This window comes from Hydra viridissima, unplaced genomic scaffold (genome assembly GCF_058129835.1).
Source record: "Hydra viridissima isolate aposymbiotic clone 2 unplaced genomic scaffold, HvirCarnegie_v1 scaffold_6, whole genome shotgun sequence".
Taxonomy (NCBI): Eukaryota; Metazoa; Cnidaria; class Hydrozoa; order Anthoathecata; family Hydridae; genus Hydra; species Hydra viridissima.
The window spans coordinates 1,889,530-1,951,117 of NW_028324305.1; the positions used below are offsets into that span (position 1 = coordinate 1,889,530).

Here is a 61,588-nt window from a genome sequence, read left to right on the forward strand (position 1 = left end):
TCACAGAACAGAACGGTAAAAGATGTACATCTAGTTTTATATATACCGTTTATTACATTCGTTTTCACACAATATTTAAAGTAATTTTTTACAAACCAGTGTGGGTAACTAGAACATAACTGAAAGTTTAGTTTGATCTCAATTGCTTAAATTCGATTTGCTTTTGATGAAAATATTTTATTTAACATAAGTTTTAAATGAGTTTTTTTGGTTAAATTAAGTGAGAAAAAAATTCAGGACAAGTACTAATTTTAAATGAGAGTTTTGAAAATATCGTTGTAAAGGTCTACTCTGAGATGAATTACAGAAAAAACTAAGTTTATCTCAACACAATAAAGTAGTAAGAGCAATGAGTTAAGTGCAACATCTCTAATATAAAATGTTGTGAGCGATCAACTAGTATTTTAAAGAATCAAGTTTCATTTGAATACTTTTTTATATAAAAAGTTTCAAGAATATGCTATCCTGTACTTGCTTAGAACCAGGATTGCAAGGAAAGCTGTTGTATAAAAATAAGGCCTAATCACTGATTTCAAAATAGTAACTGGACAGCGAATTTAGTAATTTTCTAAAGCCAGTTTGCCCTAGCAACATGGCGGGTGAATTAGTCATAAGGAAAAGGAATTGAAAGAATTGCAAATTAGTTACAAATTTCATATTAAGTATTAAAAAGAAGACGTTTTCTTCACTATATTCAATTTAATTGCTTTAGTCAATAAGCCAATCCACGTGTAATTTTTTCTACAAGAGTGCTCAATAACCCAAAAACAAAGCAATGATAAATTAATAGAAATGATCTGAAATTAGTGTAGTATAGTTAACTATTTTCTTAAGTTTACTAACCGAATTCTTTCTTCAATCTTAGGAAACCTTTAGTTATAAATATACAAGTAGCTGGTTAAAAACAGAGCTTAGGGTACAAGTTTTAAAAGCTGTTTAGATAAACAAAGAATTTAAGATTACGCACCTGAGAAATGAAAAATTTACTTTTAAACTGTGGACACTTTTTAACCCAGTTGGAATTGTACATCCGTAGATAATGCAGCTTGGCAAAGTACTCATGAGTACAGCTATTTTGCAAAGTACTCTTGAGTACAGCTATATGTAGACACTGTATGAACAATTAGCTGAGTACAATGAGCTCATTGTACTCAGCTAATTGTTCATACAGTGTGTACACACTCTTGCTGTCTAGTTACAAAAATCAAGAATATAAAATCGTTAATAAAAAGCCGTTTCTTCCCGTGGAGTCTTCAATTGTATGTAAACACAATTGCTGTTCACTGTACGGTCGTGTTATTAACCTTCTAGCACACAGCATTGAGTAATTATTTCACTTTAACAAGTTTCATTTAAGTTAACAAAATTAACCGAAGCGCGCGCAGAGGGAAGGAGAGAACTTGACCATGATCTATTAGCGCGGGTTTACAGCTGAGTTCGTTACTGTTTCTTGTATTCAACTTAAAAAATGCATAAGCAAGTTGTCTAATTATGTTGCGCACACTGTTATACAAAAATTAAGTGAAAAAGATTCATCTAAATTGTAAAATTAAGTGAAAAAGTTTCATCAAAATTGTAAAATTAAGTGAAAAAGTTTCATCAAAATTGTAAAATTAAGTGAAAAAGTTTCATCAAAATTGTAAAATTAAGTGAAAAAGTTTCATCAAAATTGTAAAATTAAGTGAAAAAGATTCATCAAAATTGTAAAATTAAGTGAAAAAGATTCATCTAAATTGTAAAGTATTCTTATTTTTTCTTACTTACTTTAAAATTCAAATTACTTTTTATTTTGCGGACCCTCATATCCTCCACCTAAATTAAAGTGACCCTAGGTTCAGAAAAGGTGGGAAACCATTACCATAGAAATAAAAAACTATTTTGATTTCCAATAATAGAATGAACAACCAGTTTTATCAGCTTACTTTTCATTTTCATTTTTCCGTGAATCGTTTATCAGTTTTTTAAAACTATACATAATTATATTGTATTTTTAGCTCGCCGCCATCTTGATACAATAAATTCATAAAATTTTTGTATCGAGATGGCGGCGAGGTTTTTTTTTTACCCACAAAACAGAATACGCTATTCAATTATTATTTTGAGATCAGCGACCATAATCTATAAGTAGCAAGTCTCAAAACTCAATACCTTGAACTATAATAATAGTGCTTTTAGGGTTCTTCTTTTTTTTTTTAAAAAAAAAAAAGAGTAACTTATAAGGTTCAAACTGTTTATTCTGATGCAATCTCATCTGAATTTCCAGAAATTAACTATATTGATATAGGCAAAAATAAATAAAAAAAGCTGTACTTAATACGTAAAATGCTATTCGACTTCTTTCCGTGCTCAACTAATTTTGTGAATAGAGAATGCTAGAAGATTTTGTAAATAAAAGAGATTTCTCATATTAAGGCAAAGTGCCCATAATTCTTGCCCTTCCTTAATCCACTCTCTCCGTATCTCTCTTTCCGAGTTTCACCAGCTCTCAAGCCAAATTAAACTAATCAAAACCCTGCAAAAACTGTTGTTAGTGAGATGGTAGTGTATTTCTTTAATTTGATATTGTTCGAATAATAGACATACTAAAATAGATATACTAAAATATGTAATAAATAGTAGTTAAAAAATCCCAAAATGCCAAATAAAAGCCTACATATATAGAAAAGTACAGAATCTAAAACTCTTTGCGTCTGTAGGCTACTATATATCAATGCTGTATTGATCAGGAAAAGTTTTTTTCTTGTTCCTCTTAAACTGGAGATATTTAGAAAGTTATGAAAAGTGAAGCTTAAATGAGAAACTTCTGAAATTTTTTTCTAAAAATTTTTTGTTATTGAGTAGAATGATGGGAGATTTATTATTAAGAGATGAAGATTTTCCAAAATGATTTTTTCTTTTTAGCATCAAAAATATTTCTTGAGCAAATGAGACATTTTTTAGCAAATGAGACATTTCTTGAGAAAATGGTTGCTAGAACAGAACTTAAATCTTGCATTATTTTAACTCACTAACTAAACCGATTTCATTTTTTGTTGTTTTGATTTAAAATTTAACTATCAAATGAATGAACAAGGAAATCCAGCAATCTTCGAATGCCAATAGGCAATATTGTGTACTACATACCTTCAGTTGGTTATCGGATGCTTGTGGCATTAATAAATATTAATGATATAGTGTTTTTTTTGTTTGTTGTTGTTGTTCTGACGTAAATTTTTTTTCTTCGTCTAAATCTATTCATAATCAAAACATTCCATTAAGATGCGTCAATTTTCAAGTTTTCAGCTGAAATCCTTAGCATAGTTTTTTATACCTAGCCTCAGTTCCATACACAAAACCGAATGCCTCTAAAACAAGTCTCATTGCAATTTCCACACTTTGTGAGTAAGGAGTTTAGGATAAATAGGTCTTCACCCTTCCATAAGGCGCCTCCAATTGGTTGTTAACATCCTCAAGGAGCGGAGGCATACAAACCCTAGGCAAGCCTTCAATGTAAACCTTTCTGAGTACAAATAAAATATGTTTTATAGGAAAAGTTTTATTTCCTCTGAGGGAAAATGGGACACGGTTCAAACAATTTTTAGACTTTTTTGATGAAAAGTACGTAGATGGAATTATGTATGTATGTATGTATGTATGTATGTATGTATGTATGTATGTATGTATGTATGTATGTATGTATGTATGTATGTATGTATGTATGTATGTATGTATGTATGTATGTATGTATGTATGTATGTATGTATGTATGTATGTATGTATGTATGTATGTATGTATGTATGTATGTATGTATGTATGTATGTATGTATGTATGTATGTATGTATGTATGTATGTATGTATGTATGTATGTATGTATGTATGTATGTATGTATGTATGTATGTATGTATGTATGTATGTATGTATGTATGTATGTATGTATGTATGAAAAACGAAAGCTTAGTGGTGCTGCACGCAGAAAACTTGATAAGGAGTTTACAAGGCAAACTTTAGTAAAAGATTCTAAAAGTCAGTAGCTATTTCTCTGCTCAGCCTCAATCGTCTAATTCGTCTTCTCAAAAGTGGTTATGTTGATAACTGTGTTGAACACTTCAACCTGAAAGCGTTTCTCTGGCGAATCAAGCCTAGAATCTCTCGAAAGTTCGTCGAGAGATTCTAGGCTTGATTCGCCAGAGAAATTTCGCTTTTGACTTTTAGCAATATTTTGAATGCTTTTCCTCAGTCGTAATTGTAGTTCTACTCTCTCAGATATTAGGCCCATTAGGCATTATTTCTAAGGAAATGCAAGTCAAAGTCAGGTGATCTGTCTACCACCACTATTTTGCTTGGCTAACTGCGAAGTAATTGGAAAACAACATTATCCAGTGCCAAGGTGCTGGCCAAGAGTTGGAGGTATCAAGTGCGACTTTACCGATAACAAACGGGTTTCCCGCGTGAAAGAATTCTTCGACGAACTTTCGAGAGATGCTAGGCTTGAGTCGCCAGAGAAACGCTTTCAGGTTGAAGTGTTCAACACAATTATCAACATAACCACTAGCCAGCTAAAGTGCGCTTCCAGTCCCTGCGAGATACTGACGCACTTTTCTAATGCATAAAACTGAAGATCATAATGGAGAAGAATGTCGACGAACTGCTGGAACTGTTTAACATTCTTGTGAAGGAGTATGCTGATGATATTTCTGACGAACTCTGAGACCAAATGATGCTACTGAAATTAACGCTCGGTGTGAAACTGACGACGTTAGGACAGTCAGGAAGTTAGCAGAGCGGTGGCAAGCGCGGAAAGAAGTTTTTCTGAGCTTAAAGTTAATTAAGACATACTTGCATAGCACAATGTGTCAGGTTCGGCTAAATCCTCTGGGAATGCTGTCAATTAAGAGTCAGCGCCTTCGCGACCTGAACGTAGACCAGACAATTGACAATTTTGCGGACGCAAAATCCCGCCGAAAACTCATGAAATTTACCAGTACTTTACCTTTTGGTAAGAGTAAGTAAGAGGTTCAATGTTAGTAAATTTTTATGAGAAACCAAACAAAAATGCTTACGATTTTTTTGTTTTTTTGAATATGTCAGTCTTCATTGTATTCGGTATTTTGTATTTTTATAATACAGTGTAGCGTCTAACGCGGGGAGGGAACGGGAGAGGTAGGGGAAAATTGAAGGGATGGGAGAGGATAGGGAGGAGAGAAGGACGAAGGGAGAGAGAGGGGCGCCTCTATAATACCATGCTTCCAGCCCCTAGGATGAAGTTACGCCACTGAATGTACGAGGTCTGTTCAAAAAATACCCGGATTTTTTAATTTTCCCGAGTTTAAAGAGTCCGATTGTCAGCATTTTTTTTTTGTGTGTTGGTATACATGCCCCTAAAGTATGATAAAAAGCTCAGCTATATTCATTGTTTACTTTGTCTGTAGTAGTCGCTAAGGTTCGACGTGTTTTTATGAGCTCGGCGATTTTTGCTTGTTTAAAAAATGGAAGAACTGAAGAGTCAAAGAATTTGTATTAAGTTTTGCGTAAAAAATGAAATAAAGTGTAACAAAGTGTGTGAAATGTTACAAAAAGCCTATGGTGAGTCTGCTATGAAAAAAACAAGTGTTTACGAGTGGTTTAAGCGTTTCCAAGATGGCCGCGAAGACGTTGAAGATGAAAAACGCTCCGGTCGACCCAGCACGTCAATAATCGATGAAAACGTGAAAAAAGTGGAAAAAATGGTTATGAATGATCGCCGAATCACAATAAGAGAAGTTGCTGATGAAGTTGGCTCATGTCATAACATTTTTTCAAATGTTTTGGGCATGAAACGAGTGGCAGCAAAATTCATTCCAAAACTGCTGAATTTCGACCAAAAAAACAATCGCTTGAACATCGCTCAGGAGCTACTAAATGACGTCAATGACGATCCAAGTTTGCTTGAAAGGGTCATAACTGGTGATGAAACATGGGTGTACGTTTATGACGTCGAAACCAAAGTACAATCGTCACAATGAAGCACCCTGAATCACCAAGACCGAAAAAAGCACGTCAAGTTTGATCAAATGTTAAGGTTTTGCTTACTGTTTTCTTCGATTATAATGGCGTAGTTCATCATGAGTTCTTACCACAAGGTCGTACGGTTAATAAGGAGTATTACCTTGAAGTTATGCGATGTTTACGTGAAGCAATCCGAAAAAAACGCCCCGATTTATGGCAAAACAATTCATGGCTTTTGCACCACGATAATGCACCTGCTCACTCGTCGTTGCTTGTTCGTAATTTTTTGGCCAAAAACAATACCGTGGTCATGCCCCAACCTCCATATTCACCAAATATGGCTCCGTGTGACTTTTTCTTATTCCCAAAAATGAAGAAAAACTTAAAAGGCCGTCGTTTCATAAGCATAGATGACGTTAAAAGCGCATCGCTGAGTGAACTAAAGGCTATCCCAAAGATCGAGTTTGAGAAGTGCTTCAAGGATTGGCAGAAGCGCTGGCACAAGTGCATAGTATCTAATGGGGACTACTTTGAAGGAGACAACATTAATGTAGACGAATAAATAAATACTTTTTCGAAAAAACGAAAATTCCGGGTATTTTTTGAACACACCTCGTATGTATGTTTGTCAAGTGTTAATCTTCTTTTTTTAAAAAACTAAATTAATGTTTTGTCACTTCTCGCTAACCTAACTAAACGAATCGTACATTTGACTTCTATTTTATATCTCTAACGTAGACTAAAGACAATTTCCCGGAAACAGAAGAAAAATCTATTTGTAACTTCTTCCAAAAAACAATTTTTTCAATAAAATTTTTTTTATAGAATTAAGTTCACAATATGAGTGGTTGGCCCTGTGGCCTAATGGATAAGGCGCCAGCCTCCGGAGCTGGAGATTGTGGGTTCAAGTCCCATCAGGGTCGATTTAAATTGAATTTCTAGATAATTAGGTTTTTGACTTTTTTTTTACTAAGGGAATTATTCTAAACGATTTTAATCGAGTTATCTTTAAGCATATTTTCACTCCAGTAAATTATAAATTGTTGAGCTAATTATTTGTGTATTCTTTTCTCGTCATAAATCATTCGCTTTCTTAAAAATTCAGCGCATGCGTGATAAAAACAGGCTCTTGCAAATCTATGAATTTAAAAAAATTTGACTTTTATAAGAAAAAATCTCTATTAACTTGGATGCGAATGTTAGCTTTTCTCTATCACTTATCTCAAGGTCTGTTGATTGGGTTGGTTGGCCAAACAGGCTTAACGCAATATATAAAAAAAATGACACTAAAATTTTGAAAATATAAATAATTCTGTAAATTAAAAATACGAATTGCTCTAATTGAAAAAGATGAGTAACGTAGCATTAATAACTTTTTTTCGTTTATTTACAAAATTCAGTTTTTTCTACCATTTTGTTATCATTACACAACGCAACAATAATTTATTTCCTTTAATTGTTTAACCTTACTTATTATTTAGGGAAATTAACAAGTATATAACCACCTGTCATAATATTTTTCTAGATATCTGTCAGCGAACTATTTTTGTTACATTTGTGGATATTGCACATGCTCGAGTGAATTTTGTGATTTCAAAGGACACAAAATTATAACCAAGCTGTTAAGAAGTATGTTGTGATATTTATTTGGGGACTAAAGTAAATCTTGGAATCCTCAAGCTATCTGTGACTGTTACAAATCAATATTGGAAGAAAAGTTAAGAGAGTGCCACAACAAGAGTAGGGCAAGCAATTATTTTAACTATCTATCAAATACACCTGTTGATTTATCAAAGTAAAATTCTTGCAATAAAATAAAACGAAAACTATTACGCCGCTGAATTTCGATAAGAAATGGAGAGTTTTGAATCACAGGTAAGATTTTTATATGATGAATTGAATACGCCCCTTGAAATATTACAAAGGAATCATGACTGTGGTATTCAAAATGTTTATCACAAAGTCGTTTGTGATAAACATTTTGAATTGTGAGCATATCTTGGCTATGACCTGTGTCTGTTGTGTATGAACGCCGCTTTAGCAAACTGAAGCAAAAAATTAAATTCCTCCAGTGAATTACTAATTTAGGCATAAATCTATTAAGGAACAAATGAGAGGTCATTAAATTTTTTTAAAATTATCCGAAACAATGCATCTACAGAGTTGTGCCCAGAAGTTCGAGATACTATAAACAAATGAAATTTTCCAAAACAAATTTTTCTATTAATAAATGAATAATTCCCTTATTTTTAAAGATAAACTTCTAAAAGTATAAACTTCTACATTATATATGCGAAATTACGTAAGCCGCCTATGTTTTTTGCGAAAAAATAATCATTTTCAATTAAAAACTGATTCAAAATGAAAGAAAGTAGTACAAAGCGAAAAGTTAATGAAAGAAAAGAGATGAAAAAAACCTTTCGGAAAACTGATTGAAAAAAAAAAGCCAATGTATCAAACTTGTAAGTGATGAATTGAGCCGAGCTAACATTTACAAGGCTCTCAAAGACTTAGAAAGCAGTGGATCTGATTTGAGAAAGAAATGGACTTGAAAAAAATTTTTAGGACCAAGAAATTAAGCAACTCTGTTGACTGCAAGATGCAATAAAATCCTAATAGAAATATTTAGAGATTTGTCAGAGATCCTAATGTATTCAAAAAGGTAATGTAACGACTGCTTCATGAAGATTTTGGAATAAAAATCTTTGTGAAGAGGCGAGGACAAATGGTCAGTACCAAAACCAGAGCAGTGAGGAGGCAAAGGGTTACAGTGCTTCTTGACTTTATAAGTGGTCATGACAATCTTATTGTCTATTCTGATGAAAAGGCGTTCATAGTTTAGCCAGAACCAAACAGATACAATGACAGGTTCATCGATAAATTAAAAAATCATTCCAGTTGAGGTTAGAGCCAGTTCCCTGCAAACATCGTGGTTTGGGGCAGAATTCTCTTGTAAAGCTGTGATTGATAAACAGATGGTTTTAAGTTATAGAGAAGAAATAACACATTTTCTTGAGCTTTACTTATATTTTCCCAAAATACAGGCAAAGATCAAGAATAAATATCCTGCTTTGATTTGCAATATAATCAATTGAGTCTATTGATTTGATATCAATGATATCATGATTTTCATGATTAGATTCAAAATCTTTCCTATTTTTTTTAATTTTAAAAACTTATTCGAATACTGAGAAAACTCATTAGGATTAAATTTTAATTAGGTTTCATGTATTGTCGGCCAATTTTTGCATTTGTTTCGAATACTTTAATTTCGTACAAGAGAGATTTTCAATATTAAATATTTTCTGCAATGAGATTCCACACAGCTGATTACTGTAAGATCACATGAAGTTATGAAATACAAATTGTTTCTGTTGATCAAATTCTAAAATATCTTAATATTTTTTGTAGGATTCCAGCAAAAACATTAAGATATTATAGAGTTTGATTAACAGAAACATTTTGCAGGATTCCAGTAAATTGCTATGATCATTAAGTGCTTGACTGCTATTTTTTTAGCGTAAAATTTGATGTTTTATCCTTTCTTTATAATTTATCAATAACGTTAAGATCGTTTTCGAAAATGATCTTTTACCTCGTCAATTCCAAACGATTTCATACCATCAATGATGAATTATGATCATTGATGATATGAAACACTAAGTGTTCTCTTTCAGGCAGCACATAACTAGTTAGTTCTTCCGAATTCTTATAATGGATAACCAATATATTCTCTGTTGCTGCAGCTTGTTCTTAGCTAAGAATAAAAAAAAAGTGATCCTCTTGTTGAGGGTTTTTAAAAACTTTTTTTTTTTAAAGAGGTTTTTTTTTATTAGCAAAAGCGAAGGGAATTGGCGTAATCTCAAGTAAAAAAATTTGGCTTGAAAAGGTTTTCTGACAAAAAGCATTAAATATTCTTCTACATATTCAACTTGACCATGAACTTTTGTTGAAGCTTCACTTAGAGTTAAGGATATAAGTAGTTTTCTTTGGTGTGTTTTTTTTTTCTCTAATTCACCTTGATGAACATTTCTAAAACATGATTTCTTCATGCATGAAGCGAATGAAATGCTGATACTGACCTATTAAGTTTGACATGTATCTTATTCAAGAGATATTTTGCAGAAATATCTCTTGAATGAGATACATGTCCTCACTACTGACCTATTAAGTTTGACATGCATCTCATTCAAGATTAATCTTCTAAATCTGATCTAACTTATTTATTGTCAAGAAATTTTTAAAAATGGCTTTTTTAAACTGCCCGCTTTGAAACTTTAGCACAGAGTTTAACTGTTTTCCAAGGCTGTTCTGTACTTTCTCTGATTCTGCACAGCGTTTTGGAAAAAGAAAAACACATACAAACAAAAACGATTACGTCACTTTTGCATTATAGTAAGGGAGAGGAAAATCCCCTAGAGATTTTATTCAATTTATTAAAGTTTCATTCGTAACTCACATTTCCTCCTTTGAAACTTTATACCAGGGGGCAGGAAAGAGGTAAAATTACCTGATTTCAAACCAAAATTAAATATTACCTAACTTTTAAAGTTGAAGGTTTTCCCGATGGTATAATTGTGTGGCCATTTTGTTGCAAGATGTAGTCTCAAGATCAATTCTTTTCATGAAATATCAATCAGCTTTTCGTGATTTTTATTGTTTCTTTGAAACAAATCAAGCAAGCCTTTTTTCTTTATAGTCATTGTGATTTGGCGCCATTATAAACAAAACAGAAAATGGTATTGTTTTAAACTGATTATATAAATTGGTTCTAGATTTACAATAAAACTTTATTACAAGTTTTGTCTTTAATAACAAACTAGATCAAATTATATCGTTAAAGAAGTTGACGAAGAGAAATATTATCGAAAAGCTCAATCAATGCCACATAGAAATGGCACAATATGAATTAAATATACGAAAACAATAACAATTCGAAAATAGGGAAAGAATAGATCAGCATTTTTTTGTGAAAGCCATAATCTCAAAAATTTACTACAAAAATAAAAAGCATTTCTAAAACCAAAACCTGTTTAAAAAAAAACATATTTCTCCTTTATTTCCACCAAAATGAGTTGTTGCAACAGCAATTTATCGCGACAAATACATGTTATTATTATCGTATTTTAACGTTGATCACTTCATACCACTGATCTCTATAATAACTGGATAGCGCAACTCCGAGCAAAACTTCAATTTTTTTGACGCCAAAATCGCCATATTGGAAAGCCCCAAAAATTTAAATCCCGTATGCTTTAAGTTCTGTTTTTCGGCTTATCGCTTTAAATACACATATCAGATTGCAGCGTTCTGGGGCTTTCCAATATGGCGATTTTGGCGTCAATTTTGATATTAGAGATGCCCAATCCAGTTATTATAGAGATCAGTGCTTCACACATTCTAATACCGACCCAGCGGGCACAAGTACGTACAATGTATGTACATTATACGCCAAAACGTCGTTCGTCCGTTCTCGGACTAGAAATGAACGTTAAAAATTATTTAAATAATTGTTCCAAAATAGCAACTAAACTTTAAATATATATATAGTGAATGTTGATAAAAAAAAAACAAAATTTAACGTTATCACCTATTATATATTATCACCTTTTATTAAGCAATATTTCTAAAATGGTTTGAAAGCAGACATCTTATTTAATAATCGTGGTATTTTTTTAAAATTCAGCATAACTCACATTTGAAATTCAGTTTTTTAAAATGGCATTCAATGTAAAAAAATGGAAAGGTATCAATAGGAAAGTAAATGCACTTTAAGATTCATCAATTGAGGATGAGACAGTTGTAGAACAATATGTGATTGATTTTTCTCTCTTTACAGAAAAGTCAACATCGCTTGGTTCTACAACTGTTTCACCTTCATTTGATGAATTATGCTCTGTGAATAGTGACAATGAATTATCGGAGAGTATAAGTATGTCAGACAATATTTTTTCATTTGATAATTCATACTTAACTGATGATTGTTATCCGACCAGTAGTGAATCTGACAGTAACAATACAAATTGCTACAGTAGTAATGATTCTAATGAGGGTGAAATGTCATCGTTAAATAAAAAGCTTGCTTAATGTGCAATTAGAAATTGTTGGATTCGTTCATCTGTTGATGAATTTTTATCTATCCTTCGTGAAAACGGTTCTTCTCTTCCTAAAGATCCAAGAACTCTTTTAAAAACACCAAAAAAAAAAAATACCAATAGAAAGAAAATGTGGTGGGGATTATGCATCATATGGAATATTTAAAGGAATTAAAAGTGTTCTAAGTAAAAAAAAAATTTATTGGTGATATTATCAAGTTGTCAATAAATATTGTATATAATAATATAATAAATATTGATGGAGTTTCTTTTTTTAAGTCATCAAGTATGCAGATGTGGCCAATTCTTGCATGCTTTGATAATTCTGATAAATTTATTATTGCTATCTTTTACAGTGACCATAAACCAGGCAATATTAATGAATGTTTGTTAGATTTTGTTAATGAATGGAATGAGTTAAGGCACACTGACATTATGTTCAATGGAGATCAGATGAGCGGGATAAAATGCGACCAATGTTCTGTTTGTATTTAGCTTTAATGTTAAAAAAGAAAAATCATTCTTTACGTATAAAAGTTACTATAACTGTATGTTAAAGACGCTCTGTGACCCGTTGAATATACATAATATTACAATTGACCCATTAAAGAAAAAAAATATGCGTCATTCTTTCGAGAACACATTTATTGATCAGTGAAGAAAGATTGTAACCAAGTCATTTTTCTCAGGAAGAATCTGGCCTAGAACTTTACTCCGTCGCTAAAAATTTATCTCTAATTTTATCCCCTAAATTTCTTAAATAAGGTTGGGATAATTTTATTTATTGGCATTAAATATCTTCCCAATGAAATTCCCTTATTATTGTTCAATTAATTGCGGATGGTATTTTACTTGTGGGTAGTATTTTACATTTTTAATTTTAGATAAATGCAACAAATATGGTAAAAATTTAATTAACTTTAAACTCACGGCCGATGAACGATTTTACTCTTGTCAACTTTAAGTTAATCGAACGCATGTTTTCAAGTTAACAAAATGAAATAAATAACATTCGAAACGATATAAATAACGTACGAAAAAGATAACGCTTAAGATATCTCCAAATTATGAAAATATATGGTCAATGTTAGGAATGAAAACCCATTTTCAAAATACAAATGTATCCTTATCAACTTTATAAAAGACTTTCCAGTTGCCGTGAAAGATTCTGCGTTTCAAAGAAATCATATGAAAATATAAATAAAGTGTTAATTTTTTTATTTATATTTACTAATTAAAGATCACCTCATAAATGTTACGTCATTGACGTTACTTAATTTGATAGAAATATTTTGAATGTTAAAATTAATCTATCAAACCAAATAACATTAATAGAAAAACTCTCCCTTAGGTGTATATTAACCTTTAAATTACAAGACTTTTCATCGCCATTCATTGGTTAAATTACAGTTAAGTAAAACGCGCAAACAAACCCGTTTGGATTTTCGCGGGAATAATAGTGTAAGAATGTGGCAATAAACAAAACTGCAGTGGCATAAAAAGTATTTTGCCATTCAAAAGGTATTGGATGGTATTAAGTAACATTTATTTGAATTTGTTTAATTATCTTCAATTAGTGTAAGCACATTTTTAAAATTCAATATTTACACTGAAAAAAAAGTAAAAAAAAAAAGAAATTTTAATTATTACCTAGTTTAATGAAATAAAAATACCTATAAATCAGCAAATTATCAAAAAAGTATGGGTCAAAAGCATTACATAAGTTGATCTCTTTTCTTTTAATTCGTTGATTAAAATCAGAACCTGAAATATAATTTAATGTTGCTTAATTGAATTTCTCTCTATTCTTTATGAAATAATATTATTTCTTAAAGATTTAAAAAATGTTGAATTGTGCAGCATTAAATTTTACTTTATTTTAATTTTTAAAAATAAAAAATTTAATTTTTGAAAATAAAAGCAATGTGAGCATTTTAATAAACATCCTTTTAGTTATTGACAAAGTATTTAAATTATTTTAAACTCTTAATCAAAAACCCAATAACTGCAATTTAAAGAAAACTTATGAGTTTAATAGAGCATTCTGAGTAAAAAAATATTTTCTTAAAGAAATATTTATAAAGAAATACTTAACTTAAAATTTAAATAGTTTTCCTTATGAATACAGTAGAAAACCAAACAGATATTAACTTTAATAAAAAAGTTTTATTGACAACTAAATTTAAATGTAAAGCTAAATGGACAAAAAAGCACCTTCAAAGTAATTAATCTGTATTTTTTATTATTACTTTTTTTTATCATTATTTTGTATTTTTATCAAACATAGTTCTATCATAAGCAAATATCTTTTAAGTTATCTTTCTGTTTGCTTTTGTGTTGTGTGTGTGTGTGTGTGTGTGTGTGTGTGTGTGTGTGTGTGTGTGTGTGTGTGTGTGTGTGTGTGTGTGTGTGTGTGTGTGTGTGTGTGTGTGTGTAAACGGTGTACTATAACTTAAAAAAATATAAATTTAGAAATGGCTGTTCCAAATGACATGAAAAGCATCATGGATATTTTTCAAAAACTTGAAAAAATTGGAGAAGGAACATATGGTGTTGTATATAAGGCAAAAAATAAGCAAACTGGAAAGGTAATAGCACTGAAGAAAATACGGCTTGATACGTAAGTATTTCTAATTTTACTTTATCACTCCCTTCATTATACAATCACAAATTCTAGTAATGTATTAAAGTGAATAAATTTTTTATTTTAAGTAATTACAGTTATAACAAAATTGATTGTAGAGATACAGAAGGAGTACCAAGTACAGCTATTAGAGAAATTGCCCTGCTACGAGAACTCACCCACCCAAATATTGTTCAGTAAGTATTTATTGGTTTAAACTGATTTTTAATTTTTACATAAATTGTTCTTTTGTAATTGCACATGAATGGTTCCCAACATAGATGTGTAAGAAATGGTCCTAGCTCTTTATGATTTGCATGTCAAAATATTACTATAGAGTTATGAAAAGATAGTATAAAAATTTAAGTCTAACATATTACAGTTTAACTAACTTCTTCCTGTAGTTTATACTCATGCAATCAGATACATGCATCTAAAAAAATATGTCTAATGTAAAGAAACGAACCATTTTATTTTCTTTATATTAATTGAATAGAAAGATTTTAATTGAAGAAATAATTTTAAGGTTCAAGCAGAGGTATTTTGGTATGATGTGGCAATCAAAGAAGTTATTTTCAAACTGTTCTGTCTGTTATAACATAAGGCATGGTATCTATATCTGTACATGTCTCTATTTAGAGGTCGAATTCCAAAGGCTCTAAAACCAGATAATATATGTGACAGGGTCACACATTTAACAAAGTCCCCACCCCCAAGCTCAGCTCAGTGTTTTAAGCCATTTATGAATTAAGAAAAGGTATTGAATGTACTTTTTAAAGGTCCAAAAACTGGTTTGTTGCATTTGCTGTTTTTTGTTTAATGTGTTTTGTGGCAATCTACAGTATGCATTAAAAGGTTTTTGTAAGTAACAAAGCTCCATGATATAGGTGCTTGACATGGTTTTCTAAAGTTAACATAAAGGGACAACAATGCTTACTAAAATGTTTCAACCACCAGACAAATTACAAGTAGAATAGTTGTTTCAAGATTTATATATATATATATATATATATATATATATATATATATATATATATATATATATATATATATATATATATATATATATATATATATATATATATATATATTGATGTCAGGTGTGTAAAATGCTGTAGATTTTACCAGTGATGTTAACTCAGTTTAAGGAAAAAATAATTATGAATGCTTCCAAAGCCAAATAGCCATTTTTTGCCAGCAGTCTTTTTTCATGCCAGATTCTAGTATATACAATGACCATTTTAAAGACTCATGATTTCAGATATCAGTCCATGAAACATTTGAATATTTTACAAGGTACTTTGTAAATAGAGTCTCTTGATCAACATTAAAACTATAGCATGTTTGTAATTGGAGTGTAAATGGTTCATAAAGACCAATTTTTTCAAATAGAAAGGTTTTTTTAAAACTATTTGATTAATAAAATTTTTTAGAGATATTCCATTGTTTTTATTACAAAATACCACACTCCGAAGTTAAAACATATCACAATATACAGGTCACTACTTTTTTTTAAATTATACTTTTTGAAAAAAAACATTTTCCCAGTTATTTTTCTATCTTTATCATTTTATTACATTTATAGGCTTCTTGATGTCATTCAAAGCCAAGCAAGACTTTTCTTAGTTTTTGAATACTTAAATCAAGATCTTAAGAAGTATATGGATGCAGCACCAAAAGAAGGCATAAAAATGAGTCTAATTAAAGTATGACTACTAAAGTTCAAAGTGCACATCTGTATTAAGTTGGTTTGCTTTTTGTTTATGGCTTTTCTAACATGAGCAAATAAATATATAGTTTTATTTCTTTTAGAGTTACACTCATCAGTTATTGAATGGAATTGCATATTGCCATGCACATCGGGTGTTACATCGGGATTTAAAGCCTCAAAATCTATTGATAGACAATGAAGGTATATTTTTAAAAGTTCATCTTCTTTTATCAGTAATTTGTTGTTTATTAAGTCTATATTTTGCTGTTGATTTAGTTTTTATTATTATTATTTTTTGTTATTATTTGTTGTTAAGATTGAAAAAACATTTTTAAACACAAGTATAGATGTAATTAGATGAATCTTTGTTATGATTGGTTCTAAATTGATTTTGAAATATAAGTGTATTGGAATCTCATTACCAGTTGAAATTCAACTGACGAGGTTAGCTGAGCAATTATGATAACATATGTGATGGTTGTGGGAGAAAATCAACAAACCTTCAGTTATTTCAGAAGCTAATGAATGTATGACTGTAATTTTTTTCAAAATATGTTCCTTAGTTATAGAAGTGTTCCAAAAATGATTTGGAGCTAGAGTTTCTAGTTCAAAGGATGTTATTGATTTTATGTCCCGTAATTACACCAGACTTTAGGTAAGAACAGGATACCTATAGGGTAATTATGAGACCTACTCCATTCTTACTCTAAAAAATCTAGTTGTTGTTATATTAAACTTAAAGAATACAAAAGTTTATTAACTGCATAGTAAGCCATTGTGAACCCTGTTAAATGTTATTGGTGTATTTAAAATGGTAACCCAGTGGAAAATGAGCCAGCAACAAGTTAGCAACACTAGTAATGATGATTGATGATAGCAAGTTGGCAATAAGGATTACCAGCTTATTTTAACTTGTTTTTAGTGGCTTGAGGTTGACTGCTCATGATAAAAAAAGACATTCATAACAATAAAAATACAAAATCACTAAGATGTCCTAAGCCACAAACCTATTACATTTAGTTACTCACATTTCATTTAGCTATCAGACTAGTATCACAATAACTTAAGTTCAGTTAATCTTTTTAACATTTGAGCAAAAAGACTAAACATTGGTTTTCTAAGAAGGAAAATAAAAAAAAGGGAAACAAAGTTCTTAAAAAAGTGCCTCAAAAAAAGCATTGAACAAATCATAAATACTAAAGATTAAAAAACAATACAGACACCAATCAGGTAATACTAAAAATACAAACTAATTATATACAAAATAGTTCTAATGCATATTTTATTAAAAATATTAATGTCCTGTAATTATCCCAAATTTGAAGTTCAAGGGCTAATAAACAGAATGCTTTTTTCCTAGAAATACACCATCACTGGCTCGATTCAATTTCAAGAAAATAAGTTTTAACACCAGTAAGACTTAACGAGAGGGAAAAACAAAAAAACAAGATTTTTTAAACTTTTTCTCTAAAGTAGTTTTAGTAGATCCCGGATGGACGGCAATTTGGAGTGGTTTTAGCTGATTAGCTGATTAATTTGATTGCAAAAGTGGGGAAGGAAGGAGATGAGATTCATTCAACTTTTTCGGGTCAAAGTAAAAACATAAACAAACCTTCAGATTTCATCTTGGAGTACAATGCTTGGATTCCAAGTAAAGTTTTAAACTTATTTTCTGTCCCTGTGCAAAAGGGAAATATGTTGTTGATCTTAAGTTATTTGATCACTTGACCCAACCATATCAGTTTGAAACCATCTTCCTTGTCAAGAATTTTTGCTATTTAGTAATGTATGATAAGGTAAATCTTTAACGTAGTCTGCACTTGATTTTATTAAGTGTTGTTGAAATCAATGGAATAGAGATTCAATCCCAATTAGGAAAATGTTTTAAAAGTATGGCATGTTTTCTTAGCCTAACTGCGTAAATATGAAAAATACCTTCGTATTTTCAATAACTCATTTATTACTTTTAAGTTATTTTTCAGAATAAATTTGACAAGTAAATAAGGCAAAGCATGGAGTCAAGTAGGGTAGTTTTTTTTGTACTTGATTTTATTAAATGTTCAATGACTCTTTCCTTAAAATTCTGGCATGTTAGACTCAATCCTCTTATGGAAACTTTAGCCCCTCCGAAGACATTTAATAAGGTTCCCCTTCTTCCAATAGTTTAGGGATTGGGTGGACACTGCAAACATGTAGAATAATATAACTCACAGATTATTTTAATTTGAATCTAATTTTTTGACAAGAACAAAGTAAACACTTGGAGTATTATCAAAGGCTTAAATAAATTTATTAATCTTAGTTTATGGGCTGTGCAGTTCAACAGGAAATCTGTTTGACTTTATTTGACCTTTAATTTTTTTTGAAATTCTAATTAAACAATTAACTACTCACAACCTAATAAATGATTATAGGAACAAAAAAAAAAAAAAACTAAAATATTAACTAAAACAATCTAAAAACTGTATTTTGCTATAGAACATTAGAGCAATTCTTAAATTTTAAGAATCAAATAGTGGGAAAATCACAATGAAAATGCCTGCACTGATTTTCTTAAATATCAGATAAGTGGATCAGTAAAAATAGTTTATTATATATTTTTTATTGAATTGAAAGGACTAAAACAGGAAATTTTTTTTATAGGTAAAATAAAACTTGCTGACTTTGGTCTAGCTCGTGCATTTGGTTTACCAATGCGTTCCTACACCCATGAAGTTGTCACTCTATGGTATAGAGCTCCAGAGATTCTGTTGGGTACAAAAATGTACTCTACGGCTGTTGACATCTGGAGTATAGGCTGTATATTTGTTGAAATGGTAATAGAGTCAGAGGAGCATTAAGTGAAGCTTAGATTCTGATACTTTTATTTTCTATAATTTCATTGAATTTTATAGATGACAAGAAAAGCATTGTTCCCTGGTGATTCTGAAATTGATCAACTTTTCAAAGTGTTCAGGTAAATTTATTCCTTACTATTTATTGTCAATTGCTAAATATTAAAAATAGTTATGTTAATAATGTTAAAAAAATATTAAAAACTGGACTTTGAGTTTGTTTTTGATATTTTTTTGAATGTTTTAATTTCTTTTTTTCTTTTTTATAGTTTACTTTATACTTTAAAATAAAACAATTCTTGTTACAAAAAATGTCACTGATTATAACTATTCCAGTAAGCCATTTTAGAATAATGATAATTTCTATTGACTAAATGCAATTAAAAATGAACATTATATATATAATTTTTTTTTTCATTTTGCCATTTAAACTAAAACGATTATTAGCTTTATTAGCAGACATAATTTTGCAAGTTAATTTTTGCTTTCTCTTTTGCAGTTAAAAAAAAAAAATTAACATTTTTATTTTATATTTTTGCTTTCCTTTTACTTTTTCAATGCATACCTCATATAACAAAATCATATACAAAAAGATCTTTAACCTGGAAATAATTTAGGCAAGGATTTTCAAGAAAAAAAGTTTTCCTATATATTTTTTAAAATGTAATGTCATTTGTTTTTATATTTATTCTCTATTTTGAAACAAGTGGAATAATTGCATGCATCATATCACCAACATACTTTTAACATTTTAACAGAAATGTCTACAGTAACATTGACCAAAAAATTGCATAAATATTAATGTGAGTTAATCTCTTACCAAATCCCTTCTAAAAATTATTTTTTACAAAATTTCAATTCTTAATATCAAGTATTAATAATATAAGAAATAGCTTAATAAACATCACATATAGTTTTGTAAATTTATAACAATTTGTCTCAATGTTGTTGGTCATATTGAAGATGCTTAAATGAGCCTTTTCTGTTTTTCCATATAAGTATTAACATATACCACAAAATAGTTTATAATCTTGTATTACAATTACTAATTCTTTTAGAGTGTTAGGAACACCAAATGAGCAAGTTTGGCCAGGTGTAACAGACTTAAAAGAATATAAATCTGACTTTCCCAAGTGGCGTCCACAATCATTTCACACCCTTCTTCCAATGTTAGATGAAAATGGAATCGATTTATTAGAAGTAGGTCTTGTATAATATTTCTTAATTTCTAATGGCTTAATCAAATTATTCAGCTGATTTAAAACTAAAATTTAATTTACAAATATCGCTAGTTAAGTTTTTAAAATGGAAATGAAAATTACAGATATTTTTGTCTTGCTTTTGTTCTTAGAGAAAGAAATCTATTTTAAAAAATCACTTTACTACAGATTTCTTATATTTAATATTTCTTTTCTGGTTGTGAATTGGAAAAGTATTTGAAAAATAATAATAATAATAAACTTCAAAGATAACATTAAAGGTGGTTCTAGGTGCGTTCTTTTTACATAGGCCCTTTTTAATTTACTTAATGTATATTAGGAATGTATGATATATTAGGAATTTTTAACAAATAAAGTCTTGCTGTATGTTTAGTAAATTTCTCATTTCAAATTCACGCTGTATGAAAAAAAAAAGGAATGTTTTCACAATTCCAAGAAATCTTTCTCAAATTCATTTATTTTGAAACGCTTTCTTTCTTTTTCTGTTTAGGGTATAAATTTGAATCCTATTTCAATAAATTCTACTGCTAAAGTGGAAATCGTTTTCCCATTAAAATCCTTTTAAACCATGTTTGCAAACAATTAATTGGTCATTTTATTTTCGTATTGCAAAACAGAATGAATCTGTATATAACGTCAAGTTGTCTTATGTAGTTTCACTGTCAAGATGTCTTATGTAGTTTCACTGTCAAGATGTCTTATGTTCTTGCAACGTTTTTGTGATTTTTTTTTGTTATAATTGGCAAAATTTTAGCATTTAATTGAAAAAATGTTCATTTTTTTTTTTGGTTGTTTAGAAAATGCTCTTATATTCTCCTGCAACTCGTATGTCTGCTAAGAATGCCATGATGCATCCTTTTTTTGATGAATTAAACAATGTTCTTTGAAAAGTGGTATCCCAGGGTTGGATTGGTCAGCCTGAATGTCATCAAAAGTTGAATTTGAAATGTTTTTAGCATTTAATAGACGTTTTCTACTTCTGAAATGAGAATATCGAATGATTGTCGAGTATATTTTGTGTTTGTTTGTATATACTGTATATAAAAAAATCACGTTATATTATTTATATTTTAAAACGCTCATGAGGTTTTTAGGGATTAACTTCTTCAAATTCTCGCTCTGCTCATTCTTTAAAAGGTTTTTAAAGTTTGCGCCCAATTCAATTTTGACTAGCCAAATCTAGTTATGTTCGGAGCTTTCTTTAATGAACCCACTTAAATCTCTACAAAAGACTAAAAATTTCCCTTTGACACAAAATACAAATACAAAATTTATTCCTGAATTTGAGATGACTCTTTTTAAATTGAAAATAAAGATGAACTTTTGAGGAGCCTTTTTTTTCTTTCTTTAAACTTTTCAATTTAAAAGACTTTAGTTTCTCGTCAGGGTTCTTAGACATTTGCTTTTACAGAGGAAAGCGCAATTCAACTATTAATTTTAAGATTTGTATTGCGCTCTCTTAATAGCCTGAGAATCCTATTTCTCGCTCATACTTATACATAAAACAATCGTTCTCGTAAGAAAGTTTTCAGGTTTTCTATAACTGTTTTCTTGTTTTCGGCTCTAACGTAGCTATATTAACTCTGATTATCGTTCATTTTATCAAGTTTTAGAATAACCTGAAGCTAAGCAGCGTCGCACACACGGGAAAAATGATAGATTTTACAACTAAAAATTGCTCTGTTTGATAACTTATTATATGACGTCCTATATTGAGAGAAATAAATTAGAAATTCGAGAAGAAAAAAAAATAATTTTATACATTCATTATTTGTAAATTAATTTGTTTTTCTCACGTTACATTAAACTTTAAAGTTTGTTGATCGGCATTTTTTTTTTTTTTTTTTTTTTTATTTTCTTTTTAACCAAGCGATTATTTGATATTTTTGCGAAAACATTCCACAAGAGTGTACTTAACATTTCTAAGAAAACGTTAAAGCGATACCTCCAAGCACTATTGTAGCGGTTTGTGAAATCCGCTTATGTTTACGTAATAAACTCTGCTTAATATACTATTACTAACTTCAATGTTAAATGGAAGAATTTACTTATAGAAACAAACTTCATATGAAAGTAATAAAGTTTAAATAGGTAATAATAACACAACTTTCTCTTTGCATCATTTCATGGACGTATGTGTAACGATATTGTTTTTTTTTTTGCGAACCATGCTCGTTGAGTATTGTTACAAATCTTTTGTTTTAAACAATAGAAATTAAATTATATTAAATTCTGTCGGATTCGTCGAAAAGTTTTGTCTTCGTCTAACTATTCACACCAACCTCCTTTTAGTTATTAAAGATAACAGCAATAGAACCAAGCTTTAAGTTTAATTTTATATAGCTAGACATTCTTAATACTTTAAGAAATAACGCTGATGATAATATAGAAATTGAGATCATTTACTTAACTACTTTAGTACATGTACTAGAGATATGATAAGTAATACGAAACATCAACTAGTTTTGTAGTTAATTAAAAGCGCAACGGTTTCATGTCCAGGGAACTACTCCATTTACTATATTGCTGTAGACTTTCAGTTAATGAATATTATAGAGTTTTCTATTTTTATGTTTAACAACAGAAATATATACAGTTAAGGATAAATAACTTATACCTAAAATGAATGTAAATACAATAAAGAAAAAAACAATTTGTCACAGTTTTAAAGAATTCAGTAAAGCCAGTTTATGGCAAACCGCAAGCATAACTAAGTATTTAATATTAACATAATATGATTTACCAGCTATACAGCGCACAGTGGGCCAGGTGGTAGACAAAACCTCAAAAAAAAATATTCGAAATACTTCCAACTACTCAGTATATTATGTATATAAGAGCATAATAAATGGTTTAAAACATTATTTGTAGTTTGGTAGTACATCATAAATGTACAATTATCAATTACAATTGAATATATTTAGAAATTCATTTATTAATTTTTTTAATAGATATATCACCTATAACTATGACAACGAATAACCTTTAAATTATTTAACATATGCGAAATTAATTGACACATTAATAAAATTTAATTTTATAGCTTTACGAAAAATGCCACAACAAATTCCAAGGTCTTGTATTAAACTCACAGTTTCATTTTGAAATATAAAGGTAAGATTCTTATTTATAATATTAAAATATTCTATTAAAAGTGACGCATATAGTTTAGAACCTGCTGGAACCGCTTATTAATGTTAAAATAAGTTAATACAATATATGTATAGCCTGTTGGTGGTGTTTAATTCTGCTCTTAGCTGCCCCTTTAAGTTTGGTAAACATTTAAAAAAAGATATTTTCGTAAAATGCTATTCGCGACAAACCTATTTTTTTGGTTTTAGGTAATAATAGGTGCTGTGCTTATTATACTGGCCTAATTAAATGTAGCTGAAATGAAAATAATGACCATATTTATGTTATATTTTTTTATAGTGGTTGCACTAATAACGTTAAAATCATTTTTTTGTAGTTGATATGAAGATTAGTGATGTCCATAAACGTATACGGCATGACCAACTAAAGCCTGGTGATAAATCATTTTCTATGTCTGTAGAAGCTATTCTAGTCTCTATGAATTTGGGTTCTACTGGATGTGCTGCGTTTTTAAAAGTATATCAAAAGAAATGGAAGGATGCAAACCGGGGAAATAAAAAGTTTGAAAGTAAAAATAAAAATTGGTTGGCTCAGGACTTTAAATCTACATACAGTAATAATATATCTGAGTCTGATAATTCTAGTCAATCACATAATATTGGTGGAAGACCAAGTTGCTCCTTTGAAGACGCATCTGACAAAACCAAAAGAAGAAGACTCAATGATGTTATAAATAATTTTACTACTGATGAGTTGCTCCACTCAGCAAGGCTTAAATTAAGGAATGAGTTTAATTATGAGGCTGCCAAGCAAGTTGCTGAGATATCAGAACCTTCTAGTCAATTTAAAAAGTATACACCTAATGAAGGTCTGGCATTAATTATAGATGGTGGCATGTCAAAATCAACCTACCAACTTATCAGAAATGGAGCTGAAGAACGTGATTGCCATATATATCCTTCATACAACAACATAAGATTGTCTAAAGCTAACTGCTATCCAGAGAACATCTTTGTTGATGATTATTCAGCACAAATACCACTACAAGAATTACTAAAACATACAGTAAAAAGACTCTGCGAGGTGCAAGCTCCTGTGATCAGCACAATGCTGGATTGTTTGACCCGGTTGACTTTGCGTTGCAAGGCCGGGTTTGATGGGGCTAATGGGCAAAGCGTGTACAAGCAAGTGAGTAGTGAGGAAGCTGGAGATCGTAACTTAAAAAAAGAAGAATCTCTGTTCATTACTTGCTTAGCACCACTAGAACTCAGTGGGTTCTGCAATGATAAAGAAGTACTATTATGGCGTAATGACAAGCCATCATCTACTGCTTATTGTCGTCCAATAAGATTTTCTTTTCAAAAAGAAAGCAAAGCTGTTGTCCTAGAAGAAGCAAAATATTTAGAATCTGAAATAGAAAAATGTAGTATTTTTAATGTTACTTTTAGTGGAAAAGAACTGGTTGTCAAAAGTATTATAGAACTGACCATGATTGATGGCAAAATTCAAACTATTCTGTCTGATGTGACTAATTCAACTCAATGTTGCTCTGTGTGTGGTGTGTCTCCAAAAATCATGAATAACTTAGAAATGGTGCTGAAATTGGACAATGCTAGTAACTTAGAACTGAAATATGGTCTTTCTAGCCTGCATTCCTGGATTAGGTTTTTTGAAATGGTATTACATATTGGATACAAGCTGGAAACTCAAAAGTGGCAGTCTAGAGCTATTGAAGATAAGGAAAATGTTAAGCAAGTGAAGAAACGTATCCAGACAGAATTTATGAATCAAATGGGACTGGTTGTGGATTTCCCAAAAAGTGGAGGATCTGGTAAGTGAAATTACATAAATACTTGTATATGAATCATCAGGTTAACTATCACATATATGCAATTTGTAGGTACCAGTAATGATGGAAACACCGCCCGACGAGCCTTTGCAGACTATCAATTAACTGCCAAAATTTTGAAAGTAGATGAAACTCTTTTATTTTATTTTTACATCATTCTAGTCACTTTATCATCTGGATTTGAAATTGATAATGTCAAGTTTAAAGAGTTTTGTATTACTGCTCTTAAACTTTACATATCTAAGTATTCCTGGTATTACATGTCACAATCAGTACACAAAATTTTAGTTCATGGTCATGCCATCATTGCTAGACAGTACTTGCCAATTGGACTGATGTCAGAGGAGGCACAAGAGGCCCGCAACAAGGATTTTAAAAAGTTTAGGAAAGATTTCAGTAGAAAGACTTCTAGAATAGACACAAACCGCGACCTGGTTAACAGACTACTTGTATCTAGTGATCCTGTCATAACATCATTAAGAAAAGGTCATAACAAAAATAGTAAGAGTTTTAAAAAAATCCCCAGTGAAGTTTTGGCTTTGCTGAGGGAATCAGCTCCACCTTCTTCTAGTTCTTTGTAGCTAAACACAATTTCTTGTTTGATTTTTTGAAAAGAAGGTTGATTTAAAAAAAAAATTTTTACTAAGCCTATTAATTGTAATTTTGTTATTAAAAACTAAAATATTCTTGATAAAAATAAATATTATTTCATGTATAATGATTATTTATATATCGAAATGGGTTTGGGGAGCAATTGGGTAATAATTAGGTTTTGTCCACCATATCCTATATATCTGGCCCACTGTGCAGCGGTGGCCAAAAGTCTTGGAACAAAACATTTAACGACCAAAAAAATTTATTTTTGATCTAAAGTATAAATTTTGAAGGTTTGAGGTATATTTTTAAAGAGAATGTTGTTTAAAAAAATACTTACAACTTATTTATTTTTTTATTTATTTTACTGTTATCGTTTATTATTTTTAGTATAGAAATTTATCATAACATAAAATATGTTGTTCCAAGACTTTTGGCCACCACTGTATATAAACTAAATTTTTTTTGACAAAAACAAATGTGTTGCTACATCCTTTTTATGACAATTGAAATAATATATGAAATATGAAAAACAAAAACATGAAATATCTAGCCGCATTATGCAAGATAATTATAAATTTGAATAACTTTTTAAAAGGTTTTATTTTTTTATTGGTGTATTAGAAAATACACCAATAAAAAAATAACGCAAAGTGGAATATATATTATGGAGCTTATAGAGTAGTCGAAGCAAAAAATGGAAAAAGTACTAAAAAAATACAAAAAATTAAGGCTGGTGAATGAAGGACCAAGGAGTTGAATGAAACCAGATCTTGACAAAAAATTTTATTTAGGCTTTTTTATATTTCGCTGTACTTTTTTTAGTCATTGTAAAATTATCCTTACAGGTCTATTTTATCATTGTTGGGCTTTGCTTACACGAAAAAAGTTTAAAAAATTTACAAATGTTCGTCTTGAAAAAATGATAAAATCTGTTCGTACCGACAACTAATTTCCTTTACCTTGGTGTAATTTATTTAGTAACTTGTCAACGCGCGAAGTAGTTACTTTATCCTGAACAGTCTTATAAACAAATGCTATAAAAGTTTAAACTTAATCCCACGTGATCTGAGTTTCTGTTTTAAAACTGCGGGCAGCCATTTTAGTAGTTTTTTTTTGTTGACGGGTGAAAATTTAGAGTCTGTCGGAAACTCGCATGGCTCGCTGATTTCTGCGGCCTCTTTGATGTTAAACAACGAGTTGCACGTCCATCTCTTATACGTCCATGATCATTTCCACAGGCGTCAATTTGACTGCTGTGATTTCGCCGTGGAATGGGTAATTTTTGATTATCCACACAAGGGGCTGTTGATAGCTTCTTTGTAACTATTACTCGCCGGGCTAATTCTATTGCTTTTATTGACATTTTCACTAGATTTTGGTATATCTTGGTCTATATTCAAATTTGTCCATCTAAATTATCATTTTTTCCGTGTGTTTAGTTTTTTCTGTAATAACGAATAAAGTCTAATTCTCTATATTAGACTTACAATAAATTTTTCTGAAGTTTAATAATAAAAAAAAAAGAACTCTTCATCAGTTTAAAACAGCAAAAGTTTTTGGTGAGACAAGATATATTCGTTCATTTTATTTTTGTTATTTTTGAAAAAAATAAGCTCAATGAATCAAATGGCAATTCCTCGCAAAGTCTTTAAGACTTCAAACAAAATAATTTAAAGGTATGTAAGGTACCGCAATTTTCTTTTTTCTGGAATCTTATAACATTGCATGTCTTAATATATAAAAATTATTTTAAATTCGTTTTAATTACAAATGACTGATATAGAAATACTTGGTATACTTTATTTTATATACTTTAGAAATACTGATATACTTTCTTCGTTATTACCCGACGTTAAAGGAAAGACTAAATCCGATTCTTACTTGCAATAGCCAGAGTTCCTTAATGCCTCTCGGCGGCAAATTAACATTCTGTCGATCGAAAGGCCAACTTTTTTGGGAGGCATAAGCCTTTGGTGGCCGCCTTCCAAAAAAGTATTTTGCAACCACTTTGGTATTTTCTAACAGTTGAGTCAGCGTCATGTTAACTTTTGAAATTGATATGTTTTGTAATTGCGGTTTCACCTAAAGTTTCTTATTTTTTGCTTTTTAAAAGTTATTACATTCTGAAACACTGGTGGTAGTGTCCTCTACCGTTCTAAACCAAAAAATTCTATTTTGAATATGTTCTATTGTTAAATTGATGCCTTATGTGGCCAGATAATGCGTTAATTAACTTTATGGTGTGTTGCTCTTCTTTACACCAAACAACTTTTCTTTGAAAGAAAATTAAAAAATAGATTCATTTAAAATTTTGAATTTTTTTCAGTTGAAAATTGCACCACAAAAAAGGTGCAGGCCAAATTAAACTAATAACACATCTATAGAAGTATCATTTAATAAAAATATCAATAGCTTAAGCAACTGTAAATATATAAAGTGTTTACAACTGGTGATTCGTCAGATGATACAGCGTTCAAAAGTATTGACAAAATATATGGTCGCAAAGTACATTTTTACATGGGGAGTAAATATCTAATAATGAAATTAAAAACTTAATGAGATTATTTACTGGGGAATAAAAAAAGCGTGGGAGTAAAATCTAATGCTACACCGGTATGATTAAAGACTCACTGGTGTTAAAACTTAAAAAGAAGCCATTTTTTTGAAAAGCGTCTCTAGAGAAGGGATTTCGTATACATTAAAATTTGAGTAATAAGCAATCGTTTCTTTTGTTAGTTCTTTTTTTTTAAACCTTTTTTCTGAGAATTTGGTTAAGATGATCGTTTAAGCTTTTTGTATGACGTTGGATTGTCGGTAAAAAAAGAAATTATTCTTAAAGCTGCTGATCCAATTTATGAAATTATCGCAAAGATATAGAAAATGTATAGCCATCATTAATATTTGACTTAGCGTCTCGTCTTAATACGAATGTTTTTTCTGGAAGTATTCGGTATACGTAAGATAAAAAATTGCACAATCGAAATTTGCGAATGCTCACTCAGCACGGACGGCAATTTGGAGCAGTTTGATTACTGAACAGCTGATTACTTTGATTACAAAAGTGGAGAAAAAGAAGATGACATTCGTTCAACTTTTTCGGCTCAAAGTAAAAACATAAACAAACCTTCTGATACCATCAAAGAAATGCAGAATCAAATGATCGTTTATAATTAATTTGTTGAGGAAGCATAGTTTGATTGACCGAGTCAGCCTTGAAGTTGATGTTGAATATTCCAAAGATACAAATAATGCGATCGAAATGCAATCACCTATTCAAAAGAAGGGTGTAGGTGTTAGAAAATAATACTGGTATAATCACTTAGATGTTTTGTGGAGCACATGTTTGCACAGCACTTTGGCTGCAAATTGGCTGCAAAAGAAGTGACAGAGCTGTTCGAAGCCACATTCCAATAACTGAAATAATTATTCGATGATTGAAATTTAACCAAAATTTGATATCAAACGGTAAACGATAAAAAAAAAAAAAAAATCAAGAATTTCACAGTGAATAGCTAAAAGTTCAATATTTCAAAAATTCAGTTCACTGAGCAACTTGATATTAATAATTTTCATCATCATAGAGCATTTTATTTATTTCGTCCTTTTTTTTCTTTTCAAAAAATCAATCCAAAAGTAAATAAAAAAAACATTTTATTGATTTTAAACTCCAAAATTTTAAAGAAAAGTTTGGCATCTTTTAAGTGTTCGAAAAATTTTAAAATTTATAATGGTTTGAAAATCAGTTAGATTAGATAATATTTGTTGTTTGATAATCAATAAATGATAATTAAAAATTAAAGCTAAAATTTTAAATAATTTTTTACTTTAAAAAAAAATCAAAAACTTTCTCCCAACGTTTAAACTTGGAGATAGAACAAAATAATACTAACCTCGCGAAATAACAAATGTTGTGAGCCACTTATCAGTGTGTGAATAAAAATTTATCAGTGTGAACAAAAATTTATCAGTGTGAATAAAAATTTTAATTTTCTTTAAATTTCCTGGAATGTATAATGATCCTAATGGAAGAAAACTTTACATAAATTTCTAAAGTTTTTTTTGGTGCTGCATTTTTTCTCAGCTCAAAGTTGAACTAGATTTTAGTAGTTTTTGCAAAAAGAACTCGATTTTCAGAGGAAACATTAAAGGCGACATTATTAGTTAGACAAAAGTTGAATTTGGTTGGCAAAGTAAAGTTCTCTTTAACGTTAATCATATAAAAAAAAAATTATTCTATTTAGTGTCATATGTTTTAAAATGGAATATAAACAAAACTCATATTTTAAATCTTTTCTTTAAACACGTAGTAAAATTAACTTTTGTTATGATCAATTCGATTCTTACTTATGAGTAAAACCGGGTATTTGAACCGGGTATTTGAACAGTAATGTAAAATTGAACAACTTTTGTATATTTAGTAATAATCTTTTTAAGGAAAAAGCATTTTGACATTTTTTTTTTTGTTGCATTTTTGTATAGAATTTTTTGCTCCATCATGCGGTGTAAAGCTATTTGGTTTCTAAAATAAAAATTTTAACACGAGTGAAAAAGAGTTACTATGAGTAAATTATTTCAAATTTTCTTCACTACCTGACTTCTCAATTTCGCAAATGAAAACTTCAGTACTGAACATAAAAATGTGGTTTTGTAGTTGAAATTCTGCAGAAGATGATCCTTTTTTCAGAATTGAATTTGTTAGTTCCGGAAGAAAGACATGAAGAAAAAACTGAAATACAAAGATTTCCTTTTTTTTTTTTAAAAAACTGAAGACACTATTCATTTTATATATATATATATATATAAATATTTCACACTTATTTGTTAACTAAATTTACTTACGCATCTAGTCCTTATACGAATATGTGTGATCCACGTGACGTTAATATCTTTAAAAAACAATTACTCTCTTTATCTCAGCCGTTAAAAAATGATGCACACAGTTATAAACAAAAAAACAAGGAATTCCACTGACGAGCAACTCAATGCTGCAAATTCACAAAGAAAATATGTCGGCTTATCATTACGTAACGTATTTTTATGTATGGCATTCCAAAATCAACTTTATCGTTCAGGATAAAGAACCCTACAAGTTCTATTGGTACTGGCACAGTCCCCATTTTAAGTACTTTTACTGAATCAATATCACTTGAAATGCTTATTAAACTTGCGGATTGGGGTATCGGTAGAATCCGAACAAATGCTAGAACTTGCTGCTAGTAATTTACAACATAAGAAACAAAGAAATTTATTTACGAACAGTAAACCAGGCAAAGCTTGGTGCTATACTTTCATCAAACGGTGGAAACATAGATTAAGCGAGAGAATTGCAGGTAAAGTTGCAACACTGAGAGCAGCTTTTTGTACTGAAGATGATATAAATAAATATTTCAATACATGCAAAACTCAAAAGCAAACATAAAATAAGTACTGTGTCAAATGTCTGGAATTTTGATGAAATCGGCTTAAATTGTGACAAGGGTAATCAAGCAATTCTCACAATCAACGTTTTGTTTGAATCTAGCAATAAATTATGGAGATTAAAAAAAAAACAAAGAAAATGCAAGTAGTGACCGAATCATTGGAGCGAAAATGCAACGAATGAAAATCACCAATCGTTTACATACAAAAATTTAAATTGTCAAAGCTGTATGTAGGTTGCATGCTTGCCAAAAAACGTTTGGCGATGAGTTTTTTGAACAAAAAAATGTTGAGACTGATATTTTTTTCTTTACTTCCTCATCTTTGTAGTTAATTGTATTAATTGATCTATTTAATTGCTTTGTTTCTATTAATTGTATAACTTCAATTGTACAGCTAATTATCACGTTTAACATGAAAAGAAAGTCATTATATAATTGAACATTTTTTTTACTTTAAATGCTTACTTAAAAACTAAATAAAATTGTAAAAAAAATCACATTTCTGTGGTATTCAAAGTCATTAAAAATTACTAAAATACGTCTATTTTTTCCTGAGTAATGTCATTTCCTTTCGTTTCTAAGTTGCATAATATCGTTGGGATGGTAGATTATGCAAAAAGTATCTAAGATTTAATAATTTAAGATTCAATCGATCTAATGTCTTTTTTTTTAAAAAAAAAAAAAAGTTTGAAAAAAAGTTAAACAAAAAGTTTTACAATAAATTTATTGCATTAATTTTTAATAAAACTTTGATGCGTTGAATTCAAATCTGACATAAGATTTTTATGACAAGATACAAAATTTTTGAAATCAATTTTTTATCTTTACAAATTTTAAGAAGTTAATTTTTTTTACATGGTATTTCTGAAAAGCAGATTTGAAATTTTGGAAATAACGGGTAGTGTTCGGCAAAATCAAATATACGTCAAACCTTTAAAGATTTGAATTTGAACTGTTCTTTGAGGGGATAGATTTGAATTTGATTTGACAAATATCTGGAGGATTTGGATTTGATTTTCAAATATTCACTTTGTTCTCAATTTTTGCGTTTGAAAAAAAAACGCCAAATTTTACAGGCCCGCAAACATATATATCACTTTATTCCGGGGTCTTTGCAGTGGTTTCCGGGATGGCGGTCGCCTTTCAATAACGGAAAAAAAAAAAAAAAAAAAAAGAGTTTTTAATTAAAGTTTGTTAATATTAAAGAGAAAGTAAAGAGCATAGAGAAAGAAAAAAAGAAAAGAAATGTAAACAAAGTACAAGATTAAAAGAAAAAACGTAGAAAAAAATATATGTAAAAATCAAAAGAAAAAATTGCAAATACAATTTAACCACAATAAAAATGGAAAAAGTAAAACAATAACGAATCGAAAAACATTCATTGAAAGAAACAATCATTCGAAAAAAGAAAATAATAAAAAAATATAATAATGGCTTGCTTGAAAGCAAAGAATTTTTTTTTTAATTTTATTAATTTTCTGTGCGTTTTTGTATATTGTCTTGTATGTTTGTCTATTGTTTGTATTTTCCGTCGTGTATTCAAATTCAAATTTATTTTAATATTCGTTATTCTTATTTTCATTAATTATTTTTCATTATAATAGTTGCTATATGTCATTGTTTACTTTTACGTTTTATCAGTTTTAACTGTTTGTAACTGTCTAACTTTGTTTATGTAGCTATTGTATTTATAAAGACAAGTGACTTATATATAATTATTATTATTGTTATCATTATTATTAATAGTATTTTTATTATTTAAACCATTATTATTTTAATCATTTTCATTAGGTGTTTACTTAATATTAGTATATTTACTATTTGTAAACAACCTTGAAATGTATCTATTTCAGAAATATATATTACATTCCTAATTATGTCGGATAATCCAGAACCCGAATCTTTTTCTGTTACAAAAACCACCAAACGTTCACAATCAATTGTATGGGATTATTTCACAGTTGATGAGCATGACAAAACCAAGGCCATATGCCAGCATTGTCCAAAGCACAAGAACAAGTATGCTTACAATAAAGGTGGGACAACAAATCTAATGAACCATTTAAATTCTCAACACAAAAGCAAATTACTTGGGGACAGAGAACCAAAGCAACGACGTTTAGATGACATGATAATGACACCAATCGTTTATTCTCCAGATCTATTCAATGAATACTTAGTTAGCTGGATTGTCAAGAATGATCAATCATTTAATGAGGTAGAGTCCAGCCACTTTCGTAAACTACTCACTCTACTGAAACCAAATTTGTCAATCATGAGTGCGCGCCAATTAAAAAGCCAGATAATGGACACTTACAACACCAAAAAAAAATTGCTAAAGACCCTTTTTTTGAATCTTGACTCAAAGGTTTCATTCACCACTGACTGCTGGACATCACCCAACAACATTGCTTTTATGGGCATAACGACTCATTACATTGACAAAGACTGGAACCTACATGCCAAAACTCTTGATTTCAAATCCTTGCCTGATTCCCATTCAGGTTCAAATTTATCTAATGCATTCTTGTCAGTTTTGATTGAATTCGGTCTTACAAGCAAAGGAATGGGCATTACCTTAGATAATGCTTCCAATAATAATTCATTTATGGATATTTTAAATTCCAAGTACGAAATTAAAACCACCTTTGAGCATATCCGGTGTTTTGCTCATGTGCTGAATTTGGGCGCGCAAGCAGGTTTGGATGTTTTGAAAGATGATCTTGTAAAACTTAGAACAGGAATTAAAAAAATCCGATCCAGTCCTCAATCATATTCTAGGTTCAAAGGTTTCCAGCAATCAAATTGCACCTTAAAACCAATACTTGATGTCCCTACAAGATGGAACTCAACAGCTGATATGCTTAAACGAGCAATGGAATTAAAAGTTGGTTTCATTGCGTATTTTTGCGATTTTGACTCAACTGCAAACAATCCAGACTGTTGTCTATCAATTTCAGCAGATGTTTGGAACAGGTTTGAAACAATTGTTTTGTATCTTGAACCATTCAAGGAATTTACCCAGCTCATTAGTGGTGATTCATATTCCACATTGTCTTTGGTGGTTCCTCTCTTCAATATTCTTTTGGATCACATTACTGAATGGATGACCACAAAAACCAACCCTGAAGATAATCTACACCGCTCTACAGTTGCAGCGCTCGCAAAAATGTCAAAATATTATAATTTGACTACACAGTAAATAAAAAACCCGTTATATTTTTAAAAAACATAACGGGAGTTTTCCTCGCACATAACGGTTCATTGCCGTTATGTTTAATACTTAATATGTATGAAAATAACATAACGGTTTTAGCGTTATGTTTTTTCATAGCAAAATTGCCTTGAACATAACGGTTACATAACGCCAATTAGCCGTTATGTGAGAGGAAAACTCCCGTTATATAACGCGTATTTTACCGTTATGTTTAAAACCTGATATAACGGGTATTTATCCGTTATGTTACCCGTAATGTCAAATTATAATTATTTTAAAGTAGGCTTTTTGAAACCCATGATTAATAACAGAAATTGCTAAATAAACTAACTAACATTGAACATTTTTTATGTTTATAAAAGTTAATTTAAAAAATAAAACAAATTCATCCAGTTTAATTTCCTAATATATTTATGTTAAATTATTTTTCATAATCATGAAAATTATTTACAAAATAATTGAAGAAATTAACTTAATGACATTTATTAATTCAAAAATACTTCACATTGCTGTAAAAAGATTGCAAAAGAAAAATGCATTTTTTAGAAAGTAAAGCTGATCGTCCGAAGCCGCAAATATCTTGCAAACATCCCAGAAGCTGCCCAAAACAAGAAGGATATGTCAAATCTAGCAAATAGTAAACGGCCATCAAAACAACCACCATTTCACATGTACTGATCAAGGGCTGAACATCCATCTCGACACCTCTACGACTCCTTACTCCATATTCCGTTTTATTATAGATAACTTGTGGACCATACAAGCTTGGCACTCTTAAGTATTCATGTATTGAATCACACTAAAATATTATAAATACAAAATAAGTATTGCAACCATAAAAAAGAAACTATTATTAATACATTAAATGGGTTTGAATCAATGTTAAGTTTATATTTTATAGAACTGGCTTAATACCAAATAAAAAAAATAAAATAAAATTTACATCAACTTTCATAAACAATTTATCAGTTGTCTTCTTAGAAATAAGTGATTTCTGGAGCAGCATTAAACTTTCAGTATGGGTTTGCGAATCGGGAGAAATCCAAATCAACATCTTTTGAATCTTAAGAGACGAATCTTTAAAAATAGGATACAAACGAATCGCTTCTTCCAGCATCAATCCAGGAGCATATGTAACTCTTTTCGGAAATATACTATAAGTCTCGTTATTAAAAAGATGTGTTTAGAATAGACAGTGTTGAAAGTGATGGCTTTTTCTTATTAAGTTCATTCTAGGTGAAAGAAAGAGTTATATACATTCCTTATTTTATAACTATTTAATAAAATAAAGTAATGACCAGACACTTAATATTAATTATAACATTTCAAAATTTTTTGCGTCTAAGTTTACTTAACTAGACTATAATTTCTGATATTAGAATTAGAAATCATTTTTATCCAAAAATTAATAAACACAGAAAAAATCTTACTTCAACATCTTGTAATAGCTGTTCTTTATCTACAACTGATTCGGACAAAATTGGATTTACTGCTCGGCTACTATTATTGATGGAACTATTTACAACAGAAAAATGAGGAAATCGCTTAACCTTTAAACTATGACATATACTAAATTGTCTTTGGCGATAATTATTAGGCAACTTTTTGAACAAGAAATCCTAATAGAAAATTAAAAACTTTAATTAAATAAATTGAATCAAACAATTTATGTATACAGCAGCAAATTTGAAAATCTGAAGTAAAATATAAAAATGATGGAAAAGGAAGGAGATCAAAAATGAATATTAAAATAGTAAATATTACAAATTTAAAAAAATAAAAAATATTATAGTATCAAAGACGTGATTCTTACCCATTTATGGCTGTAAGAAGGATATAAAGAAATGGAAGTAGACTTTAACTTTGCAAAGAATATTTTCCGTAACAATATTCTATTTTTGATATTATTATGATTAGGCGCATGCAAACAGCAAAAAGCTAATAAACAAGACATTAGCTCTCTAGATATCACCTTATCTTCAATAGAAAACTTGTTGCTCAGAAATAGTTTAATGTGAGGTGGAAAAAAATCAATGAGAGTTTGTTTAATATCACCATCAAAAGGGATTCTGTTAATCTAAAAATTTATCATTAATGTAAATGTTAAAAACATAGGAATAATAAAAAACATTTTGTATCATCATGTGAAAATTGACAAAAGAAAGCATTTACAACTACTAAAGTTGACAAAATAAAGAAAACAAATTAGACTAAAGTAATCATATTTATTGCAAATAATATAAACTTTTTATAAAATTTCAATGCAACTATATGATAAGGAATGGCAATGCTGGGGGAACAATATAGAAAATATCCCCTTCTTTAAAATAAAATGCTGGCCAAGGAAAAGCTAAGCCTTCAGCTGCAATAGTTCTAAAAGGAACTGTGTTGTCCTCAACAGCAGTAAAAAAACCTCGTAACACATTGTAATTAAGGCACTGAAGCTGTGAGGTAATAAATACTGTTTTTTCTCCTTTTACTTGAATTTCTTTAATAATAAAAGCAGAAGATTGAAAACCATCATGAAACCATAAAGACGATTCAGGACAGTATTTAATTCCATTAATCTGGATGCAGGTAACAATATTTTTTTTAATAGTAACTTGATTTAATTCACAAAGAACTCCATTACTAATTTCTCCAAAAGAATTATAAAAAGATGCAACAGTGTTTAAAACCATACTCTTCATAGCACTTAAAGGCATATTTTTGAAATTAAAATGCCTAACATTTTTTATTACTTGATGTTTCCTCTCAAAAGCCATACACATGTGGTATCGTAGTGAACCAAATTGTCTGGATTGCTCAGGATAATGAATAAGAAAATGAAGCTTTGGTATAAACTTATCTGGGTATAAATTCATAAAAAGAGTATGATGGGCTGCAATTGTTTCTTCTAAAGAGACGAAGTAAGCCTCAGTGGTAACTGGAGAGAGACACATTTGAAGAATACGCAGCAGCTTAATAAGACACAAGAAATGACAATCAATAGTGATACTTCTTAAAAAAATTGGTAAAATACGACAAATAGAAAGAACTTGAGCACTGCCAAATTTCCCCTTAATAACCAAATCTACTATTACAGGTAGTTTTTCACTGTCTTTTGGGTATTGAAACAATTTTATAAAGTTGTTCAAGCTATCTATTGTAAAAAAACCTTTCAAAACCCCATGATTCAAGTAAAGTTCTATCTGCAAAGGTATTACACCTTCTAACAAATCATGCATTGGATCAAAAAGAACTTGCTTTGTCACATCAAATTCATTAATTTCAGATAGAACACTGTTAGATTGAACGCCATATAGTTTTGACCATTTTAAACGTTCAACTCGGGGAAGACTAGAATTATCTAGTTCTTTGACTCTCATCTTGTGTTCCTCTAAACTCCTTATTTTACACTGAGAATGTTTATTATAAACTAACATTTCTGACCTGGTTGAATTACAAACTCTACAGCACCTAACAACTTTCTTGCTAAAACCCTCTTTAAAACCAGCAATTGCATTGCAAGTTAATGAATCTCCAATAAAGTGTTTTAACTTTACCATGAATTTTTTACCATTAGCATTAGTTAAAGTTGAGGAATCAATCGATGATAGTTCATTTAGAGATTGTACCAAGTCAAGAAGAAGAGATTTCATAAAGCCTTTTACCTTAACAGATTTAGAACCAGTTATTGCTAAAGGGAATATTGAGAAAGATTTACTTAAGCAGCATTGCGGAATGTTTAACAACTGAAAATATAAAACCTACAACTTGTGCTCTCCTCTAGATTTGCCTATTGGATTAGTTACACCTAAATCATCTGAATACAATGAGATAGGTATTTCTGAAGAATACTCTAGAAACTTATTATATTCATTTGATGTAAAAATAAACTGAAGTATTTCTTTAAATGGAATAAAACATCCATGTAAACTGTTTTTGTATACTAACTGAATTTGTGGCATTTTAAAAGCAGTTTGAAAATATCTTGTTCTAGAATATTCTGTTGATAGTTCTTTACAAATTGTAGAAATCTCTTCATTTTGTGATTTATTATTAAAAATATTTTGCAAGCTTGAAAAAATAATGTTTACCACATTTTCAGAGCATTGATATTTTCCTCGCAAATGAAGAGCTAATGCAGCAAGTTGATCTTTTCTATTCTCCTTCAAAAATTGAAAATCATCCGGTTTTTCAATATTAAAATCATTATTATTGTTAATTACTTCAATTTCAGTATCAAAAGGAGCAAAACAATTTCTATTGTGAAGTTTAAAACCTTTAACACTTTTAAATTTTGAAAAACAGTTTTCACATACAACTGAACCTTCCTGACCATGTAATTTAAGATGTGATATCATTACATATTGTTTACTTGTTCGAAAACTACAATTAGAACAAGATAAAATTACTTTTTGAGATCCAGGTGGTTCAGTACTTGATTTTGGTGGTTCAGCAACTTGTGCAGCAGTTGATATTAAACTTAAATTTTGCGATCTTGAAGACACATCTAAATCCTCAAGTACATCTTCATAATTAGAGTCTTGGTATAATGTTGATTCAGTTGGAAGTTGAGGAATAATGGATTGTTGGTTGTTAAAATCGAATGAAACAGGATCAGAGTGTCTATCTACAGCTGAAAAAACAGCTTTAACGGGAGAAAATCCCTTTAAACTTTGAACAAAAGTGCTGAGCTCATTATTTTTTGCTAAGGATACAACTTCCACTTCTAGATTTTGTTCATTTAAAATGGCAACAAATGTTTCAGAATCGACTTCACATCCATTCCACATGATGCCACTTATATCACTGTTATCAAACTTTTTAGAAGCTAAAAAAGTATAATTTTAAATTAAATAGCTCAACCATTGTTTTTGGCATATATAATAACTTGATTAGTATGAAGACAAAAATGAACTGTAAAGAATTTGAAGATTGATTAAAAAAAAAAAGAAGATTGAATAAACAAAGAATGTGCATTAAAAAATAAGCTTACCATTAGTTAAAAAGTCTGCAATATTGCTATTACTAGCAAGAACAATTTTCTTTTCACCAAGATACTTGACAACAACAGCCTTTATCATTTTGAACTGTTAATTATTGTAGAAATCAGTAATATAGTTATTATTACTTAGAAAACTTAAATTACACAAATAGTATATTTAACATTATTTAATAATCGCAATATAAAATAAAATTAATTTTAAGAATAGTAATAAGTAAAAAATGGTAAGTATTAAATAAATAGTAGTAAAGAACATTATTAAGCAACATACAAATACAGTGAACTCCTAATATCTTGAAGCCTCCAAGGGACCAAGAAAATAGTTGAATTAGCAATATTACATACATACATACATACATACATACATACATACATACATACATACATACATACATACATACATACATACATACATTGTTATTATTATTATTATTATTATGATTATCAATATTATTAAATAATATTAATAATATAAATAAATATATAATATTAATTATTAACAACCCAAATGTCGTTTAAATGCTAAGAAGTAACTACCTTGAGAAAATAAAATAAGAAAACTTAAACAGTAAAGACCTTATAAACAAAAATTGCAAAGATTCTTTAAACTCGCGCTATTTTTTACTGATAAAATAATCTGTTTAACATAACGGTTAAACATAACGCTTTGCAAATATATATTACTATACTAATGATTTAAGCACCATTTACGCATTATAACACTTTCAACACTATTTCAACTTAACATAACGGTAAACATAACGCCAAAATTTTCGTTTACCATTATGTAACCGTTATTTTTGCGTTATGTTTTTTGCTGTGTAGTGACTGCTTTACTATCTGCACTGTCCTGGACCCAAGATTTGGTATTGAATATTACAAAAATGATAAGGGCGCAAACAGCGAGTCGTATACAAAGATTATGGACACAGTCAATTGTGAATATCAAATCAATTATGCCCCAAGCAATGGTACAACTGCTACAAGCATTCAAAACGTTTCAAAATATACCCCGTTCAAATCGCGTGTTTCATCAAACCCATGTAATGAGTTTGAAAACTATTGTAATGATACAAGTAAGATAGATGGCGGCAATAATAGCAACATATTACTTTGGTGGAAATCTCGATCTGACAAATATCCAAACCTATCCAGAATGGCCAGAGATTACCTGGCCATTCCTGCTACATCTGTATCATCAGAAAGGCTCTTCTCATTAGGAAAAAATCTTATTACTGACAAAAGAAACCTTCTCTCTGCAGATACCATTCAAGCTTGCCAGTGCTTGAAGTCTTGGTTGGATTAAAAAGAATAAAAGAAGCTGTAATGTGTGAGAAATAGTAACAAATGCTGCAATATGAATAAAATTTATAGATTCAGATAACTAAAATTAATAAATGAAATAAGTTAAATAACGTTCAAATATACATCAAATCTTGGAAAGATTTGAATTTGATCTAAATTCAAAATAGGAAGATTTGAATTTGGCCATTTCAAACATTTGACGCATATTTGATCAAACTATTTGAATTTGTGCCGAACACTAATAACGGGTATACTTTAAAAGATTATTTTTTGCAAAATTAAAAGATAACAAATGAAAAAAAACAACAAAAAACAAAGGACAATTACATGTTTAAAATAAACATTTTATAGCATAAACATCAGCCTATCAGTCACAAACTTTTTCTAGATTTATAAAAAAATGTTAACTTTCAATCGGGAAGAGACTTTCGCTTTCAGCTTTTTCATTTGTTAATTTTTTCTGAGTTTTGTCTCGTTTGATGCTCCAATATTAATTTGCCATCATGCGTTTTTCCAAACGTCATTGGTGACGGTCATTAATTTTCTTAAGATCTTGGTGGAACCACTCTCCTTTAAATTGTCATTTTGTCCAGTTTTAAGGTCATGACGATATTTTTAAAATTAAGTTTTATACTCATTTCTCATCGAAGATCACAAAAAGGCTTTCAACATTCTAACGTATAAATCTGCAGAATTTTCTGCTATTTTTTTCTTTCCAAGAAAGATTTTTACAATAGCCACAAATGGCAGCCAAGCTGTTTTCTCTTCGCTATTCATTGTTTTAACGAATTCTTATGGTCCATCAAAAATTCTTTTTTTTCCTCTATTGGCAAACCTGGCAATGTCCTTTGTCTTCATTTCTTCTGGCAGCGGTAGGCTAAAATGTCGTCTTTAGTTTTGCCGCCAATTTGGAGGCAAAAGCCACTGGAGTCTCCAGATTATCTTCCTGTAATCTCCAAAATGACTTCTGATGGCGGCCACCAGTAGCTTCCACCTTCCAATTGGTCGCAGCCTTTAAAACGTTCTGGCACCAAAAAAATTCAGGCGGAAGCAACTGGAGGTGGAAGCCAGATAAATGTTTTTAGTCTTAATTAATCAAAATTGGAATCATTTAAGAATTTCAAATACTTCAACTAAAATTGTGCATTTACTAGATTAGTCTATAGAGTCGAGAAAGATTTCCGACTAATTAGTAAATTATTTAGGCTCATTAAAAACTCAGTAAATCACCTGTTACTTTTTCCGACATCAATTATTTTCATTCATCTCTAAACTTACTGAAGTAGATTTTGTGTCAAAATCACCCAAAGTATATTCGCGCGCGATTAAAACTGAAACAACAGCGAAAAAATCGAAACAACAGCGATAGTATGGAATTACCACGAATAAGGCAAATTATGTTAACCATTAGTATAACATTTGAACTGGGCACACCATAATGCTGGCTACAATTTGATTTTTGGGAGATGTCAAAATTTATAATAGTTACTAAAAAAATCGATTTAAATGATACAAAACAACGTTTTCTTTAACATGAATGCCTATCCTACCCTAGGTATAATTAATTAAAAAAAGTAGATATATTGGGGCTACAGAATCAAAGTATACTTATAGCATCAACAATGATCATATACTTATAACACTTATCAACGGTCATAGATAAAAATTTTTATAACAACAAGCTTGTAATATTTACAGTATACAGGCTATCCAAATACCTGCTGTGTATGTATACATTATATACCTGAATCCTTAAAGCATTAAATAAATTACTTTGAAGATTTCAGTTTTAAGTTGTGTAGATAAAAAGAAAGTAAATTTTGTAATATTTAAGGAAAACTAATACAACTATGCCTCGAGAAATTATAACTTTGCAAGTGGGACAATGTGGAAATCAAAGTATGTTGAAAAATTACTTCAATTAAATTATTATTATTACCCAATAAAAATGTTAATGTAACTTTTAAAGCAAATATTCACTAAACATTTTGCTTAATGTAAAGCAAACCTGTCAGTTAATTTAAAACAATTGAAGTTTAATGATGAAATAAGATTTTTGAGTGAAAGCCTTTTGACATTTGTTTTAGTTGGAATGGAGTTTTGGAAGCAGCTTTGTGCTGAACATGGAATAAGCCCAGGTTAGCTTAGACTAGAACTTTATTTATGATTTTTGAAACTTGATAAAATTGCATTTATAAATTGGATGTAAAGTTAACCTAATTAATCTCTACATTTTAAATCTAGAGGGAATGTTAGAGGACTTTGCAACTGATGGCACTGATCGCAAAGATGTCTTCTTTTATCAAGTAAAGAATTAAATATTTACAGTATTCTTTAGTATTAAAGATGTGAACAAAACTTTGTTAAAATTTTTTTTTTTTGAATTTTCAAACTTCTGTAAACTTTATCTTTTTTAGGCTGATGATGAACATTATATACCAAGGTCTGTTTTACTTGATCTAGAACCCAGGGTATGTTCTATTAAGATTTTAAATTATTAAAACTAAATAAAACTCAACAAATTACCATAATTATAAGTTTAATAACATAAGTTTGATAATTTTGTTTATTTTGATTTAAGGTTATTGACTCTATTATGCAATCTCCTTATGCAAACCTGTATAATCCTGAAAACATTTACACCTCAAAAGATGGAGGAGGAGCAGGAAATAATTGGGGTAGTGGATTTGCACAGGTTCGTAGTAATAATTTGTTTACTAATGTCCATTTTTTATGCCTCCAATTTTAACAAAATAATATCAAGTTCAATCATTTAATGAGGATTCTTTAATAATATCAATATAGTTTAATAATATCTTAGATTATTGCTTACTTGTTTCAGGCAGAGTCTCTGCATGAAGAGTTATTTGACATCATTGATAGAGAAGCTGATGGTAGCGACAGTCTTGAGGTACAAGAACTCTCATTTTCTGTTTGAAAATTTAAGTTATTATTGTAATTATACTTGTAGTTTTTCAATAATTTTAAAGGTGAAATATTTCTATCAAGTATTTTAGGTTTGCCAAAAAACAAGTTTGAGTTTAGTTAAAAGATCTCCACGGTTTATAATAAATATAAAAGCAATCTGTTAAAAACTGTTTAAAAAAAAAAATCAGGAGTGAACCATTTAAATCGATACTGCATCTGTGTACAGTAGATAAATCTATTTGGATTTCACCTTTGATCTTTAAAATCTTTCTTCAGTTCTTTCTTTTAAATTTTTAAAAAATTTAAGAGTTTTTTTTAACTAAAAGGTATTAATTTTTGACCATTTTTTTTGACTGATGACTTTTTTAAAATTTTAACAATATTCATATATTCTGGCAATAATTCTAGATGATATAGTATGATATATAGATGAGGATCAATCTTATCCTCACCTTCATACAAGTCAAAAATATTTTCCTATAAAGAGTGCCAAATAGAGCAAAATGAATGACATGAGTGCCATATACAACAAAATTAGTAGCATGTGCATATCAAATTGTATTAATAAGATTAGCATCCTTTACAAATTTAACCATCAAACTGGCACCATCTCTCTTTAAACCAACATTATTTTCAAGAATAAGTTGAAAAAAAAAATGTTTCAGAAACAAGTTTTGGAGTTTATACTTTTATTCTGATAAATACCACAGACACCAGAGTGAACATTAAGATTCATAAATTTTCTATTTTAACCAGATGTACTTATCTTCAGTTACAGAAAATTGACTTTTGGTTCTTAAAGAATTTTAGCCATAACTAATACTATAACATAACAAATGCATATTGGCACACACACACAAAGATATCTTTTTTCAATATAATTATTTTTCAGGATTGGGAAATTTGTCCAGAATAAAGAAGTAATTCCATTTAATGCAGCAGCATTATAAAAATATGGATTATAAAAAATTTAACAATCCATAATGAATTTACCAATATTTATATTTTTGTAAATTAGTAAAGGGAATAAATGGAATTTTCAAAGAAAAAAAAGCCATTTATAATTGAAAATAATTAGTTGTATCATCTGGGTAAATGTATGTTTCTAATTGTTACTTTTATAATTGTGTGATACTAGTTTAATTTGGCCTATACTTCTTTTGTGTGGTACAGTTTTTGAATTAAAAAATTCAAAACTTTAAATGAATCTATTTGTTAACTTTTTGTCAGAATAAAGTTACTAGGTGTAAAGAAATGCAAAACCACATAATTAAGTACATGGTTATCAATTCAACAACAGAAACTATTTAAAATAGGTTTTTTTGGTATGGAATGGCAAAAGACTTTACCACTTTATTTTTCTAAATGTGATACCTGTTAAAAAAACAAGAAACAAGTAAAACCATTTTTTACAAACATATCAACTCCAAAAGTTAAAAAGAAGCAGGTTGGAATTGATTTGACTCACCTGCTAGAAGTGAATGGTTGTAAACATCTGATTGTAGATTTTGTTGCAGCAAGCGGATAGAGGCTGAACTCCTTTTTAATAAAAATTATAAAAATTATAAAAATTTGTGGCATTATTTTTAGTAGGTAGGTTCGGCTGTTTTGAAATGCAGATTAATGATCAGGGCCGTGAACTTGTCAAAGTGACTGACTTTGAAAAAAATAAAATGCACATTAAAAACGCAAAGTAAAAGGTGATGCTTATGATTGGCCATTTATCATTGATGGTGTTTTGTTTTGAATGGAAATTAGAAAACACAAATCGAATTGATTTAAACCATTTTTGATTACTTTATCAAAGAGAAGCTGTTCTGCCTATTGATATAGATTGGAATTTGATTGAATATGGAACAAAAGTGTTATTAAAGAATCATAAATGTGATGATAAAAATGGTGGAAAGTTTGTAAAGCAATTTACAAAATTATATACAGTAACTACTATTTCAAGTAAAAATAACTGCAACATGAAGAATGTCAATAAAAAGTATTGAAAAAGTAGTATAACCAAACAAGTTTGTCTCAGTGAAAGCAGTGTTAATGTTTCAAATGCAAAATAATTGCAAAATGTACATCTTTTGATATGAAAAAAATCAATTGCAGAAAGGTTTGGAATGATTAAGAAAACAAATGACTCTGTAGGATGCATCAACCTAACTCTTTGTCACAGGTAATTCCATAAAATTACAGGAGATGGAAACCGTTTTTTTTAGGATAGTTTCTATTATCAAAACTGGCAATAAAGATGAACACAAGTCAATTAGAGATAAAGTTGTTTACCATATGTTTCACAGAAAAAAATGACTGGATATTTAAAAATGAAAATTAAGACACTTGTAAAACTAAAATGCTTAAAGATGCGACATGGGCAACTGATGCAGAGATTATTGGATGGGTTCATTTATGGACTAGATATCCAAGTATACAGTAAATATAGAGTAAAAACAAAATGGATAACCTAACCTTGCAGTTTAAGGCAAAACAATTTAAATGAGTATTCTATATTTCTAAACAGCTCAACTTGAATCCACTTTGTTGTGATTAACAGTTTAAAATATAGTTCTTTTACTTATGCCTTTAGTTCAGGAGTTTTAAATATCTTTATGTTTTTTCAATCAATGTAGTTGTTACTGAGGAGTGAAAAAAAAACCATAATTAATGAGATTTTTAATGGGGATTAAAAGTTTAGTATCAGATTTTTGCTGGGGATTAACATCTGTTTTTATCTTTAAAAAATACTTAATTTCTGTGTTTCTAAATTAAATTAAAGCTCTTCATTTAAAGTCAAAATTTTTTCGGAGTGTTTTGCAATTTCAGGGTTTTGTACTTTGTCATTCAATAGCTGGTGGTACTGGATCAGGAATGGGATCATATATGTTGGACACAATAAATGATAGGTTCTGTGCTTTTACTTTAACAAATTACTCTTTACAGTTATTAAAAAAGTAGTGTTTTATAGTTACGAGTATCTAACTTAAAATGATGCTTTTAACAAAGTTAAATAGAATTTATTTGTAATTTAATTATTATATTTATAAATTAACTAATGAAATTATCTCTAGTGTAAGAGGCATTAAAAGGCTATAAAGAGTATTTTTTATTCACACTTTAAAACTTAGTTTTTGTTTTTTGCTTCATTTCTTTTTTTATGTATTGTTTAATTTAAATTTCTAAAAGGTTTTTTCTTCTATCTTTTTTTTTTTTTTTTAATTCATGGTCTTGTTCTATTATAGGTACCCAAAGAAACTAATTCAGACATATTCAGTGTTTCCGCAGCAGGTCATACTTTTGTTTTTATTGTTTAGCTGATCATTATTTTTATTAACATTGAAGTCATTGAAATTGTTAAAACTATAACTTATACCAAGTTTTCAGAAGTTACAGAAATTTAAATGAAAGCAAAAAAGAAGTTTTACAAAAACAAAATCAACAATCAACAGTGAAAAAGGTTTAACTTAAGTTAAACAAAAGTGAAATCCTTTATCTTATGTTGTGTTAATCTAATGTTGTGTTAATCTAATGTTGTGTTAATCTTATGTTGTGTTAATCTTATTTTGTGTTAATCTTATGTTGTGTTAATTTTATGTTGTGTTAATTTTATGTTGTGTTAATCTAATGAAATCTTTTATCTTATGCTGTGTTAATCTTATGTTGTGCTAATCTTATGTTGTGTTAATCATATGTTGTGTTAATCTTATGTTGTGTTAATCGTATGTCGTGTTATCTCTTGTTACTTTCAAATTTTGTTTTAGGCTTTAGTATCTCTGATAAAAGTTCTCTGAATTTTCTTATTTGAAATTAATAAATGAAAGTATTCCTATGCTATCAAAGACGAATTACTAAAAAATAGTAGAAACTATTAATTTATATATTAAACATGTTATCAGCAATATATAGAATTATACATAAAACATATGAATAAATTAAAAAACTTCATGATCATTATTTGTAAAAGTGTGGAACTTGTATGCAAAAACTATGTGTCTTGTTAAAAATTGATCAATTTTTTACATAAATCAGATGTCTGGATCAAAGAAGCACAACTGTTGATGTTGTTAAAGCAGATTCCTGGTTACAAGTATTAATTGTTATGATTTGAAGGCATGTAAGCCTCAAGTTTAAATACATTCAAGTGGAAAAGTATGCAAAGGAAAAAGTATGTCATAATTTGGCAGGAAATCTTTTTATGACATGAAAAGTTTTCTGACAATGTAAAAATCAAAATGGGAAATGAGAAAGTGCACATCACGAAAATTTTTTCTTGAGAAACCAAATTCGTCTTCATTGATTAAGATAAACTTACAACAACCTCCAGTAAAAATTTGTCTTAATGAGGCAATCTGCCTCATTAAGACAAGCTACCTCAGAGACATTGATGCAAAGTAGCAAGAAAATTAGGTCTATATCACCAAAGAATTTAGTTCACCAAATTGTCTCACATTAAGTCTGATTGAGAAATATTAGGCATTTTTCTTAAATCAATTATTGAAGAACTGCTGAACATTTTTGTATTTATCTTTCAACATTTGCAATACAATTACTAAAAAGAAATAAAACAAATACTTATAAATATTAATAGATAAAATAAATTTATAATTTCCATTACCTTTTAATTAAAAATAATAATTTTAAAGGAAAAAGTAAAAAAAAATATAAAAGTTATAAAATAATAAAAAGTTGAAAATTCCATTATAGGAAGATGTCAGTGATGTTGTTGTTCAGCCCTACAACTCCATGCTGACTTTGAAAAGATTGACACAAAATGCAGACTGTGTTGTTGTTTTGGATAATACAGCTTTGAATCGCATTGCTGCTGATCGCTTGCACATTCCAAATCCAACCTTTTCTCAAGTAAATCAACTGGTAAGTTTTTTTTTTTTTTTTTTTTCATTGTTGTTCAACATGACAATTTTTTGTTGCTCATCAGTTTATTTCTTATTCCCTATTGGGAAAGCAATAAAGTTTTTATCACTTAAAACTTTTTTTAATTTAATTTGCTTTTAACCTGAGGGGTGCTGCAATTGATTTCAATTATGTCTTTAGGTCTCAACAATTATGGCAACAAGCACTACAACACTCCGCTACCCAGGTTTTTATTCTAATTCTGATTTAGCTGCATACAACTTGTATAAATCTTGGTCTTTAACCTACACAAAAATCCTGTGCTTTACACTTTTTAAAAGTTATTTTCTTGTATCATATTTCTTTAGGTTATATGAACAATGATTTGATTGGTTTGATTGCATCTTTGATTCCGACTTCAAGATTACACTTTTTAATGACAGGCTACACTCCTTTGACAACAGATCAGAAGGTTTTTTGTTTATTTGTCATAGTCAAGTTTCAAACTTTTTTTTTGTATTCATTTTTTATATTTATATTCAATTAAGTTATTTTACTTATCGTCAAGTTTCAAACAATTACTCAAAGAAAATGTGAAAAAAAAAAAAATATTTTCAAGCTTTTACTTGAGCCAAACTTAAAATGTTTTAAAGATCATTTACATGAATTATTTGAAGAGTAATAATTATGAATTCAGCTGAAGAGCAATTTTTGTGCATAAAAAAAAGCTGTTAACTAATAAATAACAAATCTGTTGAATAACACTAAAATAAAGTGGTGTGGAGTTGAATATTACAATATGGCCATTAGATGTCTAATGAAAGCCTATAAAAAAAATAGATTTATATTTTTGATCAATAAAGATCTTTTTCAATTAAAGTAGTTACAGAGTTTAAAAATGTTGAAGACAAGAAAATGGATGCTGTATCCTTAAAAAAGGAGAATCTCTTGTGAGTAAAAACCACACTAAAATTCAATAGTCAAAGCAATTTGTTGAAAAGAGAAATATTGGATGAATACAGAGCAAAATGCCAGGAAATCCAATGTGTAAATAAAAGATAAGATTAAACTTGTAGTATGTTTCTTAACCCTTTCACTGTCATTTTTTCCAGCAGTTTGGTTGGATTCTTTCATTAATAAAACCAGATGAAAGGGTTAAGAAAGTAGTTTGCTGCATACGTAGTCTTTTACATTAAAAGTGTACAAATAAAAATTTATAGTGAGTTGAAATTATGCATATTTTTTCAAAAAAGTAAAAAATTTGATATTTTATTGCGGAGAATGAAGGGAAATAACAATATTTGTATTTTTTATGCTGACTATTATTTATGTCGACTTATGATTCTGACAAAGATACGGAGATAGAGGATAATGTTGAACCTGAAACTTTTCAATGGAATATTTTGAATTTTGAACCTGATAATCATAAATTTATGTACCAAAACTGAATATTGTTACTAATGATGGGAACCTCTTGATTATATTGAATACTTTCTTAATTCGGTATTGATAAATAAAATGGTGGACAAAATGAATCGGTATCAAGGTCAAAACTCTATTGCACCTAGAGAAAATATGGCTGATTGGGTAAATGTAACAGCAACTGATATCTGGTTCTTGGTGACTGATATCTTGGTAATATTCTTATCAACTCTGACTAGTCAACTTGGACTGTTTTTTGCTTTTGTTTTTATACCCCATTCTCTAGGGTATAAAAACAAAAGCAAATAGGAGAACTTTATTCACATCATTCTATAATTTTTCAGGCTGTGTTGTTATAACTGCACTACCATGTGTGAATTGCTTACATGTTATGAGTAATACAGAAAGTCATTCAGGAAATGTTTTATCTTTTTCTTTAAAAGGTTTGGCATACTGCAAGTATTGCCACCAAAAACAGTTATCCTAGTTTAATACCAAATGTGAATTGTATAATTTTGCTTGAAATTCTATCTTTCTTTCTTTCGTACTCCAGGCAAAGTTTCAAGAAAATTGCTTGAATTTGAATGAGTTTTTTTAGCTTACAGAATCAATCTAATAAATTACAGAATGTGACAATCTAATCAATCAGGAATCTTCAAAAAACATAACAGAACTGGTGGATAGGTTGTGTAAAACATTTTTTGATTCTATTTTATTTCTCCGACAATATCTTTCCTCAACTCTGCTGCGTTATACTTCAAGTGATCATTTTGCACTATATTTCATGATCATTTAAGAAAAAACAATATTATAGAGTTCAAAACATTAAATTGAATACTTTTGGGAAATGCTAGTCTGTCAAGTACGAAAGCATAGGTATTCAAGTCATTGAAGGAAGAATGGGATAAAATTCCACCTGCTTGTATATAGCTATCGAGTCAATACTACATTATTATTCAGCTGTTATCACTGCAAAGACATGAGTAATAAATAAATAAAAGTTTTTAAATTTTTTGTTTTAAAAAGTTTTTTTTAAAGTAGAGGTAAAATTATACATTTAATTCCCTTTGCCCTCCCCCTTATAAACTAGCCTTTGGAAATTCAAATTACCCTAGGCTTGTTTACAAAATATCTTTACCAAGCAAGAAGTATCAGTTGGATCAGCAAGAATACAATCTAAAACACATTGCAAACCTTGTTCAAAACGTCTTACTCAATTGAACATTTTAACCAATTAAACATCTTAGCTTTTCATCTTTTTTTTTTTTTGCTCATATTGAGAAAAAAAGTTTCGATGTCTTTTTAGACTGCATTTGTTAATAGTTTTTTCATAAGTTAAACTGTGGTTAAATTGTTTTTTAAGAAATTTACATGAAATTATTTCTTAGACAACAAGTGTTAGAAAGACCACTGTACTCGATGTGATGAGAAGACTTCTTCAAGTAAGCAAAATTAAACTTCTTTTAGAAATAAAAGTTTAATAAAAAACTTTCTCAATGTTATCTCAAAACGCTGATGTGTAAAATTTGCTAAGATTATTTCCCAAGTTTAGATTTTGAAAAAAAAAAAAGATTTAAAAAGGTAATTTTTATTATTTAAACTTTATTTTAAAAATCAACAGCCCAAGAACATGATGGTGGCCACCCCACGTGATCGAAAGCGAAGCCATTGTTATATCTCTATTCTCAATATCATTCAAGGAGAAGTTGACCCAACTCAGGTACTTTTAAGGAACTGAACTATTACAATGGTAATGATTACAAAGATAATAGTAATTAAAAGAGGGTCATGGTAATGACTACATGGCGATAACTTCTTAAGAACAATACTTTGTTCTAAAGATATATGTTTTATATATTACATATGATTTATGTGCTTTTAAAGGTTCATAAAAGTCTTCAGCGTATTAGAGAAAGAAAGTTAGCAGAGTTCATCCCATGGGGACCTGCAAGTATACAGGTAATTTTTGTTATCATTTTACAGCTAGTAAATGTTTTAGTTATATAGATAGATAGATAGATAGATTGATAGGAAAATGTAAATAAAAGTGGCAGATATTAAAAGTTTTTCAAATCTCAATTAAATAACCAAAGTTTAAAGTAAGCTAAACCCTTTCATCTGCCATTTTGAAATAATATCTCCAGCCCTGCAATACTAAATAGAGAAGGTTGGAGATCACGAGTAGTGCAGTTTTAGCAACAAAGATTGTGTTGTTAACACCAAGGTTGTGTTGTTAGCAAAGCATTCTAATATAAATCTAATTGCAAACTGTCTTTAAATCTCGTACTTTCGTTTTGTAGGTAGCGTTAAGTAGAAAATCACCTTATGTACAAACTGCCCATCGCGTAAGCGGTCTAATGCTGGCTAATCATACAAGTATATCTTCCGTAAGTAATTTCAAAACAAGAATATTAATCAAAATACTAATCATACAAGTATTAATATGTAGTTAATTAGTATGTAAATAACTTTTGTGTAATTTCAGGTTTTTGAGAAGAATTGTCGTCTCTACGACAAACTTCGTAAAAGAGGTGCTTTTCTTGAGCAGTACAAAAAACTAGACATGTTTAAAGAAAATCTTGATGAACTCGATGATGCCAGGTTTTTAAATTTTTTAAAATTAAAAATGTTGAGAGTTAAGTCTCGTGTTGAATTAAGTTTCTTGTAGTTTTTTTTTTTTTTTTTTTCTTTATAATTCTATTACTTAAAATCTAGAGACGTTGTTCAGCAATTAATTGATGAGTATCATGCTGCAACGAAAGCCGACTATATCACGTGGGGCACTCAAGCTCAGATAGTACGTTTTTAACTAAAAAAGGCATTTTTTGTAATTTTGTTACGCATTTTGAGAATTCTTGGAAATAACGGTTTTTAAATTTTTTTTGTTTGTCTATTTTTAGGTCGATGACACTCCAAAAGAGAGAAAATAACATAGTTTACATTTTCGCGATGGGCTCGTTAGGACACAGCAGAAGGTTAGGATTTTAAAGAAGGTTAGGATACAACAGAACAAAAACACTCACATTTTATAACAAAGCTACAAATGGTCAGATAAAACATTAATACCTATTTATATCTTTATATTTTTGTTGTATATGTAAATATATATATAATTTTACGATTGGTAAGGTTCCTTTTTTAATGAAATTCAATTCATTCCGTTATTTTTCCGTTCATTTTTCCGTTCCGTTTCTTTCACTTAAAGTTTGACAATCGTTTCCGAAAATTTAGTAGTGCGGAAAGCTCCAATCATTTTAATTAAAATACATTTTCATAATCATTTTAATGTTTTTTGACCTGTTAAGGTGAGAAGTAGTAGTTATAAAATATCCAACTCGATTATTTCGTAGCAGTAAAGCGTAAGGATCAGGATTTGGGTTACGGTGTACCTCCAGATTGGAGTTTTCGAAACCAAGGAAGAAAAAAAAAAGAATTTCTCAGTTCTATCACGTTTCTCAATTCCAACATTAAGGCATTACTTTTAGAATTGATAAAGTCATTTTAATAACACTAGTGCCAAGAGTGCTATTAAAATGACTTTATTATTTCTAAAAGTAATGCCTTTCGACTGTTCATAAAGGTAATATCATCATCATCATCATCATCATCATCATCATCATCATCATCATCATCATCATCATCATCATCATCATCATCATCATAGTATTAGAATATAAATAAAAGTTCACATCGATTGTTCTTGGTAATTGACAATTAAAATGTTTTCGCATTTTTTTAGTTTATTAGTTTTTTAGTTCATTAGTTTCCGTAAAGTAATTACTTTTAAAATAAAACGTAAAAAATTCATTTTTAAAATGGGCCATTGAAAAAATTGCATTGAAGAAACATATTGATCAGAAACCTGCGTAAACAAGGTAGAAACTCAAAATTTTAATGAACGTTCATCTACCATAGTTACCAATTCAATGAAGTTTGAAATCAAATCGTAAAACAAGAAGAAGAAAGAGAATGATAACTGCTAAAGATGAAATCAAAAAGTTGTAGGTTCATCTAAACAGAACCCCAAAATTACTTCTACCAAAATCAAACAAGATTTGAATTTGGCTGGCTGTTCTGTGGCAATAAGAAGATGTTTGATACAATTAAAACTTAAAGTTAGAACCTCTAGAAAGTGCTACTTCTGAAAAAAAGATATTTTGGAATGAGATTAGCGTTTGCAAAGGAACGTGCCAATTAGCCTTTGAAAGAAAGGGGGAACATCTTGTGATTTGACAAAAGGAAAATCTTTTTCGGTTCTCCTGGTGCTCGTCAATAAGATCGTCGAAAACAGCTTACGAGCTCCAGTTTTTAAGTTATACCAGTCTATAAAGTATACTCTGCAGACTGAGGCACGGTGAAGCAAAAATCAATATCTTGGGCTTTTTCTCGTATTTTGGAGTTGGGTCTATATTTTGGATTATCTCTAAAGATATATTTTTCAAACTACCATGCTATCCTACACTGGGTATAAAATGCCTTTAAAATGGGTATTTATGCAAGACAATGACCTGCTAAAAATTGATTTCAATCAAATAAGATTAGTTTATGACCTGCCTAGTAACTGGACCTGTATCCTATAGAAAGGTTATGGACTATCAATCAAGCAATTTTTTAAAAAGAAACACACCACAGCAACTGTATTGTGAGAGGTTGTGGAATCGGCTTAGCATGCTACATCATCTGAAAGGGTGCAGGATTTGTAGACAATGCATCGTCGTTGTTCAGGCGAAAATAATATTCTAAATAACCTGTCCTTTTACTGCAAATTTTTTTTAAAGCACTCTTAGCAAATTTTTAACATTATTTAAAAATTTAATGACTATTATCTTTTTGAATAATCAATATTTATGAGTTTGAAAATGTTATAACTGGAAAATGAAATGTTTTACTAAAACTGAAATATAAAATTATTATTTGTTTAAGTCAATCTAACTTAATATATCAAAAAAAAATATTTGTTTGCTAAAAAAAAGTAATACACTCTATTCCCGAATATTTTAAAAGTAATACACTCTATTCCCGAATATTTTAAAAGTAATACACTCTATTCCCGAATATTTTAAAAGTAATACACTCTATTCCCGAATATTTTAAAACTACCTACTTATATTTTGAACTCAACTTGTAACCCAATAATTCAATAATTATCTTTGTTCTTTCGGATTCCCCCCCCCCCCCCCTCTATTTAAATGTAACAAACCTTTCTGAGTTTGTTTTTTTTACATGGTAACGATTTTATTATTTTTTTACTTACCAAGCTTTTACTAGAGTCATAATTAATATGGTGATGCTAAAGGGAATCCCGAGTATCTTGTCTCCCGAGCTTCTTACTGTCTTGGCAAAAATGGGCCACGGTGACGAATTAGTACTTGCCGACGCCAACTTTCCGAGTGCATCAGTTTGCAAAAATGGACCCGAGCTTGTAAGTGTTGTTATCGATTGCTTTTATGGTTGTTTAATTAAAAATGCACATTTTAATTAAACAACCATAAAAAAAACTTTGGTGATTAATTTATATTTTCAATCACTCACATGTCTGACATTTTGAATTTTAGGTTCGAGCTGACGGTCACGGGTGCACGGAAATCTTAAAAGCCGTTTTAAAGCTTTTGCCATTAGACACATATGTCGATGCTCCTGTGTTTCTAATGGAGAGAACTGAATCAGACAAAAAATCCAACTTGGCAACACCGATATGGGATGAATTTAAAGATGCTGTTAATAACGCAGAGCATCGTGAAATTGATATAAAACTAGTAGAGAGGTTTCAATTCTACGAACAAGCGAAGAGAGCTTTTGCTGTCGTAGCTACGGGCGAAACCGCTCTGTATGGGAACATCATTTTGAAAAAAGGTGTCATAAAAACATAAATATTCGATAGAAAAAAAGCAAGCTGTTTAAGAAATCCTATATATAATATCATTTTAAAAAATCAGAATATTTTCTACCAATTTACTTTTTTTGAACCAATGCTATTTTAGAAATTCGATTTGAAGAAATTATAGTTCTCATATCCTCGATTCATTTTTGAATGATGTTTTAATATACTTTTCCGGTGGTATTATGGGTTAGAATTATTCAGGAAGGTTCAGCTGTCATCATTTTTAGGACACATGTATAGGTTTAAAAACAAACCTTTCATTAGAGAGAGTGTTCGTTCCCTTTGACACAAATTTATTTTTAAACTTTCCAGGAAATTTTGAATCAAACTTTAGATCAGAGTCACCTCTTCCTGTATTTTGCTAAGCAATATTTTTTACTTTGTTGCCAAATTTCATCCCAAACCTATGTTAGGTCTTTTCTCCTTCCTAATCGAGACTAAGCTCCAAAGCCCCATGGAAAGTCTCTTGTTTTTTGTCAGCTTTTTCACTAATTCTGAGTCAGTTTTTGTTTTTTGCTCAAACTTTTTTACACAGATGTAAATCTTTAACAAAAAAAACTCCTTATACAAATAATAGTAATATTACTTAATCTACTCGAAAAAGATAATTCTTACGGATTGAAAAAAAAGATTTTTATTGCTGACCACTGTAAATTTAGCAATCCTTACATTTATTAAATAAAAGATTGATCTGATCTTCAAGCATATGAACATTTAATAGAATAAAACTCCTAAATTGTCGTTTCCCAAGTCAAAATTTTGTAACCACTTTATAAAAATTTGAAATCTTTTTATTAAACAATTCTTATTTTAAGTATATTATTCTAATAAATAATAGCTTATATATATGCATGAATATCTAAAGAATTTGGACTTACAGAAAAAAAAAGAAAATTAAAGTTGTGAATATTTTCAAGACGGCAAAATTTAAAAACCGCTTTATTTTTTAAAAAATTTTAAATTGAATTTTTCTCTAAATTATTTTTAAATATATTAAATTTATTATGAATTTTTAAAATTCTACTTGTTTTAGATTATCTTGTTTAATTTGAAAAATGGGCAAAACAAAAAGACATCACTGATTAACAGCGCGGTAAAATTGATGTTCTTTATTCAAAGAACCTAAGTGAAAGAGATTTTAGCGAAAAATGTAAACAGACCAAAAATTCTAGTTATTAATTATCTTAAAGGAAAAAATGGAGATCTGTTTAAGAAGACAAAAGCACGTAAAAAGACAACAAATTAGTAAGCAACTCAACAATCACTGCTGAAAAAAAAAAGGTGATTTATCATTAGTTGAAAGTGTTCGAACTATTCAGCAAGTAATCAAATCTAAAAAGAAGCTGGACTTGAGTTTGCTAGAAAATCCATTCAAACAAGATTATATTGGAATAATTTTGTATGAACTGATGAAAAGAAGTTCAATTAAATGGACCTGGTTGTTATCAGTTTTATTGGCATGATTTAAGAAGAGAAGAAAATTTTTTATCTAGACGTAATTTTGGAGGTGTCAGTTTAATGGTGTGGACAGCCTTTAAAAGAAGAGGAAAATCAAGAATTATATTTGTTGATAGCAATCTAAATTCTGAAGACTATACAGAACTACTTTAAGAAAGTTTGTAGCATTGCTTTTGAAAGATTAGTTGTAAAAAGCCCAATCTTTTAACAGGATGAAGCATCCATTGCTCAAATCATACAAAAAAGTCGGTTACAAACAAAGAAAGTAAATATTTTACAATGGCCCCCCAAATAGTCCGAACTTAAATCCTATTGAGAAACATACGGAGTAGTTTAATTCATTTTAAAACATATGGAGTAGTTTAATTAAATAATATGGTTCGCATAATTTATGCAAATGGAAAGAAATTCAATAATGCCAATGAGTTAAAAGAAAAAATAAAGGATTAAATATAATTAAATAACTTTAGATGAATTAAAAAACCTTATTCATTTAATGCCAAATAGATTTATTGAAATAAAAAAAAATTATATGGTGGACCAACTCAATATTAATTAAGAAAAAAACTAATATGTTCTTAAGATTTTATCGTTTAAAAATAAAAAAACTTTCAAACAAAATCTTTAACTTTTTTAATTGCACTAAAAGTTTTTTTATGTGTATTTTAATCTCATCTCACTTTTTTTTTTATGTATATTTTAATTAAGCTCATTCTAACTGTTGTTTTTATGAATTTTTGTGAATTTTCGTGAATTTTTATGAATTTTTATTAACAAATGAAACTGATGAGGTCTTAAAATTTTGTCGGGGAGTGTATGTTCCTTAATACTTCTTACATCTTACACTTCTTTTCCTTTTTTCTTACTTATTACATTTCTTTTCCTTTTTAGTTTTAACTCATTGTAATATTTCTGGGGCCCTCACTAACGTGTTGAAAACTATTTCCACCATATTTTTTTTTTCTTTTCTAAACTTCCAACTTCCATTTTTATCTTTTCTAAACTCCCGATGTTTTTTCTCATTCTACAATGCTGATCAAAAGGTTGCCACAGTTATATTTTAATTGTAATATTTTTCTTTAAATTTGTATTTTAAGCCGTGAAATTCAATTCTTTTGTTACATATCCATTGCAACATGGTGAATAAAAAAAGTTAAAACAAAAAAAATATTAAGTACGATAAATCGTTATTTAATTTTCTTTTCTAACAAACAATAATCGCTAAAGATAAAAAAAAACAAAAAAAAACAAAAAAAAACAAAACAAAAAGAAAACTTCTCATAAGGTTAAGTGTACTCCAATTAATTTTTGGCGCTGCTTTTATATTTTTATCGACTGTTTTTGACTTATTATGTATGTTCAACTATCCTCTTTCATATGAAGCTAATTTTTTTGTAAAATTTTAAATAATTGCTGTTGAAACTCACTTGGCTAAAAAACTCAATTTTTGCTAAAAATTTGCAAAAAAGTATGGGGAAACAGACAGTTTGCTGAGAAATTAACCAACAATTAATTGATCTACATCTTTCATTAGTAGATTCAATAATAGTAAAGTAACTCAACTTTTAGGTCTGTATCCCATTCATGTGCAATGAATGCCATTCAAAAATTTAAAGAACTGCTAGTACAGCGTTCTAAAAAAGCGTTCTAGGTGTCCATTATTACTGACGATAATTGTATATACAGAATCGCAAGAAAAATTCATAAGTACTTAGAAAAAAGATTGCACAGAAACTTAACATGGCTGTTGTAAAACACGTATCAAGACTTACTGCAAATAGAAAATTAGTCGGCTGAAAGCTAGGCTGATAAAATGCTGCCAAAAAATTGTTGAAACCAACAGATTAAGTATAAAGAATAATACCAATAAAACTATAGCGTTAAAAACCGAAAGAATAGTCCAAGAAACCGAAAGAATTGTCCCAAGAAACCAAAAGAATTGTCCCAAGAAACCGAAAGAATTGTCCAAAGAAACCGAAAGAATTGTCCCAAAAAACCGAAAGAATAGTGATTGTCCCAAGAACCTAATGGCACCTAGTTTCATTGTTTGTTTTTTGCGCCACAATTAAAAAGAAGAATTTACTACGTAAACATCTGGGGTTGCATCACCACTTAAAATCAAAGGCAGAGAAATGAAACAAAGAATCATTGCTTTTATCTCATGTAAAGATAGTGTTCAACGTATTCTTCTGAAATCTCTGAAAAAATAAAAGGGAATTTTCAATTTTTAATTTTTTAGAATCAAACCTAAAATTCTAAAAAAATCGGGACCTAAAATTCTAAAAAAAAATTGAAACATACTAATATGTATTAAAAATTTATACAATGCACAGTGGGCCAGTAGGTGGACAAAATGGGAAAAATTTTAGTTGTCTAATCTTGAAAACTTATTAAGTTTTAGTATCTATATATATTAGGAGAAATTTATTGATAACTTATTTATATTAAATCCCTTAGTTACCAGGACTCTAAGCATTTGAATATTGAAATTAAAAAAAAAAAAAAAAAAAATTTAAATAAGTAATTAACGGTGACATCAACGTTGTGTTATATTTCAATTACATCTACGTTTTTGAAACAAAAAATTAGTACATGTTATTCTAGAGTATTTAGAGATAAGAAAAACCAAATGTGTGAAATAAATTTGTCATAGCATGTTATCTCAGTTATACTTTGAAAATCACAGATTAAAAAAAAAATTCCTTAAGAAATTTTTTTTTTGCCGCACTATAATTAATAATTACCACAATTTGCCATGTATTATCTTATATTTATTTGATCTATATGATGCTTCAATTGAGTTTTAATTGATTGCTCGTCCCCTTAAATCCCCGTTCAGATTTTATATATGTTTTAATTTGGTTGCTATGGTACTAAATTTTGCATGGCAACAACTCATTTTTACATTAACGTTGTTTTAACAGTATTTTACATGCGCTAAGTACACAATATTGGGGGTATGTATTAAAATGAGATTCACAATTCTTATGAGATTATTTTTTTTGGTTAGTAAGGATACCTTACTTTGCATAGCATAGCAACAACAAATATTTTCGGTAGTTGTTAGTAATTTAATTACTAACACTAACAGTAATTTAGTTACTTTTAATTTTAATTACTAACACTTGTAGTAACTTAATTAATAACAAGTATTAGTAGTCCGGACGGCATATATATTATAACATTAAACTTTTAAATACAAAATACTTGTTACAATAATAATTTAGATATGGTTTTATTAAACTTAGACATTCATAATTTTCTCCAAAAAAACAATCTTAGTATTTCAAAACAATATATTTCTGAAGATATATTAAAATTTATTCAGCCAAAATTTGCTGATTTTAAAGACGTTGATTTTAGACATGCTGTTCAACGATTTGTTTACTTGTATAAAAAAAAGTCGAAATCTGCAAACTATACTGTCAAAAATTTTGAAAAGAAGTTTGTAAGCTGGCTTAATGAATATTTAATTGTCAGAAAAAAAGACAATGAACCAACTGCAAGTAGACGTGGTCGAAAACCAGTTGCATTTGATAATAGTTCTAATAAAACTAAAAAACGGCGTGTATCTTGTTTAGGTGAATCTCATTCATCCAATGAATTATTTTTTGCTGCTAATAAAAAATTTAGAGATGAATCTATTATTATTGCTGCCAAGAACGTTTTAAATATTTCAAATACAGATAAAGCAACTAAATATTCAGCAGACGAAGCACTGGCTTTAATAATTGATGCAAGTCTGACAAAAACTTCCTATCAATTGGTTAGAAGCGGAGCCTTGGAGAAAGAATATAACATTTACCCTGGAGAGCCTTGGAGAAAGAATATAACATTTACCCATTTGTACTGATAACGTTAAATTGGCTGGAATATTTAGGAATTTGCAAAAAAAGTAAAGTTCTCTAAATATTAAGTAAAGTTTTTTTACCCGTTGTATCATACTTGATACAACACAAAAAAGTGGATTGTCTTCATTTTTTTTGACAAAATTTTTTTTTCCATTTTTCTTTTTTTTTTTGAGCAATTTAGGATACTTCAGGCATTTAAAGGTTTATTTTGTCGCAAAGGCTGACAATTAGCCAAAAGGCTGACAATTAGCCAAATGTCGCCCGATCTTAAGTTCTTGACCT

General features: G+C 29.3%; 6 protein-coding genes, 1 non-coding gene and 1 pseudogene across 12 annotated transcripts; 6 read left to right on the top strand and 2 right to left on the bottom strand.

The window, feature by feature from the left end:
- The first annotated feature begins 5,468 nt into the window (after positions 1-5,468).
- On the top strand, positions 5,469-5,984 carry LOC149886572 (protein GVQW3-like). Its single transcript, XM_090090550.1, has one exon. The coding sequence runs from the start codon at positions 5,469-5,471 to the stop codon at positions 5,982-5,984; it is 516 nt and encodes a 171-aa protein (XP_089946676.1).
- An 833-nt stretch (positions 5,985-6,817) lies between these two features.
- On the top strand, positions 6,818-6,890 carry Trnar-ccg (transfer RNA arginine (anticodon CCG)). The gene has a single exon. It is a non-coding gene; the product is annotated as a tRNA-Arg (tRNA).
- A 6,586-nt stretch (positions 6,891-13,476) lies between these two features.
- On the top strand, positions 13,477-21,461 carry LOC145190071 (cyclin-dependent kinase 2-like). Of its 3 annotated transcripts, none has more exons than XM_090091000.1 (9): positions 13,477-13,583; positions 14,535-14,682; positions 14,805-14,882; positions 16,271-16,391; positions 16,498-16,597; positions 19,040-19,212; positions 19,291-19,352; positions 20,289-20,430; positions 21,248-21,461. In XM_090091000.1, the coding sequence occupies exons 2-9, from the start codon at positions 14,537-14,539 to the stop codon at positions 21,335-21,337; spliced, it is 912 nt and encodes a 303-aa protein (XP_089947126.1). In that variant the 5' UTR covers positions 13,477-13,583; positions 14,535-14,536; the 3' UTR covers positions 21,338-21,461. The 3 variants fall into 3 exon arrangements, with proteins under 3 accessions (XP_089947126.1, XP_089947127.1, XP_089947128.1); XM_090091001.1 differs by having other exon boundaries at positions 13,512-13,593; XM_090091002.1 differs by having other exon boundaries at positions 13,552-13,640.
- Positions 21,462-23,219: 1,758 nt separating this feature from the next.
- Positions 23,220-26,189, top strand: LOC149886573 (uncharacterized). 2 transcript variants are annotated; one of them, XM_090091372.1, is made up of 3 exons: positions 23,220-23,564; positions 23,920-25,374; positions 25,444-26,189. In XM_090091372.1, the coding sequence occupies exons 2-3, from the start codon at positions 23,925-23,927 to the stop codon at positions 25,971-25,973; spliced, it is 1,980 nt and encodes a 659-aa protein (XP_089947498.1). In that variant the 5' UTR covers positions 23,220-23,564; positions 23,920-23,924; the 3' UTR covers positions 25,974-26,189. The 2 variants fall into 2 exon arrangements, with proteins under 2 accessions (XP_089947498.1, XP_089947499.1); XM_090091373.1 differs by having other exon boundaries at positions 23,220-25,374.
- Positions 26,190-35,014: 8,825 nt separating this feature from the next.
- Positions 35,015-39,776, bottom strand: LOC145195339 (uncharacterized). 2 transcript variants are annotated; one of them, XM_090090814.1, is made up of 6 exons: positions 39,608-39,776; positions 39,024-39,442; positions 36,440-36,703; positions 36,057-36,245; positions 35,570-35,858; positions 35,015-35,425 (listed from the first exon to the last, which is right to left on the bottom strand). In XM_090090814.1, the coding sequence occupies exons 1-5, from the start codon at positions 39,693-39,695 to the stop codon at positions 35,796-35,798; spliced, it is 1,023 nt and encodes a 340-aa protein (XP_089946940.1). In that variant the 5' UTR covers positions 39,696-39,776; the 3' UTR covers positions 35,015-35,425; positions 35,570-35,795. The 2 variants fall into 2 exon arrangements, with proteins under 2 accessions (XP_089946940.1, XP_089946942.1); XM_090090816.1 differs by having other exon boundaries at positions 36,057-36,141; positions 39,608-39,773.
- LOC149886574 (uncharacterized) lies at positions 36,840-39,008 on the bottom strand (annotated as a pseudogene). The gene has a single exon (XR_016453453.1). The product of XR_016453453.1 is annotated as an uncharacterized LOC149886574 (transcript).
- A 2,468-nt stretch (positions 39,777-42,244) lies between the features above and the next one.
- On the top strand, positions 42,245-53,234 carry LOC145190005 (tubulin gamma-1 chain). The gene is made up of 18 exons (XM_090090609.1): positions 42,245-42,820; positions 43,009-43,059; positions 43,166-43,227; positions 43,339-43,392; positions 43,503-43,616; positions 43,764-43,832; positions 46,670-46,749; positions 47,086-47,131; positions 48,548-48,715; positions 48,896-48,941; positions 49,063-49,166; positions 51,505-51,558; positions 51,738-51,836; positions 52,001-52,075; positions 52,417-52,503; positions 52,602-52,717; positions 52,832-52,913; positions 53,017-53,234. The coding sequence occupies exons 1-18, from the start codon at positions 42,772-42,774 to the stop codon at positions 53,044-53,046; spliced, it is 1,386 nt and encodes a 461-aa protein (XP_089946735.1). The 5' UTR covers positions 42,245-42,771; the 3' UTR covers positions 53,047-53,234.
- Positions 53,235-53,894: 660 nt separating this feature from the next.
- LOC145190468 (fucose mutarotase-like) lies at positions 53,895-56,568 on the top strand. The gene is made up of 2 exons (XM_080067346.2): positions 53,895-55,538; positions 55,672-56,568. The coding sequence occupies exons 1-2, from the start codon at positions 55,398-55,400 to the stop codon at positions 55,984-55,986; spliced, it is 456 nt and encodes a 151-aa protein (XP_079923472.2). The 5' UTR covers positions 53,895-55,397; the 3' UTR covers positions 55,987-56,568.
- Positions 56,569-61,588: the final 5,020 nt, after the last annotated feature.

Coding starts and splice junctions, on each gene's coding strand:
- LOC149886572 (XM_090090550.1), top strand. CDS start 5,469: ATGGAAGAACTGAAGAGTCAAAGAATTTGTATTAAGTTTTGCGTAAAA.
- LOC145190071 (XM_090091000.1), top strand. CDS start 14,537: ATGGCTGTTCCAAATGACATGAAAAGCATCATGGATATTTTTCAAAAA. Junction 19,213..19,290: donor GCTGTATATTTGTTGAAATG/GTAATAGAGTCA, acceptor TGAATTTTATAG/ATGACAAGAAAAGCATTGTT. Junction 20,431..21,247: donor ATGGAATCGATTTATTAGAA/GTAGGTCTTGTA, acceptor TTGGTTGTTTAG/AAAATGCTCTTATATTCTCC.
- LOC149886573 (XM_090091373.1), top strand. CDS start 23,925: ATGAAGATTAGTGATGTCCATAAACGTATACGGCATGACCAACTAAAG. Junction 25,375..25,443: donor CCCAAAAAGTGGAGGATCTG/GTAAGTGAAATT, acceptor TGCAATTTGTAG/GTACCAGTAATGATGGAAAC.
- LOC145195339 (XM_090090814.1), bottom strand. CDS start 39,695: ATGATAAAGGCTGTTGTTGTCAAGTATCTTGGTGAAAAGAAAATTGTT. Junction 36,246..36,439: donor CTTCTTACAGCCATAAATGG/GTAAGAATCACG, acceptor ATTTTCTATTAG/GATTTCTTGTTCAAAAAGTT. Junction 35,859..36,056: donor AGCTATTACAAGATGTTGAA/GTAAGATTTTTT, acceptor TCTTTCACCTAG/AATGAACTTAATAAGAAAAA.
- LOC145190005 (XM_090090609.1), top strand. CDS start 42,772: ATGCCTCGAGAAATTATAACTTTGCAAGTGGGACAATGTGGAAATCAA. Junction 43,228..43,338: donor AAGATGTCTTCTTTTATCAA/GTAAAGAATTAA, acceptor TATCTTTTTTAG/GCTGATGATGAACATTATAT. Junction 51,559..51,737: donor TGATGAGAAGACTTCTTCAA/GTAAGCAAAATT, acceptor AAAAATCAACAG/CCCAAGAACATGATGGTGGC.
- LOC145190468 (XM_080067346.2), top strand. CDS start 55,398: ATGGTGATGCTAAAGGGAATCCCGAGTATCTTGTCTCCCGAGCTTCTT. Junction 55,539..55,671: donor GCAAAAATGGACCCGAGCTT/GTAAGTGTTGTT, acceptor TTTGAATTTTAG/GTTCGAGCTGACGGTCACGG.